Below are 72,089 nucleotides of genomic sequence, written 5' to 3' on the forward strand. Positions count from 1 at the left end.
AAGGCTTCAGTGACGGGAACCAAAAAATCTTATTTCCAAAAGTTTCACTTCAACTCGTCACCATGGCCACAATCTTTGCTCACTAGACCTCAAATTCGCACATTTTATAGCCACAAGCCTCTGCTTTCTGAAAAACTAAGTTTTATTTGGCTAAGGTGTCATTTAGTACCTTTATTTTCACTTTAAGCGAGGAGAAGTCGGACTTTGGCGCCTATCTCCTCCATGTTAATTTCGCCGTTTTTTCCCTCTTCATTTTCGATCAATCATAAGTTTTCAACCTGCTCTCATTTGGTCATTTTTCATCCGATTAAAAAACTGAGAACATGCTCGCGTTCCCCAAACCCTTGCCGTTCTAACGAGCCATTTCTGGAATCTGCATCTTCAACCGTTAAGTCGCGAGAGGCTTTTGTTTGAGGTGAGCGTAATCCTATACAAATCAATGGAGTGTTGGTGCGTGACGTCTCCTCACAACTTAAAATCAAATGTGTGTGCGTGAATGTGCATGTTTTGTAAAGGGGCAGTGAGATACTGTTGATTTTGGTTAACTTGCACATTTCTTGACCGATTTCAATGGTTTGAATTTTAAACTGTTCAGCTCATTGAAATGTTACTTAAAATCAAATGTGTGTGCGTGAATGTGCATGTTTCTTAAAGGGGCAGTAAGATACTTTATTTGATCTTGATTATGGTTAACTTGCACATTTCTTGAGCGATTTCAACGGTTTAGATTTTAAACTGTTCAGCTCATTGAAATGTTAGTTAAAATCTAATGTGTGTGCGTGAATGTGCATATTTCTTAAAGGGACAGTAAGATACTTTATTTGATCTTGATTATGGTTAACTTTTACATTTCTTGAGCGATTTCAATGGTTGAAATTTTAAACTGTTCAGCTCATTGAAATGTTAGTTAAAATCAAATGTGTGTGCGTGAATGTGCATGTTTCTTAAAGGGGCAGTAATACTTTTAGTAGATTATGGTTAACTTCCACATTTCTTGACCGATTTCAATGGTTTGAATTTTAAACTGTTCAGCTCATTGAAATGTTACTTAAAATCAAATGTGTGTGCGTGAATGTGCATGTTTCTTAAAGGGGCAGTAACATACTGTACATTATGGTTAACTTGCACATTTCTTGAGCGATTTCAATGGTTGAAAGTTTAAACTGTTCAGCTCATTGAAATGTTGGTTAAAATCAAATGTGTGTGCGTGAATGTGCATATTTCTTAAAGGGACAGTAAGATACTTTATTTGATCTTGATTATGGTTAACTTCCACATTTCTTGACCGATTTCAATGGTTGAAAGTTTAAACTGTTCAGCTCATTGAAAAGAGTTAGCAGGCCCATTCAAAATTTCCGCGGGAATTTTTCTTATTTTTCTTATTTTTTAATCTTCCACAGTTTTTTCCGCAAGAATGCAGCCCGTACCGTACATCGCACCGGGACAAATGAAGTATCAAACGATGCGGCTCGATCTGACTCGATGCGGCATTATTTTTCTAAGAATTCCCACTTACCATGGCGATGCTATTCCCAAAAAACTCCCAAATAAAAGTCCCATAGGAATGAATGGGAAAAGGAAAGACAAAATCACACATCAAGCACCTTTTTCAAAGAGACGCTGCGCGCGCATACGTTAACCGATTGATATGAAAATTAGCTCATTTTGTTGGAATTTTTGTCATCTTTAACTCAGTGTCAAAAAAAAAATTAAAGAATGAAAGCTCTTCCCCCTGTGCGGGTTCAAAGACAGTGAGTGTAATCGCCACTCTGATACCCAATTAAGGCTTCAGTGACGGGAACCAAAAAATCTATTTCCAAAAGTTTCACTTCAACTCGTCACCATGGCCACAATCTTTGCTCACTAGACATCAAATTCGCACATTTTGTAGCCACAAGCCTCTGCTTTCTGAAGAACTAAGTTTTATTTGGCTAAGGTTTCATTTAGTACCTTTATTTTCACTTTAAGCGAGGAGAAGTCGCACATTTTTGATCTCTTTTCAATGTAATTTTCGCCCTTTTTCCCTCTTCATTTTCGATCAATCATAAGTTTTCAACCTGCTCTCATTTGGTCATTTTTCATCCGATTAAAAAACTGAGAACATGCTCGCGTTCCCCAAACCCTTGCCGTTCTAACGAGCCATTTCTGGAATCTGCATCTTCAACCGTTAAGTCGCGAGAGGCTTTTGTTTGAGGTGAGCGTAATCCTATACAAATCAATGGAGTGTTGGTGCGTGACGTCTCCTCACAACTTAAAATCAAATGTGTGTGCGTGAATGTGCATGTTTTGTAAAGGGGCAGTGAGATACTGTTAATTATGGTAGATTCCACATTTCTTGACCGATTTCAATGGTTTGAATTTTAAACTGTTCAGCTCATTGAAATGTTACTTAAAATCAAATGTGTGTGCGTGAATGTGCATGTTTCTTAAAGGGGCAGTAACATAGTGTTGATTATGGTTAACTTCCACATTTCTTGACCCATTTCAATGGTTGAAAGTTCAAACTGTTCAGCTCATTGAAATGTTACTTAAAATCAAATGTGTGTGCGTGAATGTGCATGTTTCTTAAAGGGGCAGTAACATACTGTTGATTATGGTAGATTCCACATTTCTTGACCGATTTCAATAGTTTAAATTTTAAACTGTTCAGCTCATTGAAATGTTACTTAAAATCAAATGTGTGTGCGTGAATGTGCATGTTTCTTAAAGGGGCAGTAATACTTTTAGTAGATTATGGTTAACTTCCACATTTCTTGAGCGATTTCAATGGTTGAAAGTTTAAACTGTTCAGCTCATTGAAAAGAGTTAGCAGGCCCATTCAAAATTTCCGCGGGAATTTTTGTTTCTAGTTTTTTTTTTTATATTATCTTCCACCGACTTTTCCGCAAAAATGCGGCCCGAACCGTAGATCGCACCGGGACAAAAGAGGTATCAAACGATGCGGCTCGATCTGACTCGCTGCGCTATTATTTTTATAAGAATTCCCAGTCACCATGGCGACACAATTCCCCAAAATGTCCCCCAAAAAGTCCCATAGGAATGAATGGGAATCCGAAAATGATCACATCAAATCAAGCACCTTTTTCCAAGACACGCTGCGCGCGCATACGTTAACCGACCGATATGAAAATTAGCTCATTTTGTTGGAATTTTTGTCATCTTTAGCTCAGTGTCAAAAAAAAAATTAAGGAATGAAAGCTCTCCCCCCTGTGCGGGTTCAAAGACAGTGAGCAAAGGGGTGAAAGTCGCCTTTCTTGCATCAGTTAGAGCGTGACTAATTAAGGTCTGAGTGCTGGGAACCAAAAAATATATTTCCAAAAGTTTCACTTCAACTCGTCACCATGGCCACAATCTTTGCTCACTAGACATCAAATTCGCACATTTTGTAGCCACAAGCCTCTGCTTTCTGAAGAACTAAGTTTTATTTGGCTAAGGTGTCATTTAGTACCTTTATTTTCACTTTAAGCGAGGAGAAGTCGCACATTTTTGATCTCTTTTCAATGTAATTTTCGCCGTTTTTGCCTCTTCATTTTCGATCAATCATAAGTTTTCAACCTGCTCTCATTTGGTCATTTTTCATCCGATTAAAAAACTGAGAACATGCTCGCGTTCCCCAAACCCTTGCCGTTCTAACAAGCCATTTCTGGAATCTGCATCTTCAACCGTTAAGTCGCGAGAGGCTTTTGTTTGAGGTGAGCGTAATCCTATACAAATCAATGGAGTGTTGGTGCGTGACGTCTCCTCACAACTTAAAATCAAATGTGTGTGCGTGAATGTGCATGTTTTGTAAAGGGGCAGTGAGATACTGTTAATTATGGTAGATTCCACATTTCTTGACCGATTTCAATGGTTTGAATTTTAAACTGTTCAGCTCATTGAAATGTTACTTAAAATCAAATGTGTGTGCGTGAATGTGCATATTTCTTAAAGGGACAGTAAGATACTTTATTTGATCTTGATTATGGTTAACTTTTACATTTCTTGAGCGATTTCAATGGTTTCAATTTTAAACTGTTCAGCTCATTGAAATGTTAGTTAAAATCAAATGTGTGTGCGTGAATGTGCATGTTTCTTAAAGGGGCAGTAATACTTTTAGTAGATTATAACTTCCACATTTCTTGACCGATTTCAACGGTTGAAATTTTAAACTGTTCAGCTCATTGAAAAGAGTTGCAAGAGTTAGCAGGCCCATTCAAAATTTCCGCGGGAATTTTTCTAGTTTTTTTTTTTATATTATCTTCCACCGACTTTTCCGCAAAAATAGGGCCCGAACCGTAGATCGCACCGCGACAAATAAGGTATCAAACGATGCGGCTCGATCTGACTCGCTGCGCTATTATTTTTATAAGAATTCCCAGTTACCATGGCGACGCTATTCCCAAAAAACTCCCAAATAAAGTCCCATAGGAATGAATGGGAATCCGAAAGAGATCAACTCCAATCAAGCACCTTTTTCAAAGACACGCTGCGCGCGCATACATTAACCGACCGATATGAAAATTAGCTCATTTTGTTGGAATTTTTGTCATCTTTAGCTCAGTGTCAAAAAAAAATTTAAGGAATGAAAGCTCTCCCCCCTGTGAGGGTTCAAAGACAGTGAGCAAAGGGGAAAAGTCGCCTATTTAGAGTGTGACTAATTAAGGCTTCAGTGACGGGAACCAAAAAATCTATTTCCAAAAGTTTCACTTCAACTCGTCACCATGGCCACAATCTTTGCTCACTAGACATCAAATTCGCACATTTTGTAGCCACAAGCCTCTGCTTTCTGAAGAACTAAGTTTTATTTGGCTACGGTGTCATTTAGTACCTTTATTTTCACTTTAAGCGAGGAGAAGTCGGACTTTGACGCCTATCTCCTCCATGTTAATTTCGCCGTTTTTTCCCTCTTCATTTTCGATCAATCATAAGTTTTCAACCTGCTCTCATTTGGTCATTTTTCATCCGATTAAAAAACTGAGAACATGCTCGCGTTCCCCAAACCCTTGCCGTTCTAACGAGCCATTTCTGGAATCTGCATCTTCAACCGTTAAGTCGCGAGAGGCTTTTGTTTGAGGTGAGCGTAATCCTATACAAATCAATGGAGTGTTGGTGCGTGACGTCTCCTCACAACTTAAAATCTAATGTGTGTGCGTGAATGTGCATGTTTTGTAAAGGGGCAGTGAGATACTGTTAATTATGGTAGATTCCACATTTCTTGACCGATTTCAATGGTTTGAATTTTAAACTGTTCAGCTCATTGAAATGTTAGTTAAAATCAAATGTGTGTGCGTGAATGTGCATGTTTCTTAAAGGGGCAGTAACATACTGTTGATTTTGGTTAACTTCCACATTTCTTGACCGATTTCAATGGTTGAAATTTTAAACTGTTCAGCTCATTGAAATGTTGGTTAAAATCAAATGTGTGTGCGTGAATGTGCATGTTTCTTAAAGGGGCAGTAAGATACTTTATTTGATCTTGATTATGGTTAACTTTTACATTTCTTGAGCGATTTCAATGGTTGAAATTTTAAACTGTTCATCTCATTGAAATGTTAGTTAAAATCAAATGTGTGTGCGTGAATGTGCATGTTTCTTAAAGGGGCAGTAATACTTTTAGTAGATTATGGTTAACTTCCACATTTCTTGACCGATTTCAACGGTTGAAATTTTAAACTGTTCAGCTCATTGAAAAGAGTTGCAAGAGTTAGCAGGCCCATTCAAAATTTCCGCGGGAATTTTTCTAGTTTTTCTTCCATATATTATCTTCCACCGACTTTTCCGCAAAAATGCGGCCCGAACCGTACATCGCACCGGGACAAAAGAGGTATCAAACGATGCGGCTCGCTCTGACTCGCTGCGCTATTATTTTTCTAAGAATTCCCAGTTACCATGGCGACGCTATTCCCAAAAAACTCCCAAATAAAGTCCCATAGGAATGAATGGGAATCCGAAAGAGATCAACTCCAATCAAGCCCCTTTTTCAAAGACACGCTGCGCGCGCATACGTTAACCGACCGTTATGAATTTTAGCTCATTTTGTTGGAATTTTTGTCATCTTTAGCTCAGTGTCAAAAAAAAAATTAAGGAATGAAAGCTCTCCCCCCTGTGCGGGTTCAAAGACAGTGAGTGAAATATCCTTTATCCCATGTGTGTGTATTGCATGAGCTAGAGCGGACCAATTAAGAAACAGAGTGAAGACAGAGAAAAAAATTGATTTCAAGTTTCACTTCAACTCGTCACCATGGCCACAATCTTTGCTCACTAGACATCAAATTCGCACATTTTGTAGCCACAAGCCTCTGCTTTCTGAAGAACTAAGTTTTATTTGGCTAAGGTGTCATTTAGTACCTTTATTTTCACTTTAAGCGAGGAGAAGTCGCACATTTTTGATCTCTTTTCAATGTAATTTTCGCCGTTTTTGCCTCTTCATTTTCGATCAATCATAAGTTTTCAACCTGCTCTCATTTGGTCATTTTTCATCCGATTAAAAAACTGAGAACATGCTCGCGTTCCCCAAACCCTTGCCGTTCTAACGAGCCTTTTCTGGAATCTGCATCTTCAACCGTTAAGTCGCGAGAGGCTTTTGTTTGAGGTGAGCGTAATCCTATACAAATCAATGGAGTGTTGGTGCGTGACGTCTCCTCACAACTTAAAATCAAATGTGTGTGCGTGAATGTGCATGTTTTGTAAAGGGGCAGTGAGATACTGTTAGTTATGGTAGATTCCACATTTCTTGACCGATTTCAATGGTTTGAATTTTAAACTGTTCAGCTCATTGAAATGTTACTTAAAATCAAATGTGTGTGCGTGAATGTGCATGTTTCTTAAAGGGGCAGTAAGATACTTTATTTGATCTTGATTATGGTTAACTTGCACATTTCTTGAGCGATTTCAATGGTTGAAATTTTAAACTGTTCAGCTCATTGAAATGTTAGTTAAAATCAAATGTATGTGCGTGAATGTGCATGTTTCTTAAAGGGGCAGTAATACTTTTAGTTGATTATAACTTCCACATTTCTTGAGCGATTTCAACGGTTGAAATTTTAAACTGCTCATTGAAAAGAGTTGCAAGAGTTAGCAGGCCCATTCAAAATTTCCGCGGGAATTTTTCTAGTTTTTTTTCTTATTTTTTAATCTTCCGCGTTTTTTTCTGCTAAAATGCGGCCCGTACCGTAGATCGCACCGGGACAAATGAGGTATCAAACGATGCGGCTCGATCTGACTCGGTGCGCTATTATTTTTATAAGAATTCCCAGTTACCATGGCGACGCTATTCCCAAAAAACTCCCAAATAAAAGTCCCATAGGAATGAATGGGAAAAGGAAAGACAAAATCACACATCAAGCACCTTTTTCAAAGAGACGCTGCGCGTGCATACGTTAACCGATTGATATGAATTTTAGCTCATTTTGTTGGAATTTTTCCCATCTTTAGCTCAGTGTCAAAAAAAATATTAAGGAATGAAAGCTCTTCCCCCTGTGCGGGTTCAAAGACAGTGAGTGTAATCGCCACTCTGATATGCAATTAAGGCTTCAGTGACGGGAACCAAAAAATCTATTTCCAAAAGTTTCACTTCAACTCGTCACCATGGCCACAATCTTTGCTCACTAGACATCAAATTCGCACATTTTGTAGCCACAAGCCTCTGCTTTCTGAAGAACTAAGTTTTATTTGGCTACGGTGTCATTTAGTACCTTTATTTTCACTTTAAACGAGGAGAAGTCGCACTATTTTGATCTCTTTTCAATGTAATTTTCGCCGTTTTTCCCTCTTCATTTTCGATCAATCATAAGTTTTCAACCTGCTCTCATTTGGTCATTTTTCATCCGATTAAAAAACTGAGAACATGCTCGCGTTCCCCAAACCCTTGCCGTTCTAACGAGCCATTTCTGGAATCTGCATCTTCAACCGTTAAGTCGCGAGAGGCTTTTGTTTGAGGTGAGCGTAATCCTATACAAATCAATGGAGTGTTGGTGCGTGACGTCTCCTCACAACTTAAAATCAAATGTGTGTGCGTGAATGTGCATGTTTTGTAAAGGGGCAGTGAGATACTGTTAATTATGGTAGATTCCACATTTCTTGACCGATTTCAATGGTTTGAATTTTAAACTGTTCAGCTCATTGAAATGTTACTTAAAATCAAATGTGTGTGCGTGAATGTGCATGTTTCTTAAAGGGGCAGTAACATATTGTTGATTATGGTTAACTTTTACATTTCTTGAGCGATTTCAATGGTTTAAATTTTAAACTGTTCAGCTCATTGAAATGTTGGTTAAAATAAAATGTGTGTGCGTGAATGTGCATATTTCTTAAAGGGACAGTAAGATACTTTATTTGATCTTGATTATGGTTAACTTGCACATTTCTTGAGCGATTTCAATGGTTGAATTTTTAAACTGTTCAGCTCATTGAAATGTTAGTTAAAATAAAATGTATGCGCGTGAATGTGCATGTTTCTTAAAGGGGCAGTAATACTTTTAGTAGATTATGGTTAACTTCCACATTTCTTGACCGATTTCAATGGTTGAAAGTTTTAACTGTTCAGCTCATTGAAAAGAGTTAGCAGGCCCATTCAAAATTTCCGCGGGAATTTTTCTAGTTATTTTTTTTATATTTTATTCCACGATTTTTTCTGCTAAAATGCGGCCCGTACCGTAGATCGCACCGGGACAAATGAGGTATCAAACGATGCGGCTCGATCTGACTCGGTGCGGCATTATTTTTATAAGAATTCCCAGTTACCATGGCGACGCTATTCCCAAAAAACTCCCAAATAAAAGTCCCATAGGAATGAATGGGAAAAGGAAAGACAAAATCACACATCAAGCACCTTTTTCAAAGAGACGCTGCGCGCGCATACGTTAACCGATTGATATGAAAATTAGCTCATTTTGTTGGAATTTTTGTCATCTTTAACTCAGTGTCAAAAAAAAAATTAAGGAATGAAAGCTCTTCCCCCTGTGCGGGTTCAAAGACAGTGAGTGTAATCGCCACTCTGATACCCAATTAAGGCTTCAGTGACGGGAACCAAAAAATCTATTTCCAAAAGTTTCACTTCAACTCGTCACCATGGCCACAATCTTTGCTCACTAGACATCAAATTCGCACATTTTGTAGCCACAAGCCTCTGCTTTCTGAAGAACTAAGTTTTATTTGGCTAAGGTGTCATTTAGTACCTTTATTTTCACTTTAAGCGAGGAGAAGTCGCACATTTTTGATCTCTTTTCAATGTAATTTTCGCCCTTTTTGCCTCTTCATTTTCGATCAATCATAAGTTTTCAACCTGCTCTCATTTGGTCATTTTTCATCCGATTAAAAAACTGAGAACATGCTCGCGTTCCCCAAACCCTTGCCGTTCTAACGAGCCATTTCTGGAATCTGCATCTTCAACCGTTAAGTCGCGAGAGGCTTTTGTTTGAGGTGAGCGTAATCCTATACAAATCAATGGAGTGTTGGTGCGTGACGTCTCCTCACAACTTAAAATCAAATGTGTGTGCGTGAATGTGCATGTTTTGTAAAGGGGCAGTGAGATACTGTTAATTATGGTAGATTCCACATTTCTTGACCGATTTCAATGGTTTGAATTTTAAACTGTTCAGCTCATTGAAATGTTACTTAAAATCAAATGTGTGTGCGTGAATGTGCATGTTTCTTAAAGGGGCAGTAACATACTGTTGATTATGGTAGATTCCACATTTCTTGACCGATTTCAATGGTTTAAATTTTAAACTGTTCAGCTCATTGAAATGTTACTTAAAATCAAATGTGTGTGCGTGAATGTGCATGTTTTGTAAAGGGGCAGTAAGATACTTTTAGTTGATGTTGATTATGGTGAACTTCCACATTTCTTGACTGATTTCAATGGTTTAAATTTTAAACTGTTCAGCTCATTGAAATGTTAGTTAAAATCAAATGTGTGTGCGTGAATGTGCATGTTTCTTAAAGGGGCAGTAATACTTTTAGTAGATTATGGTTAACTTGCACATTTCTTGACCGATTTCAATGGTTGAAAGTTTAAACTGTTCAGCTCATTGAAAAGAGTTAGCAGGCCCATTCAAAATTTCCGCGGGAATTTTTCTAGTTATTTTTATATCATCTTCCAGCGACTTTTCCGCAAAAATAGGGCCCGAACCGTAGATCGCACCGGGACAAAAGAGGTATCAAACGATGCGGCTCGATCTGACTCGCTGCGCTATTATTTTTATAAGAATTCCCAGTTACCATGGCGACGCTATTCCCAAAAAATTCCCAAATAAAAGTCCCATAGGAATGAATGGGAAAAGGAAAGACAAAATCACACATCAAGCACCTTTTTCAAAGACACGCTGCGCGCGCATACGTTAACCGATTGATATGAATTTTAGCTCATTTTGTTGGAATTTTTCCCATCTTTAGCTCAGTGTCAAAAAACAAATTAAGGAATGAAAGCTCTTCCCCCTGTGCGGGTTCAAAGACAGTGAGTGTAATCGCCACTCTGATACCCAATTAAGCTTTCAGTGACGGGAACCAAAAAATATATTTCCAAAAGTTTCACTTCAACTCGTCACCATGGCCACAATCTTTGCTCACTAGACATCAAATTCGCACATTTTGTAGCCACAAGCCTCTGCTTTCTGAAGAACTAAGTTTTATTTGGCTAAGGTGTCATTTAGTACCTTTATTTTCACTTTAAGCGAGGAGAAGTCGCACATTTTTGATCTCTTTTCAATGTAATTTTCGCCCTTTTTCCCTCTTCATTTTCGATCAATCATAAGTTTTCAACCTGCTCTCATTTGGTCATTTTTCATCCGATTAAAAAACTGAGAACATGCTCGCGTTCCCCAAACCCTTGCCGTTCTAACGAGCCATTTCTGGAATCTGCATCTTCAACCGTTAAGTCGCGAGAGGCTTTTGTTTGAGGTGAGCGTAATCCTATACAAATCAATGGAGTGTTGGTGCGTGACGTCTCCTCACAACTTAAAATCAAATGTGTGTGCGTGAATGTGCATGTTTTGTAAAGGGGCAGTGAGATGCTGTTAATTATGGTAGATTCCACATTTCTTGACCGATTTCAATGGTTTGAATTTTAAACTGTTCAGCTCATTGAAATGTTACTTAAAATCAAATGTGTGTGCGTGAATGTGCATGTTTCTTAAAGGGGCAGTAACATACTGTTGATTATGGTAGATTCCACATTTCTTGACCGATTTCAATGGTTTAAATTTTAAACTGTTCAGCTCATTGAAATGTTACTTAAAATCAAATGTGTGTGCGTGAATGTGCATGTTTTGTAAAGGGGCAGTGAGATACTGTTAATTATGGTAGATTCCACATTTCTTGACCGATTTCAATGGTTTGAATTTTAAACTGTTCAGCTCATTGAAATGTTACTTAAAATCAAATGTGTGTGCGTGAATGTGCATGTTTCTTAAAGGGGCAGTAACATAGTGTTGATTATGGTTAACTTCCACATTTCTTGACCCATTTCAATGGTTGAAAGTTTAAACTGTTCAGCTCATTGAAATGTTACATAAAATCAAATGTGTGTGCGTGAATGTGCATGTTTCTTAAAGGGGCAGTAACATACTGTTGATTATGGTAGATTCCACATTTCTTGACCGATTTCAATGGTTTAAATTTTAAACTGTTCAGCTCATTGAAATGTTACTTAAAATCAAATGTGTGTGCGTGAATGTGCATGTTTTGTAAAGGGGCAGTAAGATACTTTTAGTTGATGTTGATTATGGTGAACTTCCACATTTCTTGACTGATTTCAATGGTTTAAATTTTAAACTGTTCAGCTCATTGAAATGTTAGTTAAAATCAAATGTGTGTGCGTGAATGTGCATGTTTCTTAAAGGGGCAGTAATACTTTTAGTAGATTATGGTTAACTTCCACATTTTCTTGAGCGATTTCAATGGTTGAAAGTTTAAACTGTTCAGCTCATTGAAAAGAGTTAGCAGGCCCATTCAAAATTTCCGCGGGAATTTTTCTAGTTATGGGCCTGCTAAGCTTGCGGAGCAAGCAGGCACATATTACTATCCTAGAAAAAAGGGTTTATTGTTGCGTTTATTATTATATCATCTTCCACGATTTTTCCGCAAGAATGCGGCCCGTACCGTAGATCGCACCGGCACGAATGAGGTATCAAACGATGCGGCTCGATCTGACTCGGTGCGGCATTATTTTTCTAAGAATTCCCAGTTACCATGGCGACGCTATTCCCAAAAAACTCCCAAATAAAAGTCCCATAGGAATGAATGGGAAAAGGAAAGACAAAATCACACATCAAGCACCTTTTTCAAAGAGATGCTGCGCGCGCATACGTTAACCGATTGATATGAATTTTAGCTCATTTTGTTGGAATTTTTCCCATCTTTAGCTCAGTGTCAAAAAAAAAATTAAGGAATGAAAGCTCTTCCCCCTGTGCGGGTTCAAAGACAGTGAGTGTAATCGCCACTCTGATACCCAATTAAGCTTTCAGTGACGGGAACCAAAAAATCTATTTCCAAAAGTTTCACTTCAACTCGTCACCATGGCCACAATCTTTGCTCACTAGACATCAAATTCGCACATTTTGTAGCCACAAGCCTCTGCTTTCTGAAAAACTAAGTTTTATTTGGCTAAGGTGTCATTTAGTACCTTTATTTTCACTTTAAGCGAGGAGAAGTCGGACTTTGGCGCCTATCTCCTCCATGTAATTTTCGCCCTTTTTTCCCTCTTCATTTTCGATCAATCATAAGTTTTCAACCTGCTCTCATTTGGTCATTTTTCATCCGATTAAAAAACTGAGAACATGCTCGCGTTCCCCAAACCCTTGCCGTTCTAACGAGCCATTTCTGGAATCTGCATCTTCAACCGTTAAGTCGCGAGAGGCTTTTGTTTGAGGTGAGCGTAATCCTATACAAATCAATGGAGTGTTGGTGCGTGACGTCTCCTCACAACTTAAAATCAAATGTGTGTGCGTGAATGTGCATGTTTTGTAAAGGGGCAGTGAGATACTGTTAATTATGGTAGATTCCACATTTCTTGACCGATTTCAATGGTTTGAATTTTAAACTGTTCAGCTCATTGAAATGTTACTTAAAATCAAATGTGTGTGCGTGAATGTGCATGTTTCTTAAAGGGGCAGTAACATACTGTTGATTATGGTTAACTTCCACATTTCTTGACCGATTTCAATGGTTGAAATTTTAAACTGTTCAGCTCATTGAAAAGAGTTAGCAGGCCCATTCAAAATTTCCGCGGGAATTTTTCTAGTTATGGGCCTGCTAAGCGGAGCAAGCAGCAGCGAAGCTGCTGCTTGCGGAGCAAGCAGGCACATATTACTATCCTAGAAAAGGGGTTTATTATGGGCCTGCTAAGCGGAGCAAGCAGCAGCGAAGCTGCTGCTTGCGGAGCAAGCAGGCACATATTACTATCCACCCTAGAAAAGGGTTTATTATTTTTTTTCTTTTTTATTCTTCCACCGACTTTTCCGCAAAAATGCGGCCCGAACCGTAGATCGCACCGGGACAAATGAGGTATCAAACGATGCGGCTCGCTCTGACTCGCTGCGCTATTATTTTTCTAAGAATTCCCAGTTACCATGGCGACGCTATTCCCAAAAAACTCCCAAATAAAGTCCCATAGGAATGAATGGGAATCCGAAAGAGATCAACTCCAATCAAGCACCTTTTTCAAAGACACGCTGCGCGCGCATACGTTGACCGACCGATATGAATTTTAGCTCATTTTGTTGGAATTTTTGTCATCTTTAGCTCAGTGTCAAAAAAAAATTTAAGGAATGAAAGCTCTCCCCCCTGTGAGGGTTCAAAGACAGTGAGCAAAGGGGAAAAGTCGCCTATTTAGAGTGTGACTAATTAAGGCTTCAGTGACGGGAACCAAAAAATCTATTTCCAAAAGTTTCACTTCAACTCGTCACCATGGCCACAATCTTTGCTCACTAGACATCAAATTCGCACATTTTGTAGCCACAAGCCTCTGCTTTCTGAAAAACTAAGTTTTATTTGGCTAAGGTGTCATTTAGTACCTTTATTTTCACTTTAAGCGAGGAGAAGTCGGACTTTGGCGCCTATCTCCTCCATGTAAATTTAGCCGTTTTTTCCCTCTTCATTTTCGATCAATCATAAGTTTTCAACCTGCTCTCATTTGGTCATTTTTCATCCGATTAAAAAACTGAGAACATGCTCGCGTTCCCCAAACCCTTGCCGTTCTAACAAGCCATTTCTGGAATCTGCATCTTCAACCGTTAAGTCGCGAGAGGCTTTTGTTTGAGGTGAGCGTAATCCTATACAAATCAATGGAGTGTTGGTGCGTGACGTCTCCTCACAACTTAAAATCAAATGTGTGTGCGTGAATGTGCATGTTTTGTAAAGGGGCAGTGAGATACTGTTAATTATGGTAGATTCCACATTTCTTGACCGATTTCAATGGTTTGAATTTTAAACTGTTCAGCTCATTGAAATGTTACTTAAAATCAAATGTGTGTGCGTGAATGTGCATATTTCTTAAAGGGACAGTAAGATACTTTATTTGATCTTGATTATGGTTAACTTTTACATTTCTTGAGCGATTTCAATGGTTGAAATTTTAAACTGTTCAGCTCATTGAAATGTTACTTAAAATCAAATGTGTGTGCGTGAATGTGCATGTTTCTTAAAGGGGCAGTAACATACTGTTGATTTTGGTTAACTTGCACATTTCTTGACCGATTTCAATGGTTTAAATTTTAAACTGTTCAGCTCATTGAAATGTTGGTTAAAATCAAATGTGTGTGCGTGAATGTGCATATTTCTTAAAGGGACAGTAAGATACTTTATTTGATCTTGATTATGGTTAACTTCCACATTTCTTGAGCGATTTCAATGGTTGAAAGTTTAAACTGTTCAGCTCATTGAAAAGAGTTAGCAGGCCCATTCAAAATTTCCGCGGGAATTTTTCTAGTTTTTTTTCTTCTTATTATGGGCCTGCTAAGCGGAGCAAGCAGCAGCGAAGCTGCTGCTTGCGGAGCAAGCAGGCACATATTACTATCCTAGAAAAGGGGTTTATTTTTATTATTTTTTTTATATTTTATTCCACGATTTTTCCGCAAAAATGCGGCCCGTACCGTAGATCGCACCGGCACGAATGAGGTATCAAACGATGCGGCTCGATCTGACTCGGTGCGGCATTATTTTTCTAAGAATTCCCAGTTACCATGGCGACGCTATTCCCAAAAAACTCCCAAATAAAGTCCCATAGGAATGAATGGGAATCCGAAAGAGATCAACTCCAATCAAGCACCTTTTTCAAAGACACGCTGCGCGCGCATACATTAACCGACCGATATGAAAATTAGCTCATTTTGTTGGAATTTTTGTCATCTTTAGCTCAGTGTCAAAAAAAATTTTAAGGAATGAAAGCTCTCCCCCCTGTGAGGGTTCAAAGACAGTGAGCAAAGGGGAAAAGTCGCCTATTTAGAGTGTGACTAATTAAGGCTTCAGTGACGGGAACCAAAAAATCTATTTCCAAAAGTTTCACTTCAACTCGTCACCATGGCCACAATCTTTGCTCACTAGACCTCAAATTCGCACATTTTGTAGCCACAAGCCTCTGCTTTCTGAAGAACTAAGTTTTATTTGGCTACGGTGTCATTTAGTACCTTTATTTTCACTTTAAGCGAGGAGAAGTCGGACTTTGACGCCTATCTCCTCCATGTTAATTTCGCCGTTTTTTCCCTCTTCATTTTCGATCAATCATAAGTTTTCAACCTGCTCTCATTTGGTCATTTTTCATCCGATTAAAAAACTGAGAACATGCTCGCGTTCCCCAAACCCTTGCCGTTCTAACGAGCCATTTCTGGAATCTGCATCTTCAACCGTTAAGTCGCGAGAGGCTTTTGTTTGAGGTGAGCGTAATCCTATACAAATCAATGGAGTGTTGGTGCGTGACGTCTCCTCACAACTTCAAATCAAATGTGTGTGCGTGAATGTGCATGTTTTGTAAAGGGGCAGTGAGATACTGTTAATTATGGTAGATTCCACATTTCTTGACCGATTTCAATGGTTTGAATTTTAAACTGTTCAGCTCATTGAAATGTTACTTAAAATCAAATGTGTGTGCGTGAATGTGCATGTTTCTTAAAGGGGCAGTAACATATTGTTGATTATGGTTAACTTTTACATTTCTTGAGCGATTTCAATGGTTTGAATTTTAAACTGTTCAGCTCATTGAAATGTTGGTTAAAATCAAATGTGTGTGCGTGAATGTGCATATTTCTTAAAGGGACAGTAAGATACTTTATTTGATCTTGATTATGGTTAACTTGCACATTTCTTGAGCGATTTCAATGGTTGAAATTTTAAACTGTTCAGCTCATTGAAATGTTAGTTAAAATCAAATGTGTGTGCGTGAATGTGCATGTTTCTTAAAGGGGCAGTAACATACTGTTGATTTTGGTTAACTTCCACATTTCTTGAGCGATTTCAATGGTTGAAAGTTTAAACTGTTCAGCTCATTGAAAAGAGTTAGCAGGCCCATTCAAAATTTCCGCGGGAATTTTTCTAGTTATTCTTTAATCTTCCGCGTTTTTTCTGCTAAAATGCGGCCCGTACCGTAGATCGCACCGGGACAAAAGAGGTATCAAACGATGCGGCTCGATCTGACTCGGTGCGGCATTATTTTTATAAGAATTCCCAGTTACCATGGCGACGCTATTCCCAAAAAACTCCCAAATAAAAGTCCCATAGGAATGAATGGGAAAAGGAAAGACAAAATCACACATCAAGCACCTTTTTCAAAGAGACGCTGCGCGCGCATACGTTAACCGATTGATATGAAAATTAGCTCATTTTGTTGGAATTTTTGTCATCTTTAACTCAGTGTCAAAAAAAAAATTAAGGAATGAAAGCTCTTCCCCCTGTGCGGGTTCAAAGACAGTGAGTGTAATCGCCACTCTGATACCCAATTAAGGCTTCAGTGACGGGAACCAAAAAATCTATTTCCAAAAGTTTCACTTCAACTCGTCACCATGGCCACAATCTTTGCTCACTAGACATCAAATTCGCACATTTTGTAGCCACAAGCCTCTGCTTTCTGAAGAACTAAGTTTTATTTGGCTAAGGTGTCATTTAGTACCTTTATTTTCACTTTAAGCGAGGAGAAGTCGCACATTTTTGATCTCTTTTCAATGTAATTTTCGCCGTTTTTGCCTCTTCATTTTCGATCAATCATAAGTTTTCAACCTGCTCTCATTTGGTCATTTTTCATCCGATTAAAAAACTGAGAACATGCTCGCGTTCCCCAAACCCTTGCCGTTCTAACGAGCCATTTCTGGAATCTGCATCTTCAACCGTTAAGTCGCGAGAGGCTTTTGTTTGAGGTGAGCGTAATCCTATACAAATCAATGGAGTGTTGGTGCGTGACGTCTCCTCACAACTTAAAATCAAATGTGTGTGCGTGAATGTGCATGTTTTGTAAAGGGGCAGTGAGATACTGTTAATTATGGTAGATTCCACATTTCTTGACCGATTTCAATGGTTTGAATTTTAAACTGTTCAGCTCATTGAAATGTTACTTAAAATCAAATGTGTGTGCGTGAATGTGCATGTTTCTTAAAGGGGCAGTAACATAGTGTTGATTATGGTTAACTTCCACATTTCTTGACCCATTTCAATGGTTGAAAGTTTAAACTGTTCAGCTCATTGAAATGTTACTTAAAATCAAATTTGTGTGCGTGAATGTGCATGTTTCTTAAAGGGGCAGTAACATACTGTTGATTATGGTAGATTCCACATTTCTTGACCGATTTCAATGGTTTAAATTTTAAACTGTTCAGCTCATTGAAATGTTACTTAAAATCAAATGTGTGTGCGTGAATGTGCATGTTTCTTAAAGGGGCAGTAATACTTTTAGTAGATTATGGTTAACTTCCACATTTCTTGACCGATTTCAATGGTTGAAAGTTTAAACTGTTCAGCTCATTGAAAAGAGTTAGCAGGCCCATTCAAAATTTCCGCGGGAATTTTTCTAGTTATGGGCCTGCTAAGCGGAGCAAGCAGCAGCGAAGCTGCTGCTTGCGGAGCAAGCAGGCACATATTACTATCCTAGAAAAAAGGGTTTAATATTTTTCTTATTTTTATATCATCTTCCAGCGACTTTTCCGCAAAAATAGGGCCCGAACCGTAGATCGCACCGGGACAAAAGAGGTATCAAACGATGCGGCTCGATCTGACTCGCTGCGCTATTATTTTTATAAGAATTCCCAGTTACCATGGCGACGCTATTCCCAAAAAACTCCCAAATAAAGTCCCATAGGAATGAATGGGAATCCGAAAGAGATCAACTCCAATCAAGCACCTTTTTCAAAGACACGCTGCGCGCGCATACATTAACCGACCGATATGAAAATTAGCTCATTTTGTTGGAATTTTTGTCATCTTTAGCTCAGTGTCAAAAAAAATTTTAAGGAATGAAAGCTCTCCCCCCTGTGAGGGTTCAAAGACAGTGAGCAAAGGGGAAAAGTCGCCTATTTAGAGTGTGACTAATTAAGGCTTCAGTGACGGGAACCAAAAAATCTATTTCCAAAAGTTTCACTTCAACTCGTCACCATGGCCACAATCTTTGCTCACTAGACATCAAATTCGCACATTTTGTAGCCACAAGCCTCTGCTTTCTGAAGAACTAAGTTTTATTTGGCTACGGTGTCATTTAGTACCTTTATTTTCACTTTAAGCGAGGAGAAGTCGGACTTTGACGCCTATCTCCTCCATGTTAATTTCGCCGTTTTTTCCCTCTTCATTTTCGATCAATCATAAGTTTTCAACCTGCTCTCATTTGGTCATTTTTCATCCGATTAAAAAACTGACAACATGCTCGCGTTCCCCAAACCCTTGCCGTTCTAACGAGCCATTTCTGGAATCTGCATCTTCAACCGTTAAGTCGCGAGAGGCTTTTGTTTGAGGTGAGCGTAATCCTATACAAATCAATGGAGTGTTGGTGCGTGACGTCTCCTCACAACTTAAAATCAAATGTGTGTGCGTGAATGTGCATGTTTTGTAAAGGGGCAGTGAGATACTGTTAATTATGGTAGATTCCACATTTCTTGACCGATTTCAATGGTTTGAATTTTAAACTGTTCAGCTCATTGAAATGATACTTAAAATCAAATGTGTGTGCGTGAATGTGCATGTTTCTTAAAGGGGCAGTAACATACTGTTGATTTTGGTTAACTTGCACATTTCTTGAGCGATTTCAATGGTTGAAAGTTTAAACTGTTCAGCTCATTGAAAAGAGTTAGCAGGCCCATTCAAAATTTCCGCGGGAATTTTTCTAGTTATGGGCCTGCTAAGCGGAGCAAGCAGCAGCGAAGCTGCTGCTTGCGGAGCAAGCAGGCACATATTACTATCCACCCTAGAAAAGGGTTTATTATTATGGGCCTGCTAAGCGGAGCAAGCAGCAGCGAAGCTGCTGCTTGCGGAGCAAGCAGGCACATATTACTATCCACCCTAGAAAAGGGTTTATTATTTTTCTTCCATATATTATCTTCCACCGACTTTTCCGCAAAAATGCGGCCCGAACCGTAGATCGCACCGGGACAAATGAGGTATCAAACGATGCGGCTCGCTCTGACTCGCTGCGCTATTATTTTTCTAAGAATTCCCAGTTACCATGGCGACGCTATTCCCAAAAAACTCCCAAATAAAGTCCCATAGGAATGAATGGGAATCCGAAAGAGATCAACTCCAATCAAGCACCTTTTTCAAAGACACGCTGCGCGCGCATACATTAACCGACCGATATGAAAATTAGCTCATTTTGTTGGAATTTTTGTCATCTTTAGCTCAGTGTCAAAAAAATTTTTAAGGAATGAAAGCTCTCCCCCCTGTGAGGGTTCAAAGACAGTGAGCAAAGGGGAAAAGTCGCCTATTTAGAGTGTGACTAATTAAGGCTTCAGTGACGGGAACCAAAAAATCTATTTCCAAAAGTTTCACTTCAACTCGTCACCATGGCCACAATCTTTGCTCACTAGACATCAAATTCGCACATTTTGTAGCCACAAGCCTCTGCTTTCTGAAGAACTAAGTTTTATTTGGCTACGGTGTCATTTAGTACCTTTATTTTCACTTTAAGCGAGGAGAAGTCGGACTTTGACGCCTATCTCCTCCATGTTAATTTCGCCGTTTTTTCCCTCTTCATTTTCGATCAATCATAAGTTTTCAACCTGCTCTCATTTGGTCATTTTTCATCCGATTAAAAAACTGACAACATGCTCGCGTTCCCCAAACCCTTGCCGTTCTAACGAGCCATTTCTGGAATCTGCATCTTCAACCGTTAAGTCGCGAGAGGCTTTTGTTTGAGGTGAGCGTAATCCTATACAAATCAATGGAGTGTTGGTGCGTGACGTCTCCTCACAACTTAAAATCAAATGTGTGTGCGTGAATGTGCATGTTTTGTAAAGGGGCAGTGAGATACTGTTAATTATGGTAGATTCCACATTTCTTGACCGATTTCAATGGTTTGAATTTTAAACTGTTCAGCTCATTGAAATGATACTTAAAATCAAATGTGTGTGCGTGAATGTGCATGTTTCTTAAAGGGGCAGTAACATACTGTTGATTTTGGTTAACTTGCACATTTCTTGAGCGATTTCAATGGTTGAAAGTTTAAACTGTTCAGCTCATTGAAAAGAGTTAGCAGGCCCATTCAAAATTTCCGCGGGAATTTTTCTAGTTATGGGCCTGCTAAGCGGAGCAAGCAGCAGCGAAGCTGCTGCTTGCGGAGCAAGCAGGCACATATTACTATCCACCCTAGAAAAGGGTTTATTATTATGGGCCTGCTAAGCGGAGCAAGCAGCAGCGAAGCTGCTGCTTGCGGAGCAAGCAGGCACATATTACTATCCACCCTAGAAAAGGGTTTATTATTTTTCTTCCATATATTATCTTCCACCGACTTTTCCGCAAAAATGCGGCCCGAACCGTAGATCGCACCGGGACAAATGAGGTATCAAACGATGCGGCTCGCTCTGACTCGCTGCGCTATTATTTTTCTAAGAATTCCCAGTTACCATGGCGACGCTATTCCCAAAAAACTCCCAAATAAAGTCCCATAGGAATGAATGGGAATCCGAAAGAGATCAACTCCAATCAAGCACCTTTTTCAAAGACACGCTGCGCGCGCATACATTAACCGACCGATATGAAAATTAGCTCATTTTGTTGGAATTTTTGTCATCTTTAGCTCAGTGTCAAAAAAATTTTTAAGGAATGAAAGCTCTCCCCCCTGTGAGGGTTCAAAGACAGTGAGCAAAGGGGAAAAGTCGCCTATTTAGAGTGTGACTAATTAAGGCTTCAGTGACGGGAACCAAAAAATCTATTTCCAAAAGTTTCACTTCAACTCGTCACCATGGCCACAATCTTTGCTCACTAGACATCAAATTCGCACATTTTGTAGCCACAAGCCTCTGCTTTCTGAAGAACTAAGTTTTATTTGGCTAAGGTGTCATTTAGTACCTTTATTTTCACTTTAAGCGAGGAGAAGTCGCACATTTTTGATCTCTTTTCAATGTAATTTTCGCCGTTTTTCCCTCTTCATTTTCGATCAATCATAAGTTTTCAACCTGCTCTCATTTGGTCATTTTTCATCCGATTAAAAAACTGAGAACATGCTCGCGTTCCCCAAACCCTTGCCGTTCTAACGAGCCATTTCTGGAATCTGCATCTTCAACCGTTAAGTCGCGAGAGGCTTTTGTTTGAGGTGAGCGTAATCCTATACAAATCAATGGAGTGTTGGTGCGTGACGTCTCCTCACAACTTAAAATCAAATGTGTGTGCGTGAATGTGCATGTTTTGTAAAGGGGCAGTGAGATACTGTTAGTTATGGTAGATTCCACATTTCTTGACCGATTTCAATGGTTTGAATTTTAAACTGTTCAGCTCATTGAAATGTTACTTAAAATCAAATGTGTGTGCGTGAATGTGCATGTTTCTTAAAGGGGCAGTAACATACTGTACATTATGGTTAACTTGCACATTTCTTGAGCGATTTCAATGGTTGAAAGTTTAAACTGTTCAGCTCATTGAAATGTTGGTTAAAATCAAATGTGTGTGCGTGAATGTGCATATTTCTTAAAGGGACAGTAAGATACTTTATTTGATCTTGATTATGGTTAACTTTTACATTTCTTGAGCGATTTCAATGGTTTAAATTTTAAACTGTTTAGCTCATTGAAATGTTACTTAAAATCAAATGTGTGTGCGTGAATGTGCATGCTTCTTAAAGGGGCAGTAACATACTGTTGATTATGGTTAACTTTTACATTTCTTGAGCGATTTCAATGGTTTAAATTTTAAACTGTTTAGCTCATTGAAATGTTACTTAAAATCAAATGTGTGTGCGTGAATGTGCATGTTTCTTAAAGGGGCAGTAACACTTTTAGTAGATTATGGTTAACTTCCACATTTCTTGACCGATTTCAATGGTTGAAAGTTTAAACTGTTCAGCTCATTGAAAAGAGTTAGCAGGCCCATTCAAAATTTCCGCGGGAATTTTTCTAGTTTTTCTTCCATATATTATCTTCCACCGACTTTTCCGCAAAAATGCGGCCCGAACCGTAGATCGCACCGGGACAAATGAGGTATCAAACGATGCGGCTTGCTCTGACTCGCTGCGCTATTATTTTTATAAGAATTCCCAGTTACCATGGCGACGCTATTCCCAAAAAACTCCCAAATAAAGTCCCATAGGAATGAATGGGAATCCGAAAGAGATCAACTCCAATCAAGCACCTTTTTCAAAGACACGCTGCGCGCGCATACATTAACCGACCGATATGAAAATTAGCTCATTTTGTTGGAATTTTTGTCATCTTTAGCTCAGTGTCAAAAAAAAATTTAAGGAATGAAAGCTCTCCCCCCTGTGAGGGTTCAAAGACAGTGAGCAAAGGGGAAAAGTCGCCTATTTAGAGTGTGACTAATTAAGGCTTCAGTGACGGGAACCAAAAAATCTATTTCCAAAAGTTTCACTTCAACTCGTCACCATGGCCACAATCTTTGCTCACTAGACATCAAATTCGCACATTTTGTAGCCACAAGCCTCTGCTTTCTGAAGAACTAAGTTTTATTTGGCTAAGGTGTCATTTAGTACCTTTATTTTCACTTTAAGCGAGGAGAAGTCGCACATTTTTGATCTCTTTTCAATGTAATTTTCGCCCTTTTTCCCTCTTCATTTTCGATCAATCATAAGTTTTCAACCTGCTCTCATTTGGTCATTTTTCATCCGATTAAAAAACTGAGAACATGCTCGCGTTCCCCAAACCCTTGCCGTTCTAACGAGCCATTTCTGGAATCTGCATCTTCAACCGTTAAGTCGCGAGAGGCTTTTGTTTGAGGTGAGCGTAATCCTATACAAATCAATGGAGTGTTGGTGCGTGACGTCTCCTCACAACTTAAAATCAAATGTGTGTGCGTGAATGTGCATGTTTTGTAAAGGGGCAGTGAGATACTGTTAATTATGGTAGATTCCACATTTCTTGACCGATTTCAATGGTTTGAATTTTAAACTGTTCAGCTCATTGAAATGTTACTTAAAATCAAATGTGTGTGCGTGAATGTGCATGTTTCTTAAAGGGGCAGTAACATACTGTACATTATGGTTAACTTGCACATTTCTTGACCGATTTCAATGGTTGAAATTTTAAACTGTTCAGCTCATTGAAATGTTACTTAAAATCAAATGTGTGTGCGTGAATGTGCATGTTTCTTAAAGGGGCAGTAATACTTTTAGTAGATTATAACTTCCACATTTCTTGACCGATTTCAACGGTTGAAATTTTAAACTGTTCAGCTCATTGAAAAAAAAGAGTTGCAAGAGTTAGCAGGCCCATTCAAAATTTCCGCGGGAATTTTTCTAGTTATGGGCCTGCTAAGCGGAGCAAGCAGCAGCGAAGCTGCTGCTTGCGGAGCAAGCAGGCACATATTACTATCCACCCTAGAAAAGGGTTTATTATTATGGGCCTGCTAAGCGGAGCAAGCAGCAGCGAAGCTGCTGCTTGCGGAGCAAGCAGGCACATATTACTATCCACCCTAGAAAAGGGTTTATTATTTTTTTTTTTATATTATCTTCCACCGACTTTTCCGCAAAAATGCGGCCCGAACCGTAGATCGCACCGGGACAAAAGAGGTATCAAACGATGCGGCTCGATCTGACTCGCTGCGCTATTATTTTTATAAGAATTCCCAGTCACCATGGCGACACAATTCCCCAAAATGTCCCCCAAAAAGTCCCATAGGAATGAATGGGAATCCGAAAATGATCACATCAAATCAAGCACCTTTTTCCAAGACACGCTGCGCGCGCATACGTTAACCGACCGATATGAAAATTAGCTCATTTTGTTGGAATTTTTGTCATCTTTAGCTCAGTGTCAAAAAAAAAATTAAGGAATGAAAGCTCTCCCCCCTGTGCGGGTTCAAAGACAGTGAGCAAAGGGGTGAAAGTCGCCTTTCTTGCATCAGTTAGAGCGTGACTAATTAAGGTCTGAGTGCTGGGAACCAAAAAATATATTTCCAAAAGTTTCACTTCAACTCGTCACCATGGCCACAATCTTTGCTCACTAGACATCAAATTCGCACATTTTGTAGCCACAAGCCTCTGCTTTCTGAAGAACTAAGTTTTATTTGGCTAAGGTGTCATTTAGTACCTTTATTTTCACTTTAAGCGAGGAGAAGTCGCACATTTTTGATCTCTTTTCAATGTAATTTTCGCCGTTTTTGCCTCTTCATTTTCGATCAATCATAAGTTTTCAACCTGCTCTCATTTGGTCATTTTTCATCCGATTAAAAAACTGAGAACATGCTCGCGTTCCCCAAACCCTTGCCGTTCTAACAAGCCATTTCTGGAATCTGCATCTTCAACCGTTAAGTCGCGAGAGGCTTTTGTTTGAGGTGAGCGTAATCCTATACAAATCAATGGAGTGTTGGTGCGTGACGTCTCCTCACAACTTAAAATCAAATGTGTGTGCGTGAATGTGCATGTTTTGTAAAGGGGCAGTGAGATACTGTTAATTATGGTAGATTCCACATTTCTTGACCGATTTCAATGGTTTGAATTTTAAACTGTTCAGCTCATTGAAATGTTACTTAAAATCAAATGTGTGTGCGTGAATGTGCATATTTCTTAAAGGGACAGTAAGATACTTTATTTGATCTTGATTATGGTTAACTTTTACATTTCTTGAGCGATTTCAATGGTTTCAATTTTAAACTGTTCAGCTCATTGAAATGTTAGTTAAAATCAAATGTGTGTGCGTGAATGTGCATGTTTCTTAAAGGGGCAGTAATACTTTTAGTAGATTATAACTTCCACATTTCTTGACCGATTTCAACGGTTGAAATTTTAAACTGTTCAGCTCATTGAAAAGAGTTGCAAGAGTTAGCAGGCCCATTCAAAATTTCCGCGGGAATTTTTCTAGTTATGGGCCTGCTAAGCGGAGCAAGCAGCAGCGAAGCTGCTGCTTGCGGAGCAAGCAGGCACATATTACTATCCACCCAGGAAAAGTGTTTAATAATATTATTATTATGGGCCTGCTAAGCGGAGCAAGCAGCAGCGAAGCTGCTGCTTGCGGAGCAAGCAGGCACATATTACTATCCTAGAAAAAAGGGTTTATTATTTTTTATTATTCCACGACTTTTCCGCAAAAATGCGGCCCGAACCGTAGATCGCACCGGGACAAATGAGGTATCAAACGATGCGGCTCGCTCTGACTCGCTGCGCTATTATTTTTATAAGAATTCCCAGTTACCATGGCGACGCTATTCCCAAAAAACTCCCCCAAAAAATCCCATAGGAATGAATGGGAAACCGGAAGACATCAACTCCAATCAAGCACCTTTTTCCAAGACACGCTGCGCGCGCATACGTTAACCGACCGATATGAATTTTAGCTCATTTTGTTGGAATTTTTGTCATCTTTAGCTCTGTGTCAAAAAAAAAATTAAGGAATGAAAGCTCTCCCCCCTGTGCGGGTTCAAAGACAGTGAGTGAAATATCCTTTATCCCATGTGTGTGTATTGCATGAGCTAGAGCGGACCAATTAAGAATCAGAGTGTAGACAGAGAAAAAATAGATTTCAAGTTTCACTTCAACTCGTCACCATGGCCACAATCTTTGCTCACTAGACATCAAATTCGCACATTTTGTAGCCACAAGCCTCTGCTTTCTGAAGAACTAAGTTTTATTTGGCTAAGGTGTCATTTAGTACCTTTATTTTCACTTTAAGCGAGGAGAAGTCGCACATTTTTGATCTCTTTTCAATGTAATTTTCGCCGTTTTTGCCTCTTCATTTTCGATCAATCATAAGTTTTCAACCTGCTCTCATTTGGTCATTTTTCATCCGATTAAAAATCTGAGAACATGCTCGCGTTCCCCAAACCCTTGCCGTTCTAACAAGCCATTTCTGGAATCTGCATCTTCAACCGTTAAGTCGCGAGAGGCTTTTGTTTGAGGTGAGCGTAATCCTATACAAATCAATGGAGTGTTGGTGCGTGACGTCTCCTCACAACTTAAAATCAAATGTGTGTGCGTGAATGTGCATGTTTTGTAAAGGGGCAGTAAGATACTTGATTGTGTTGAACTTCCACATTTCTTGACCGATTTCAATGGTTTAAATTTTAAACTGTTCAGCTCATTGAAATGTTACTTAAAATCAAATGTGTGTGCGTGAATGTGCATGTTTCTTAAAGGGGCAGTAACATACTGTTGATTATTGTTAACTTCCACATTTCTTGACCGATTTCAATGGTTGAAAGTTTAAACTGTTCAGCTCATTGAAAAGAGTTAGCAGGCCCATTCAAAATTTCCGCGGGAATTTTTCTAGTTTTTCTTCCATATATTATCTTCCACCGACTTTTCCGCAAAAATGCGGCCCGAACCGTAGATCGCACCGGGACAAATGAGGTATCAAACGATGCGGCTCGCTCTGACTCGCTGCGCTATTATTTTTCTAAGAATTCCCAGTTACCATGGCGACGCTATTCCCAAAAAACTCCCAAATAAAGTCCCATAGGAATGAATGGGAATCCGAAAGAGATCAACTCCAATCAAGCACCTTTTTCAAAGACACGCTGCGCGCGCATACATTAACCGACCGATATGAAAATTAGCTCATTTTGTTGGAATTTTTGTCATCTTTAGCTCAGTGTCAAAAAAATTTTTAAGGAATGAAAGCTCTCCCCCCTGTGAGGGTTCAAAGACAGTGAGCAAAGGGGAAAAGTCGCCTATTTAGAGTGTGACTAATTAAGGCTTCAGTGACGGGAACCAAAAAATCTATTTCCAAAAGTTTCACTTCAACTCGTCACCATGGCCACAATCTTTGCTCACTAGACATCAAATTCGCACATTTTGTAGCCACAAGCCTCTGCTTTCTGAAGAACTAAGTTTTATTTGGCTAAGGTGTCATTTAGTACCTTTATTTTCACTTTAAGCGAGGAGAAGTCGCACATTTTTGATCTCTTTTCAATGTAATTTTCGCCGTTTTTCCCTCTTCATTTTCGATCAATCATAAGTTTTCAACCTGCTCTCATTTGGTCATTTTTCATCCGATTAAAAAACTGAGAACATGCTCGCGTTCCCCAAACCCTTGCCGTTCTAACGAGCCATTTCTGGAATCTGCATCTTCAACCGTTAAGTCGCGAGAGGCTTTTGTTTGAGGTGAGCGTAATCCTATACAAATCAATGGTGTGTTGGTGCGTGACGTCTCCTCACAACTTAAAATCAAATGTGTGTGCGTGAATGTGCATGTTTTGTAAAGGGGCAGTGAGATACTGTTAGTTATGGTAGATTCCACATTTCTTGACCGATTTCAATGGTTTGAATTTTAAACTGTTCAGCTCATTGAAATGTTACTTAAAATCAAATGTGTGTGCGTGAATGTGCATGTTTCTTAAAGGGGCAGTAACATACTGTACATTATGGTTAACTTGCACATTTCTTGAGCGATTTCAATGGTTGAAAGTTTAAACTGTTCAGCTCATTGAAATGTTGGTTAAAATCAAATGTGTGTGCGTGAATGTGCATATTTCTTAAAGGGACAGTAAGATACTTTATTTGATCTTGATTATGGTTAACTTTTACATTTCTTGAGCGATTTCAATGGTTTAAATTTTAAACTGTTTAGCTCATTGAAATGTTACTTAAAATCAAATGTGTGTGCGTGAATGTGCATGCTTCTTAAAGGGGCAGTAACATACTGTTGATTATGGTTAACTTTTACATTTCTTGAGCGATTTCAATGGTTTAAATTTTAAACTGTTTAGCTCATTGAAATGTTACTTAAAATCAAATGTGTGTGCGTGAATGTGCATGTTTCTTAAAGGGGCAGTAACACTTTTAGTAGATTATGGTTAACTTCCACATTTCTTGACCGATTTCAATGGTTGAAAGTTTAAACTGTTCAGCTCATTGAAAAGAGTTAGCAGGCCCATTCAAAATTTCCGCGGGAATTTTTCTAGTTATGGGCCTGCTAAGCGGAGCAAGCAGCAGCGAAGCTGCTGCTTGCGGAGCAAGCAGGCACATATTACTATCCTAGAAAAAAGGGTTTATTGTTGCGTTTATTATTATATCATCTTCCACGATTTTTCCGCAAGAATGCGGCCCGTACCGTAGATCGCACCGGCACGAATGAGGTATCAAACGATGCGGCTCGATCTGACTCGGTGCGGCATTATTTTTCTAAGAATTCCCAGTTACCATGGCGACGCTATTCCCAAAAAACTCCCAAATAAAAGTCCCATAGGAATGAATGGGAAAAGGAAAGACAAAATCACACATCAAGCACCTTTTTCAAAGAGATGCTGCGCGCGCATACGTTAACCGATTGATATGAATTTTAGCTCATTTTGTTGGAATTTTTCCCATCTTTAGCTCAGTGTCAAAAAAAAAATTAAGGAATGAAAGCTCTTCCCCCTGTGCGGGTTCAAAGACAGTGAGTGTAATCGCCACTCTGATACCCAATTAAGCTTTCAGTGACGGGAACCAAAAAATCTATTTCCAAAAGTTTCACTTCAACTCGTCACCATGGCCACAATCTTTGCTCACTAGACATCAAATTCGCACATTTTGTAGCCACAAGCCTCTGCTTTCTGAAAAACTAAGTTTTATTTGGCTAAGGTGTCATTTAGTACCTTTATTTTCACTTTAAGCGAGGAGAAGTCGGACTTTGGCGCCTATCTCCTCCATGTAAATTTCGCCGTTTTTTCCCTCTTCATTTTCGATCAATCATAAGTTTTCAACCTGCTCTCATTTGGTCATTTTTCATCCGATTAAAAAACTGAGAACATGCTCGCGTTCCCCAAACCCTTGCCGTTCTAACGAGCCATTTCTGGAATCTGCATCTTCAACCGTTAAGTCGCGAGAGGCTTTTGTTTGAGGTGAGCGTAATCCTATACAAATCAATGGAGTGTTGGTGCGTGACGTCTCCTCACAACTTAAAATCAAATGTGTGTGCGTGAATGTGCATGTTTTGTAAAGGGGCAGTGAGATACTGTTAATTATGGTAGATTCCACATTTCTTGACCGATTTCAATGGTTTGAATTTTAAACTGTTCAGCTCATTGAAATGTTACTTAAAATCAAATGTGTGTGCGTGAATGTGCATGTTTCTTAAAGGGGCAGTAACATACTGTTGATTTTGGTTAACTTTTACATTTCTTGACCGATTTCAATGGTTGAAAGTTTAAACTGTTCAGCTCATTGAAATGTTGGTTAAAATAAAATGTGTGTGCGTGAATGTGCATATTTCTTAAAGGGACAGTAAGATACTTTATTTGATCTTGATTATGGTTAACTTGCACATTTCTTGAGCGATTTCAATGGTTGAATTTTTAAACTGTTCAGCTCATTGAAATGTTAGTTAAAATCAAATGTATGCGCGTGAATGTGCATGTTTCTTAAAGGGGCAGTAATACTTTTAGTAGATTATGGTTAACTTCCACATTTCTTGAGCGATTTCAACGGTTTAAATTTTAAACTGTTCAGCTCATTGAAAAGAGTTGCAAGAGTTAGCAGGCCCATTCAAAATTTCCGCGGGAATTTTTCTAGTTATGGGCCTGCTAAGCGGAGCAAGCAGCAGCGAAGCTGCTGCTTGCGGAGCAAGCAGGCACATATTACTATCCTAGAAAAGGGGTTTATTATGGGCCTGCTAAGCGGAGCAAGCAGCAGCGAAGCTGCTGCTTGCGGAGCAAGCAGGCACATATTACTATCCTAGAAAAAAGGGTTTATTGTTGCGTTTATTATGGGCCTGCTAAGCGGAGCAAGCAGCAGCGAAGCTGCTGCTTGCGGAGCAAGCAGGCACATATTACTATCCACCCTAGAAAAGGGTTTATTATTTTTTTTCTTTTTTATTCTTCCAGCGACTTTTCCGCAAAAATGCGGCCCGAACCGTAGATCGCACCGGGACAAAAGAGGTATCAAACGATGCGGCTCGCTCTGACTCGCTGCGCTATTATTTTTATAAGAATTCCCAGTTACCATGGCGACGCTATTCCCAAAAAACTCCCAAATAAAGTCCCATAGGAATGAATGGGAATCCGAAAGAGATCAACTCCAATCAAGCACCTTTTTCAAAGACACGCTGCGCGCGCATACGTTAACCGACCGATATGAATTTTAGCTCATTTTGTTGGAATTTTTGTCATCTTTAGCTCAGTGTCAAAAAAAAAATTAAGGAATGAAAGCTCTCCCCCCTGTGCGGGTTCAAAGACAGTGAGCAAAGGGGTAAAAGTCGCCTTTCTTGCATCAGTTAGAGCGTGACTAATTAAGGTCTGAGTGGTGGGAACCAAAAAATATATTTCCAAAAGTTTCACTTCAACTCGTCACCATGGCCACAATCTTTGCTCACTAGACATCAAATTCGCACATTTTGTAGCCACAAGCCTCTGCTTTCTGAAGAACTAAGTTTTATTTGGCTACGGTGTCATTTAGTACCTTTATTTTCACTTTAAGCGAGGAGAAGTCGCACATTTTTGATCTCTTTTCAATGTAATTTTCGCCGTTTTTCCCTCTTCATTTTCGATCAATCATAAGTTTTCAACCTGCTCTCATTTGGTCATTTTTCATCCGATTAAAAAACTGAGAACATGCTCGCGTTCCCCAAACCCTTGCCGTTCTAACGAGCCATTTCTGGAATCTGCATCTTCAACCGTTAAGTCGCGAGAGGCTTTTGTTTGAGGTGAGCGTAATCCTATACAAATCAATGGAGTGTTGGTGCGTGACGTCTCCTCACAACTTAAAATCAAATGTGTGTGCGTGAATGTGCATGTTTTGTAAAGGGGCAGTAAGATACTTGATTGTGTTGAACTTCCACATTTCTTGACCGATTTCAATGGTTTAAATTTTAAACTGTTCAGCTCATTGAAATGTTACTTAAAATCAAATGTGTGTGCGTGAATGTGCATGTTTCTTAAAGGGGCAGTAACATACTGTTGATTATTGTTAACTTGCACATTTCTTGAGCGATTTCAATGGTTGAAAGTTTAAACTGTTCAGCTCATTGAAAAGAGTTAGCAGGCCCATTCAAAATTTCCGCGGGAATTTTTCTAGTTATTATATCATCTTCCACGATTTTTCCGCAAGAATGCGGCCCGTACCGTAGATCGCACCGGCACGAATGAGGTATCAAACGATGCGGCTCGATCTGACTCGGTGCGGCATTATTTTTCTAAGAATTCCCAGTTACCATGGCGACGCTATTCCCAAAAAACTCCCAAATAAAAGTCCCATAGGAATGAATGGGAAAAGGAAAGACAAAATCACACATCAAGCACCTTTTTCAAAGAGATGCTGCGCGCGCATACGTTAACCGATTGATATGAATTTTAGCTCATTTTGTTGGAATTTTTCCCATCTTTAGCTCAGTGTCAAAAAAAAAATTAAGGAATGAAAGCTCTTCCCCCTGTGCGGGTTCAAAGACAGTGAGTGTAATCGCCACTCTGATACCCAATTAAGCTTTCAGTGACGGGAACCAAAAAATCTATTTCCAAAAGTTTCACTTCAACTCGTCACCATGGCCACAATCTTTGCTCACTAGACATCAAATTCGCACATTTTGTAGCCACAAGCCTCTGCTTTCTGAAAAACTAAGTTTTATTTGGCTAAGGTGTCATTTAGTACCTTTATTTTCACTTTAAGCGAGGAGAAGTCGGACTTTGGCGCCTATCTCCTCCATGTAAATTTCGCCGTTTTTTCCCTCTTCATTTTCGATCAATCATAAGTTTTCAACCTGCTCTCATTTGGTCATTTTTCATCCGATTAAAAAACTGAGAACATGCTCGCGTTCCCCAAACCCTTGCCGTTCTAACGAGCCATTTCTGGAATCTGCATCTTCAACCGTTAAGTCGCGAGAGGCTTTTGTTTGAGGTGAGCGTAATCCTATACAAATCAATGGAGTGTTGGTGCGTGACGTCTCCTCACAACTTAAAATCAAATGTGTGTGCGTGAATGTGCATGTTTTGTAAAGGGGCAGTGAGATACTGTTAATTATGGTAGATTCCACATTTCTTGACCGATTTCAATGGTTTGAATTTTAAACTGTTCAGCTCATTGAAATGTTACTTAAAATCAAATGTGTGTGCGTGAATGTGCATGTTTCTTAAAGGGGCAGTAACATAGTGTTGATTATGGTTAACTTCCACATTTCTTGACCCATTTCAATGGTTGAAAGTTTAAACTGTTCAGCTCATTGAAATGTTACTTAAAATCAAATGTGTGTGCGTGAATGTGCATGTTTCTTAAAGGGGCAGTAACATACTGTTGATTATTGTTAACTTTTACATTTCTTGACCGATTTCAGTGGTTTGAATTTTAAACTGTTCAGCTCATTGAAATGTTAGTTAAAATCAAATGTGTGTGCGTGAATGTGCATGTTTCTTAAAGGGGCAGTAACATACTGTTGATTATGGTTAACTTTTACATTTCTTGAGCGATTTCAATGGTTTAAATTTTAAACTGTTCAGCTCATTGAAATGTTGGTTAAAATCAAATGTGTGTGCGTGAATGTGCATGTTTCTTAAAGGGGCAGTAATACTTTTAGTAGATTATGGTTAACTTGCACATTTCTTGACCGATTTCAATGGTTGAAAGTTTAAACTGTTCAGCTCATTGAAAAGAGTTAGCAGGCCCATTCAAAATTTCCGCGGGAATTTTTCTAGTTTTTTTTCTTCTTATTATTCTTTAATCTTCCGCGTTTTTTCTGCTAAAATGCGGCCCGTACCGTAGATCGCACCGGGACAAAAGAGGTATCAAACGATGCGGCTCGATCTGACTCGGTGCGGCATTATTTTTATAAGAATTCCCAGTTACCATGGCGACGCTATTCCCAAAAAACTCCCAAATAAAAGTCCCATAGGAATGAATGGGAAAAGGAAAGACAAAATCACACATCAAGCACCTTTTTCAAAGAGACGCTGCGCGCGCATACGTTAACCGATTGATATGAAAATTAGCTCATTTTGTTGGAATTTTTGTCATCTTTAACTCAGTGTCAAAAAAAAAATTAAGGAATGAAAGCTCTTCCCCCTGTGCGGGTTCAAAGACAGTGAGTGTAATCGCCACTCTGATACCCAATTAAGGCTTCAGTGACGGGAACCAAAAAATCTATTTCCAAAAGTTTCACTTCAACTCGTCACCATGGCCACAATCTTTGCTCACTAGACATCAAATTCGCACATTTTGTAGCCACAAGCCTCTGCTTTCTGAAGAACTAAGTTTTATTTGGCTAAGGTGTCATTTAGTACCTTTATTTTCACTTTAAGCGAGGAGAAGTCGCACATTTTTGATCTCTTTTCAATGTAATTTTCGCCGTTTTTGCCTCTTCATTTTCGATCAATCATAAGTTTTCAACCTGCTCTCATTTGGTCATTTTTCATCCGATTAAAAAACTGAGAACATGCTCGCGTTCCCCAAACCCTTGCCGTTCTAACGAGCCATTTCTGGAATCTGCATCTTCAACCGTTAAGTCGCGAGAGGCTTTTGTTTGAGGTGAGCGTAATCCTATACAAATCAATGGAGTGTTGGTGCGTGACGTCTCCTCACAACTTAAAATCAAATGTGTGTGCGTGAATGTGCATGTTTTGTAAAGGGGCAGTGAGATACTGTTAATTATGGTAGATTCCACATTTCTTGACCGATTTCAATGGTTTGAATTTTAAACTGTTCAGCTCATTGAAATGTTACTTAAAATCAAATGTGTGTGCGTGAATGTGCATGTTTCTTAAAGGGGCAGTAACATAGTGTTGATTATGGTTAACTTCCACATTTCTTGACCCATTTCAATGGTTGAAAGTTTAAACTGTTCAGCTCATTGAAATGTTACTTAAAATCAAATTTGTGTGCGTGAATGTGCATGTTTCTTAAAGGGGCAGTAACATACTGTTGATTATGGTAGATTCCACATTTCTTGACCGATTTCAATGGTTTAAATTTTAAACTGTTCAGCTCATTGAAATGTTACTTAAAATCAAATGTGTGTGCGTGAATGTGCATGTTTCTTAAAGGGGCAGTAATACTTTTAGTAGATTATGGTTAACTTCCACATTTCTTGACCGATTTCAATGGTTGAAAGTTTAAACTGTTCAGCTCATTGAAAAGAGTTAGCAGGCCCATTCAAAATTTCCGCGGGAATTTTTCTAGTTATGGGCCTGCTAAGCGGAGCAAGCAGCAGCGAAGCTGCTGCTTGCGGAGCAAGCAGGCACATATTACTATCCTAGAAAAAGGGTTTATTATGGGCCTGCTAAGCGGAGCAAGCAGCAGCGAAGCTGCTGCTTGCGGAGCAAGCAGGCACATATTACTATCCTAGAAAAAAGGGTTTATTGGTGTTATTATTATATCATCCTTCCACGAATTTTCTGCTAAAATGCGGCCCGTACCGTAGATCGCACCGGCACGAATGAGGTATCAAACGATGCGGCTCGATCTGACTCGGTGCGGCATTATTTTTCTAAGAATTCCCAGTTACCATGGCGACGCTATTCCCAAAAAACTCCCAAATAAAGTCCCATAGGAATGAATGGGAATCCGAAAGAGATCAACTCCAATCAAGCACCTTTTTCAAAGACACGCTGCGCGCGCATACATTAACCGACCGATATGAAAAATAGCTCATTTTGTTGGAATTTTTGTCATCTTTAACTCAGTGTCAAAAAAAAAATTAAGGAATGAAAGCTCTTCCCCCTGTGCGGGTTCAAAGACAGTGAGTGTAATCGCCACTCTGATACCCAATTAAGGCTTCAGTGACGGGAACCAAAAAATCTATTTCCAAAAGTTTCACTTCAACTCGTCACCATGGCCACAATCTTTGCTCACTAGACATCAAATTCGCACATTTTGTAGCCACAAGCCTCTGCTTTCTGAAGAACTAAGTTTTATTTGGCTAAGGTGTCATTTAGTACCTTTATTTTCACTTTAAGCGAGGAGAAGTCGCACATTTTTGATCTCTTTTCAATGTTAATTTCGCCGTTTTTTCCCTCTTCATTTTCGATCAATCATAAGTTTTCAACCTGCTCTCATTTGGTCATTTTTCATCCGATTAAAAAACTGAGAACATGCTCGCGTTCCCCAAACCCTTGCCGTTCTAACGAGCCATTTCTGGAATCTGCATCTTCAACCGTTAAGTCGCGAGAGGCTTTTGTTTGAGGTGAGCGTAATCCTATACAAATCAATGGAGTGTTGGTGCGTGACGTCTCCTCACAACTTAAAATCTAATGTGTGTGCGTGAATGTGCATGTTTTGTAAAGGGGCAGTGAGATACTGTTAATTATGGTAGATTCCACATTTCTTGAGCGATTTCAATGGTTTAAATTTTAAACTGTTCAGCTCATTGAAATGTTACTTAAAATCAAATGTGTGTGCGTGAATGTGCATGTTTCTTAAAGGGCAGTAACATACTGTTGATTTTGGTTAACTTGCACATTTCTTGACCGATTTCAATGGTTGAAAGTTTAAACTGTTCAGCTCATTGAAAAAAGTTAGCAGGCCCATTCAAAATTTCCGCGGGAATTTTTCTAGTTATTTTTCTTATTTTTTAATCTTCCGCGTTTTTTTCTGCTAAAATGCGGCCCGTACCGTAGATCGCACCGGGACAAATGAGGTATCAAACGATGCGGCTCGATCTGACTCGGTGCGCTATTATTTTTATAAGAATTCCCAGTTACCATGGCGACGCTATTCCCAAAAAACTCCCAAATAAAGTCCCATAGGAATGAATGGGAAAAGGAAAGACAAAATCACACATCAAGCACCTTTTTCAAAGAGACGCTGCGCGCGCATACGTTAACCGATTGATATGAAAATTAGCTCATTTTGTTGGAATTTTTGTCATCTTTAACTCAGTGTCAAAAAAAAAATTAAGGAATGAAAGCTCTTCCCCCTGTGCGGGTTCAAAGACAGTGAGTGTAATCGCCACTCTGATACCCAATTAAGGCTTCAGTGACGGGAACCAAAAAATCTATTTCCAAAAGTTTCACTTCAACTCGTCACCATGGCCACAATCTTTGCTCACTAGACATCAAATTCGCACATTTTGTAGCCACAAGCCTCTGCTTTCTGAAGAACTAAGTTTTATTTGGCTAAGGTTTCATTTAGTACCTTTATTTTCACTTTAAGCGAGGAGAAGTCGCACATTTTTGATCTCTTTTCAATGTAATTTTCGCCCTTTTTCCCTCTTCATTTTCGATCAATCATAAGTTTTCAACCTGCTCTCATTTGGTCATTTTTCATCCGATTAAAAAACTGAGAACATGCTCGCGTTCCCCAAACCCTTGCCGTTCTAACGAGCCATTTCTGGAATCTGCATCTTCAACCGTTAAGTCGCGAGAGGCTTTTGTTTGAGGTGAGCGTAATCCTATACAAATCAATGGAGTGTTGGTGCGTGACGTCTCCTCACAACTTAAAATCAAATGTGTGTGCGTGAATGTGCATGTTTTGTAAAGGGGCAGTGAGATACTGTTAATTATGGTAGATTCCACATTTCTTGACCGATTTCAATGGTTTGAATTTTAAACTGTTCAGCTCATTGAAATGTTACTTAAAATCAAATGTGTGTGCGTGAATGTGCATGTTTCTTAAAGGGGCAGTAACATAGTGTTGATTATGGTTAACTTCCACATTTCTTGACCCATTTCAATGGTTGAAAGTTTAAACCGTTCAGCTCATTGAAATGTTACTTAAAATCAAATGTGTGTGCGTGAATGTGCATGTTTCTTAAAGGGGCAGTAACATATTGTTGATTATGGTTAACTTTTACATTTCTTGAGCGATTTCAATGGTTTAAATTTTAAACTGTTCAGCTCATTGAAATGTTGGTTAAAATCAAATGTGAGTGCGTGAATGTGCATGTTTCTTAAAGGGGCAGTAATACTTTTAGTAGATTATGGTTAACTTCCACATTTCTTGAGCGATTTCAATGGTTGAAAGTTTAAACTGTTCAGCTCATTGAAAAGAGTTAGCAGGCCCATTCAAAATTTCCGCGGGAATTTTTCTAGTTTTTATTATTTTTTTTATATTTTATTCCACGATTTTTCCGCAAAAATGCGGCCCGTACCGTAGATCGCACCGGCACGAATGAGGTATCAAACGATGCGGCTCGATCTGACTCGGTGCGGCATTATTTTTCTAAGAATTCCCAGTTACCATGGCGACGCTATTCCCAAAAAACTCCCAAATAAAGTCCCATAGGAATGAATGGGAATCCGAAAGAGATCAACTCCAATCAAGCACCTTTTTCAAAGACACGCTGCGCGCGCATACATTAACCGACCGATATGAAAATTAGCTCATTTTGTTGGAATTTTTGTCATCTTTAGCTCAGTGTCAAAAAAAATTTTAAGGAATGAAAGCTCTCCCCCCTGTGAGGGTTCAAAGACAGTGAGCAAAGGGGAAAAGTCGCCTATTTAGAGTGTGACTAATTAAGGCTTCAGTGACGGGAACCAAAAAATCTATTTCCAAAAGTTTCACTTCAACTCGTCACCATGGCCACAATCTTTGCTCACTAGACCTCAAATTCGCACATTTTGTAGCCACAAGCCTCTGCTTTCTGAAGAACTAAGTTTTATTTGGCTACGGTGTCATTTAGTACCTTTATTTTCACTTTAAGCGAGGAGAAGTCGGACTTTGACGCCTATCTCCTCCATGTTAATTTCGCCGTTTTTTCCCTCTTCATTTTCGATCAATCATAAGTTTTCAACCTGCTCTCATTTGGTCATTTTTCATCCGATTAAAAAACTGAGAACATGCTCGCGTTCCCCAAACCCTTGCCGTTCTAACGAGCCATTTCTGGAATCTGCATCTTCAACCGTTAAGTCGCGAGAGGCTTTTGTTTGAGGTGAGCGTAATCCTATACAAATCAATGGAGTGTTGGTGCGTGACGTCTCCTCACAACTTAAAATCAAATGTGTGTGCGTGAATGTGCATGTTTTGTAAAGGGGCAGTGAGATACTGTTAATTATGGTAGATTCCACATTTCTTGACCGATTTCAATGGTTTGAATTTTAAACTGTTCAGCTCATTGAAATGTTACTTAAAATCAAATGTGTGTGCGTGAATGTGCATGTTTCTTAAAGGGGCAGTAACATAGTGTTGATTATGGTTAACTTTTACATTTCTTGAGCGATTCCAATGGTTTAAATTTTAAACTGTTCAGCTCATTGAAATGTTACTTAAAATCAAATGTGTGTGCGTGAATGTGCATGTTTCTTAAAGGGGCAGTAACATACTGTTGATTATGGTTAACTTTTACATTTCTTGAGCGATTTCAATGGTTTAAATTTTAAACTGTTCAGCTCATTGAAATGTTGGTTAAAATCAAATGTGTGTGCGTGAATGTGCATGTTTCTTAAAGGGGCAGTAATACTTTTAGTAGATTATGGTTAACTTCCACATTTCTTGAGCGATTTCAATGGTTGAAAGTTTAAACTGTTCAGCTCATTGAAAAGAGTTAGCAGGCCCATTCAAAATTTCCGCGGGAATTTTTCTAGTTATGGGCCTGCTAAGCGGAGCAAGCAGCAGCGAAGCTGCTGCTTGCGGAGCAAGCAGGCACATATTACTATCCTAGAAAAAGGGTTTATTATTTTTCTTATTTTTTAATCTTCCGCGTTTTTTTCTGCTAAAATGCGGCCCGTACCGTAGATCGCACCGGGACAAATGAGGTATCAAACGATGCGGCTCGATCTGACTCGGTGCGCTATTATTTTTATAAGAATTCCCAGTTACCATGGCGACGCTATTCCCAAAAAACTCCCAAATAAAGTCCCATAGGAATGAATGGGAATCCGAAAGAGATCAACTCCAATCAAGCACCTTTTTCAAAGACACGCTGCGCGCGCATACATTAACCGACCGATATGAAAATTAGCTCATTTTGTTGGAATTTTTGTCATCTTTAGCTCAGTGTCAAAAAAAAATTTAAGGAATGAAAGCTCTCCCCCCTGTGAGGGTTCAAAGACAGTGAGCAAAGGGGAAAAGTCGCCTATTTAGAGTGTGACTAATTAAGGCTTCAGTGACGGGAACCAAAAAATCTATTTCCAAAAGTTTCACTTCAACTCGTCACCATGGCCACAATCTTTGCTCACTAGACATCAAATTCGCACATTTTGTAGCCACAAGCCTCTGCTTTCTGAAGAACTAAGTTTTATTTGGCTACGGTGTCATTTAGTACCTTTATTTTCACTTTAAGCGAGGAGAAGTCGGACTTTGACGCCTATCTCCTCCATGTTAATTTCGCCGTTTTTTCCCTCTTCATTTTCGATCAATCATAAGTTTTCAACCTGCTCTCATTTGGTCATTTTTCATCCGATTAAAAAACTGAGAACATGCTCGCGTTCCCCAAACCCTTGCCGTTCTAACGAGCCATTTCTGGAATCTGCATCTTCAACCGTTAAGTCGCGAGAGGCTTTTGTTTGAGGTGAGCGTAATCCTATACAAATCAATGGAGTGTTGGTGCGTGACGTCTCCTCACAACTTAAAATCAAATGTGTGTGCGTGAATGTGCATGTTTTGTAAAGGGGCAGTGAGATACTGTTAATTATGGTAGATTCCACATTTCTTGACCGATTTCAATGGTTTGAATTTTAAACTGTTCAGCTCATTGAAATGTTAGTTAAAATCAAATGTGTGTGCGTGAATGTGCATGTTTCTTAAAGGGGCAGTAACATACTGTTGATTTTGGTTAACTTCCACATTTCTTGACCGATTTCAATGGTTGAAATTTTAAACTGTTCAGCTCATTGAAATGTTGGTTAAAATCAAATGTGTGTGCGTGAATGTGCATGTTTCTTAAAGGGGCAGTAAGATACTTTATTTGATCTTGATTATGGTTAACTTTTACATTTCTTGAGCGATTTCAATGGTTGAAATTTTAAACTGTTCATCTCATTGAAATGTTAGTTAAAATCAAATGTGTGTGCGTGAATGTGCATGTTTCTTAAAGGGGCAGTAATACTTTTAGTAGATTATGGTTAACTTCCACATTTCTTGAGCGATTTCAACGGTTGAAATTTTAAACTGTTCAGCTCATTGAAAAGAGTTGCAAGAGTTAGCAGGCCCATTCAAAATTTCCGCGGGAATTTTTGTTTCTAGTTTTTCTTTTTCTTTTTTATTCTTCCACCGACTTTTCCGCAAAAATGCGGCCCGAACCGTAGATCGCACCGGGACAAATGAGGTATCAAACGATGCGGCTCGCTCTGACTCGCTGCGCTATTATTTTTATAAGAATTCCCAGTTACCATGGCGACGCTATTCCCAAAAAACCACCCAAAATTCAAGGAAGGAAAAACCCATAGGAATGAATGGGATATCAACTCCAAACAATCACCTTTTTCCAAGACACGCTGCGCGCGCATACGTTAACCGATTGATATGAATTTTAGCTCATTTTGTTGGAATTTTTCCCATCTTTAGCTCAGTGTCAAAAAAAATATTAAGGAATGAAAGCTCTTCCCCCTGTGCGGGTTCAAAGACAGTGAGTGTAATCGCCACTCTGATTCACAATTAAGGTTTCAGTGACGGGAACCAAAAAATCTATTTCCAAAAGTTTCACTTCAACTCGTCACCATGGCCACAATCTTTGCTCACTAGACATCAAATTCGCACATTTTATAGCCACAAGCCTCTGCTTTCTGAAAAACTAAGTTTTATTTGGCTACGGTGTCATTTAGTACCTTTATTTTCACTTTAAGCGAGGAGAAGTCGGACTTTGACGCCTATCTCCTCCATGTTAATTTCGCCGTTTTTTCCCTCTTCATTTTCGATCAAACATAAGTTTTCAACCTGCTCTCATTTGGTCATTTTTCATCCGATTAAAAAACTGAGAACATGCTCGCGTTCCCCAAACCCTTGCCGTTCTAACGAGCCATGTCTGGAATCTGCATCTTCAACCGTTAAGTCGCGAGAGGCTTTTGTTTGAGGTGAGCGTAATCCTATACAAATCAATGGAGTGTTGGTGCGTGACGTCTCCTCACAACTTAAAATCAAATGTGTGTGCGTGAATGTGCATGTTTTGTAAAGGGGCAGTGAGATACTGTTAATTATGGTAGATTCCACATTTCTTGACCGATTTCAATGGTTTGAATTTTAAACTGTTCAGCTCATTGAAATGTTACTTAAAATCAAATGTGTGTGCGTGAATGTGCATGTTTCTTAAAGGGGCAGTAACATACTGTTGATTTTGGTTAACTTGCACATTTCTTGACCGATTTCAATGGTTTAAATTTTAAACTGTTCAGCTCATTGAAAAGAGTTAGCAGGCCCATTCAAAATTTCCGCGGGAATTTTTCTAGTTTTTTTTCTTCTTATTATTCTTTAATCTTCCGCGTTTTTTCTGCTAAAATGCGGCCCGTACCGTAGATCGCACCGGGACAAAAGAGGTATCAAACGATGCGGCTCGATCTGACTCGGTGCGGCATTATTTTTCTAAGAATTCCCAGTTACCATGGCGACGCTATTCCCAAAAAACTCCCAAATAAAGTCCCATAGGAATGAATGGGAATCCGAAAGAGATCAACTCCAATCAAGCACCTTTTTCAAAGACACGCTGCGCGCGCATACATTAACCGACCGATATGAAAAATAGCTCATTTTGTTGGAATTTTTGTCATCTTTAGCTCAGTGTCAAAAAAAAATTTAAGGAATGAAAGCTCTCCCCCCTGTGCGGGTTCAAAGACAGTGAGCAAAGGGGTAAAAGTCGCCTTTCTTGCATCAGTTAGAGCGTGACTAATTAAGGTCTGAGTGGTGGGAACCAAAAAATATATTTCCAAAAGTTTCACTTCAACTCGTCACCATGGCCACAATCTTTGCTCACTAGACATCAAATTCGCACATTTTGTAGCCACAAGCCTCTGCTTTCTGAAGAACTAAGTTTTATTTGGCTAAGGTGTCATTTAGTACCTTTATTTTCACTTTAAGCGAGGAGAAGTCGCACATTTTTGATCTCTTTTCAATGTAATTTTCGCCGTTTTTGCCTCTTCATTTTCGATCAATCATAAGTTTTCAACCTGCTCTCATTTGGTCATTTTTCATCCGATTAAAAAACTGAGAACATGCTCGCGTTCCCCAAACCCTTGCCGTTCTAACGAGCCATTTCTGGAATCTGCATCTTCAACCGTTAAGTCGCGAGAGGCTTTTGTTTGAGGTGAGCGTAATCCTATACAAATCAATGGAGTGTTGGTGCGTGACGTCTCCTCACAACTTAAAATCAAATGTGTGTGCGTGAATGTGCATGTTTTGTAAAGGGGCAGTGAGATACTGTTAATTATGGTAGATTCCACATTTCTTGACCGATTTCAATGGTTTGAATTTTAAACTGTTCAGCTCATTGAAATGTTGGTTAAAATCAAATGTGTGTGCGTGAATGTGCATGTTTTGTAAAGGGGCAGTAAGATACTTTTAGTTGATGTTGATTATGGTGAACTTCCACATTTCTTGACCGATTTCAATGGTTGAAATTTTAAACTGTTCATCTCATTGAAATGTTAGTTAAAATCAAATGTGTGTGCGTGAATGTGCATGTTTCTTAAAGGGGCAGTAATACTTTTAGTAGATTATGGTTAACTTTTACATTTCTTGAGCGATTTCAATGGTTTAAATTTTAAACTGTTCAGCTCATTGAAATGTTGGTTAAAATCAAATGTGTGTGCGTGAATGTGCATATTTCTTAAAGGGACAGTAAGATACTTTATTTGATCTTGATTATGGTTAACTTCCACATTTCTTGACCGATTTCAATGGTTTAAATGTTATTTTTATTGCGTATTTCCACGCGAGTTAGCAGGCCCATTCAAAATTTCCGCTCCACATTTCTTGACCGATTTCAATGGTTTGAATTTTAAACTGTTCAGCTCATTGAAATGTTACTTAAAATCAAATGTGTGTGCGTGAATGTGCATGTTTCTTAAAGGGGCAGTAACATAGTGTTGATTATGGTTAACTTCCACATTTCTTGACCCATTTCAATGGTTGAAAGTTTAAACTGTTCAGCTCATTGAAATGTTACTTAAAATCAAATGTGTGTGCGTGAATGTGCATGTTTCTTAAAGGGGCAGTAATACTTTTAGTAGATTATGGTTAACTTCCACATTTCTTGACCGATTTCAATGGTTTAAATGTTATTTTTATTGCGTGTTTCCACGCGAGTTAGCAGGCCCATTCAAAATTTCCGCGGGAATTTTTCTAGTTGTGGGCCTGCTAAGCGGAGCAAGCAGCAGCGAAGCTGCTGCTTGCGGAGCAAGCAGGCACATATTACTATCCACCCTAGAAAAGGGTTTATTATTTTTCTTCCATATATTATCTTCCACCGACTTTTCCGCAAAAATGCGGCCCGAACCGTAGATCGCACCGGGACAAATGAGGTATCAAACGATGCGGCTCGCTCTTACTCGCTGCGCTATTATTTTTCTAAGAATTCCCAAGTACCATGGCGACGCTATTCCCAAAAAACTCCCAAATAAAGTCCCATAGGAATGAATGGGAATCTGAAAGAGATCAACTCCAATCAAGCCCCTTTTTCAAAGACACGCTGCGCGCGCATACGTTAACCGACCGATATGAATTTTAGCTCATTTTGTTGGAATTTTTGTCATCTTTAGCTCAGTGTCAAAAAATTTTTTAAGGAATGAAAGCTCTCCCCCCTGTGCGGGTTCAAAGACAGTGAGTGAAATATCCTTTATCCCATGTGTGTGTATTGCATGAGCTAGAGCGGACCAATTAAGAATCAGAGTGTAGACAGAGAAAAAATAGATTTCAAGTTTCACTTCAACTCGTCACCATGGCCACAATCTTTGCTCACTAGACATCAAATTCGCACATTTTGTAGCCACAAGCCTCTGCTTTCTGAAGAACTAAGTTTTATTTGGCTAAGGTGTCATTTAGTACCTTTATTTTCACTTTAAGCGAGGAGAAGTCGCACATTTTTGATCTCTTTTCAATGTAATTTTCGCCGTTTTTGCCTCTTCATTTTCGATCAATCATAAGTTTTCAACCTGCTCTCATTTGGTCATTTTTCTTCCGATTAAAAAACTGAGAACATGCTCGCGTTCCCCAAACCCTTGCCGTTCTAACGAGCCATTTCTGGAATCTGCATCTTCAACCGTTAAGTCGCGAGAGGCTTTTGTTTGAGGTGAGCGTAATCCTATACAAATCAATGGAGTGTTGGTGCGTGACGTCTCCTCACAACTTAAAATCAAATGTGTGTGCGTGAATGTGCATGTTTTGTAAAGGGGCAGTGAGATACTGTTAATTGTGGTAGATTCCACATTTCTTGACCGATTTCAATGGTTTGAATTTTAAACTGTTCAGCTCATTGAAATGTTACTTAAAATCAAATGTGTGTGCGTGAATGTGCATGTTTCTTAAAGGGGCAGTAACATAGTGTTGATTATGGTTAACTTCCACATTTCTTGACCCATTTCAATGGTTGAAAGTTTAAACTGTTCAGCTCATTGAAATGTTACTTAAAATCAAATGTGTGTGCGTGAATGTGCATGTTTCTTAAAGGGGCAGTAACATACTGTTGATTATGGTAGATTCCACATTTCTTGACCAATTTCAATGGTTTAAATTTTAAACTGTTCAGCTCATTGAAATGTTACTTAAAATCAAATGTGTGTGCGTGAATGTGCATGTTTCTTAAAGGGGCAGTAATACTTTTAGTAGATTATGGTTAACTTGCACATTTCTTGAGCGATTTCAATGGTTGAAAGTTTAAACTGTTCAGCTCATTGAAAAGAGTTAGCAGGCCCATTCAAAATTTCCGCGGGAATTTTTCTAGTTATTTTTTTTATATTTTATTCCACGATTTTTTCTGCTAAAATGCGGCCCGTACCGTAGATCGCACCGGGACAAATGAGGTATCAAACGATGCGGCTCGATCTGACTCGGTGCGGCATTATTTTTATAAGAATTCCCAGTTACCATGGCGACGCTATTCCCAAAAAACTCCCAAATAAAAGTCCCATAGGAATGAATGGGAAAAGGAAAGACAAAATCACACATCAAGCACCTTTTTCAAAGAGACGCTGCGCGCGCATACGTTAACCGATTGATATGAAAATTAGCTCATTTTGTTGGAATTTTTGTCATCTTTAACTCAGTGTCAAAAAAAAAATTAAGGAATGAAAGCTCTTCCCCCTGTGCGGGTTCAAAGACAGTGAGTGTAATCGCCACTCTGATACCCAATTAAGGCTTCAGTGACGGGAACCAAAAAATCTATTTCCAAAAGTTTCACTTCAACTCGTCACCATGGCCACAATCTTTGCTCACTAGACATCAAATTCGCACATTTTGTAGCCACAAGCCTCTGCTTTCTGAAGAACTAATTTTTATTTGGCTAAGGTGTCATTTAGTACCTTTATTTTCACTTTAAGCGAGGAGAAGTCGCACATTTTTGATCTCTTTTCAATGTAATTTTCGCCGTTTTTCCCTCTTCATTTTCGATCAATCATAAGTTTTCAACCTGCTCTCATTTGGTCATTTTTCATCCGATTAAAAAACTGAGAACATGCTCGCGTTCCCCAAACCCTTGCCGTTCTAACAAGCCATTTCTGGAATCTGCATCTTCAACCGTTAAGTCGCGAGAGGCTTTTGTTTGAGGTGAGCGTAATCCTATACAAATCAATGGAGTGTTGGTGCGTGACGTCTCCTCACAACTTAAAATCAAATGTGTGTGCGTGAATGTGCATGTTTTGTAAAGGGGCAGTGAGATACTGTTAATTATGGTAGATTCCACATTTCTTGACCGATTTCAATGGTTTGAATTTTAAACTGTTCAGCTCATTGAAATGTTACTTAAAATCAAATGTGTGTGCGTGAATGTGCATGTTTCTTAAAGGGGCAGTAACATAGTGTTGATTATGGTTAACTTCCACATTTCTTGACCCATTTCAATGGTTGAAAGTTTAAACCGTTCAGCTCATTGAAATGTTACTTAAAATCAAATGTGTGTGCGTGAATGTGCATGTTTCTTAAAGGGGCAGTAACATATTGTTGATTATGGTTAACTTTTACATTTCTTGAGCGATTTCAATGGTTTAAATTTTAAACTGTTCAGCTCATTGAAATGTTGGTTAAAATCAAATGTGAGTGCGTGAATGTGCATGTTTCTTAAAGGGGCAGTAATACTTTTAGTAGATTATGGTTAACTTCCACATTTCTTGACCGATTTCAATGGTTGAAAGTTTAAACTGTTCAGCTCATTGAAAAGAGTTAGCAGGCCCATTCAAAATTTCCGCGGGAATTTTTCTAGTTATGGGCCTGCTAAGCGGAGCAAGCAGCAGCGAAGCTGCTGCTTGCGGAGCAAGCAGGCACATATTACTATCCTAGAAAAAAGGGTTTAATATTATTCTTCTTATTTTTATATCATCTTCCAGCGACTTTTCCGCAAAAATAGGGCCCGAACCGTAGATCGCACCGGGACAAAAGAGGTATCAAACGATGCGGCTCGATCTGACTCGCTGCGCTATTATTTTTATAAGAATTCCCAGTTACCATGGCGACGCTATTCCCAAAAAACTCCCAAATAAAGTCCCATAGGAATGAATGGGAATCCGAAAGAGATCAACTCCAATCAAGCACCTTTTTCAAAGACACGCTGCGCGCGCATACATTAACCGACCGATATGAAAATTAGCTCATTTTGTTGGAATTTTTGTCATCTTTAGCTCAGTGTCAAAAAAAATTTTAAGGAATGAAAGCTCTCCCCCCTGTGAGGGTTCAAAGACAGTGAGCAAAGGGGAAAAGTCGCCTATTTAGAGTGTGACTAATTAAGGCTTCAGTGACGGGAACCAAAAAATCTATTTCCAAAAGTTTCACTTCAACTCGTCACCATGGCCACAATCTTTGCTCACTAGACATCAAATTCGCACATTTTGTAGCCACAAGCCTCTGCTTTCTGAAGAACTAAGTTTTATTTGGCTACGGTGTCATTTAGTACCTTTATTTTCACTTTAAGCGAGGAGAAGTCGGACTTTGACGCCTATCTCCTCCATGTTAATTTCGCCGTTTTTTCCCTCTTCATTTTCGATCAATCATAAGTTTTGAACCTGCTCTCATTTGGTCATTTTTCATCCGATTAAAAAACTGAGAACATGCTCGCGTTCCCCAAACCCTTGCCGTTCTAACGAGCCATTTCTGGAATCTGCATCTTCAACCGTTAAGTCGCGAGAGGCTTTTGTTTGAGGTGAGCGTAATCCTATACCAATCAATGGAGTGTTGGTGCGTGACGTCTCCTCACAACTTAAAATCTAATGTGTGTGCGTGAATGTGCATGTTTTGTAAAGGGGCAGTGAGATACTGTTAATTATGGTAGATTCCACATTTCTTGACCGATTTCAATGGTTTGAATTTTAAACTGTTCAGCTCATTGAAATGTTACTTAAAATCAAATGTGTGTGCGTGAATGTGCATGTTTCTTAAAGGGGCAGTAACATACTGTTGATTTTAGTTAACTTGCACATTTCTTGACCGATTTCAATGGTTGAAATTTTAAACTGTTCAGCTCATTGAAATGTTACTTAAAATCAAATGTGTGTGCGTGAATGTGCATGTTTCTTAAAGGGGCAGTAACATAGTGTTGATTATGGTTAACTTGCACATTTCTTGACCGATTTCAATGGTTGAAAGTTTAAACTGTTCAGCTCATTGAAAAGAGTTAGCAGGCCCATTCAAAATTTCCGCGGGAATTTTTCTAGTTTTTATATTATCTTCCAGCGACTTTTCCGCAAAAATAGGGCCCGAACCGTAGATCGCACCGGGACAAAAGAGGTATCAAACGATGCGGCTCGATCTGACTCGCTGCGCTATTATTTTTATAAGAATTCCCAGTTACCGTGGCGACGCTATTCCCAAAAAACTCCCAAATAAAGTCCCATAGGAATGAATGGGAATCCGAAAGAGATCAACTCCAATCAAGCACCTTTTTCAAAGACACGCTGCGCGCGCATATGTTAACCGACCGATATGAAAATTAGCTCATTTTGTTGGAATTTTTGTCATCTTTAGCTCAGTGTCAAAAAAAAATTTAAGGAATGAAAGCTCTCCCCCCTGTGCGGGTTCAAAGACAGTGAGCAAAGGGGTAAAAGTCGCCTTTCTTGCATCAGTTAGAGCGTGACTAATTAAGGTCTGAGTGGTGGGAACCAAAAAATATATTTCCAAAAGTTTCACTTCAACTCGTCACCATGGCCACAATCTTTGCTCACTAGACATCAAATTCGCACATTTTGTAGCCACAAGCCTCTGCTTTCTGAAGAACTAAGTTTTATTTGGCTAAGGTGTCATTTAGTACCTTTATTTTCACTTTAAGCGAGGAGAAGTCGCACATTTTTGATCTCTTTTCAATGTAATTTTCGCCGTTTTTGCCTCTTCATTTTCGATCAATCATAAGTTTTCAACCTGCTCTCATTTGGTCATTTTTCATCCGATTAAAAAACTGAGAACATGCTCGCGTTCCCCAAACCCTTGCCGTTCTAACGAGCCATTTCTGGAATCTGCATCTTCAACCGTTAAGTCGCGAGAGGCTTTTGTTTGAGGTGAGCGTAATCCTATACAAATCAATGGAGTGTTGGTGCGTGACGTCTCCTCACAACTTAAAATCAAATGTGTGTGCGTGAATGTGCATGTTTTGTAAAGGGGCAGTGAGATACTGTTAATTATGGTAGATTCCACATTTCTTGACCGATTTCAATGGTTTGAATTTTAAACTGTTCAGCTCATTGAAATGTTACTTAAAATCAAATGTGTGTGCGTGAATGTGCATGTTTCTTAAAGGGGCAGTAATACTTTTAGTTGATTATAACTTCCACATTTCTTGAGCGATTTCAATGGTTGAAATTTTAAACTGTTCAGCTCATTGAAATGTTACTTAAAATCAAATGTGTGTGCGTGAATGTGCATGTTTCTTAAAGGGGCAGTAATACTTTTAGTTGATTATAACTTCCACATTTCTTGAGCGATTTCAACGGTTGAAATTTTAAACTGCTCATTGAAAAGAGTTGCAAGAGTTAGCAGGCCCATTCAAAATTTCCGCGGGAATTTTTCTAGTTATGGGCCTGCTAAGCGGAGCAAGCAGCAGCGAAGCTGCTGCTTGCGGAGCAAGCAGGCACATATTACTATCCTAGAAAAAGGGTTTATTTTTTTTATTTTTATATTATCTTCCAGCGACTTTTCCGCAAGAATAGGGGCCGTACCGTAGATCGCACCGCGACAAATAAGGTATCAAACGATGCGGCTCGATTTGACTCGCTGCGCTATTATTTTTATAAGAATTCCCAGTTACCACGGCGACACAATTCCCCAAAATGTCCCCCAAAAAGTCCCATAGGAATGAATGGGAATCCGAAAATGATCACATCAAATCAAGCACCTTTTTCCAAGACACGCTGCGCGCGCATACGTTAACCGACCGATATGAATTTTAGCTCATTTTGTTGGAATTTTTGTCATCTTTAGCTCAGTGTCAAAAAAAAATTTAAGGAATGAAAGCTCTCCCCCCTGTGAGGGTTCAAAGACAGTGAGCAAAGGGGTGAAAGTCGCCTTTCTTGCATCAGTTAGAGTGTGACTAATTAAGGTCTGAGTGGTGGGAACCAAAAAATATATTTCCAAAAGTTTCACTTCAACTCGTCACCATGGCCACAATCTTTGCTCACTAGACATCAAATTCGCACATTTTGTAGCCACAAGCCTCTGCTTTCTGAAGAACTAAGTTTTATTTGGCTAAGGTGTCATTTAGTACCTTTATTTTCACTTTAAGCGAGGAGAAGTCGCACATTTTTGATCTCTTTTCAATGTAATTTTCGCCGTTTTTGCCTCTTCATTTTCGATCAATCATAAGTTTTCAACCTGCTCTCATTTGGTCATTTTTCATCCGATTAAAAAACTGAGAACATGCTCGCGTTCCCCAAACCCTTGCCGTTCTAACGAGCCATGTCTGGAATCTGCATCTTCAACCGTTAAGTCGCGAGAGGCTTTTGTTTGAGGTGAGCGTAATCCTATACAAATCAATGGAGTGTTGGTGCGTGACGTCTCCTCACAACTTAAAATCAAATGTGTGTGCGTGAATGTGCATGTTTTATAAAGGGGCAGTGAGATACTGTTAATTATGGTAGATTCCACATTTCTTGACCAATTTCAATGGTTTGAATTTTAAACTGTTCAGCTCATTGAAATGTTACTTAAAATCAAATGTGTGTGCGTGAATGTGCATGTTTTATAAAGGGGCAGTGAGATACTGTTAATTATGGTAGATTCCACATTTCTTGACCGATTTCAATGGTTTGAATTTTAAACTGTTCAGCTCATTGAAATGTTACTTAAAATCAAATGTGTGTGCGTGAATGTGCATGTTTCTTAAAGGGGCAGTAACATACTGTTGATTTTGGTTAACTTGCACATTTCTTGACCGATTTCAATGGTTGAAAGTTTAAACTGTTCAGCTCATTGAAAATAGTTAGCAGGCCCATTCAAAATTTCCGCGGGAATTTTTCTAGTTATGGGCCTGCTAAGCGGAGCAAGCAGCAGCGAAGCTGCTGCTTGCGGAGCAAGCAGGCACATATTACTATCCTAGAAAAGGGGTTTATTATTTTTCAACTTATTATATCATCTTCCACGGGTTTTTCCGCAAGAATGCGGCCTGTACCGTACATCGCACCGGGACAAATGAGGTATCAAACGATGCGGCTCGATCTGACTCGCTGCGGCATTATTTTTATAAGAATTCCCAGTTACCATGGCGATGCTATTCCCAAAAAACTCCCAAATAAAAGTCCCATAGGAATGAATGTGAAACCGAAAGACATCAACTCCAATTCAAGCACCTTTTTCCAAGACACGCTGCGCGCGCATACGGTAACCGATTGATATGAATTTTAGCTCATTTTGTTGGAATTTTTGTCATCTTTAGCTCAGTGTCAAAAAAAAAATTAAGGAATGAAAGCTCTTCCCCCTGTGCGGGTTCAAAGACAGTGAGTGTAATCGCCACTCTGATACCCAATTAAGCTGTCAGTGACGGGAACCAAAAAATCTATTTCCAAAAGTTTCACTTCAACTCGTCACCATGGCCACAATCTTTGCTCACTAGACATCAAATTCGCACATTTTGTAGCCACAAGCCTCTGCTTTCTGAAAAACTAAGTTTTATTTGGCTAAGGTGTCATTTAGTACCTTTATTTTCACTTTAAGCGAGGAGAAGTCGGACTTTGGCGCCTATCTCCTCCATGTTAATTTCGCCGTTTTTTCCCTCTTCATTTTCGATCAATCATAAGTTTTCAACCTGCTCTCATTTGGTCATTTTTCATCCGATTAAAAAACTGAGAACATGCTCACGTTCCCCAAACCCTTGCCGTTCTAACGAGCCATTTCTGGAATCTGCATCTTCAACCGTTAAGTCGCGAGAGGCTTTTGTTTGAGGTGAGCGTAATCCTATACAAATCAATGGAGTGTTGGTGCGTGACGTCTCCTCACAACTTAAAATCAAATGTGTGTGCGTGAATGTGCATGTTTTGTAAAGGGGCAGTGAGATACTGTTAATTATGGTAGATTCCACATTTCTTGACCGATTTCAATGGTTTGAATTTTTAACTGTTCAGCTCATTGAAATGTTACTTAAAATCAAATGTGTGTGCGTGAATGTGCATGTTTCTTAAAGGGGCAGTAAGATACTTTATTTGATCTTGATTATGGTTAACTTGCATTTTTCTTGAGCGATTTCAATGGTTGAATTTTTAAACTGTTCAGCTCATTGAAATGTTAGTTAAAATCAAATGTATGTGCGTGAATGTGCATGTTTCTTAAAGGGGCAGTAATACTTTTAGTTGATTATAACTTCCACATTTCTTGAGCGATTTCAACGGTTGAAATTTTAAACTGCTCATTGAAAAGAGTTGCAAGAGTTAGCAGGCCCATTCAAAATTTCCGCGGGAATTTTTCTAGTTATTTTTTTTATATTTTATTCCACGATTTTTCCGCAAAAATGCGGCCCGTACCGTAGATCGCACCGGCACGAATGAGGTATCAAACGATGCGGCTCGATCTGACTCGGTGCGGCATTATTTTTCTAAGAATTCCCAGTTACCATGGCGACGCTATTCCCAAAAAACTCCCAAATAAAGTCCCATAGGAATGAATGGGAATCCGAAAGAGATCAACTCCAATCAAGCACCTTTTTCAAAGACACGCTGCGCGCGCATACATTAACCGACCGATATGAAAATTAGCTCATTTTGTTGGAATTTTTGTCATCTTTAGCTCAGTGTCAAAAAAAATTTTAAGGAATGAAAGCTCTCCCCCCTGTGAGGGTTCAAAGACAGTGAGCAAAGGGGAAAAGTCGCCTATTTAGAGTGTGACTAATTAAGGCTTCAGTGACGGGAACCAAAAAATCTATTTCCAAAAGTTTCACTTCAACTCGTCACCATGGCCACAATCTTTGCTCACTAGACCTCAAATTCGCACATTTTGTAGCCACAAGCCTCTGCTTTCTGAAGAACTAAGTTTTATTTGGCTACGGTGTCATTTAGTACCTTTATTTTCACTTTAAGCGAGGAGAAGTCGGACTTTGACGCCTATCTCCTCCATGTTAATTTCGCCGTTTTTTCCCTCCTCATTTTCTATCAATCATAAGTTTTCAACCTGCTCTCATTTGGTCATTTTTCATCCGATTAAAAAACTGAGAACATGCTCGCGTTCCCCAAACCCTTGCCGTTCTAACGAGCCATTTCTGGAATCTGCACCTTCAACCGTTAAGTCGCGAGAGGCTTTTGTTTGAGGTGAGCGTAATCCTATACAAATCAATGGAGTGTTGGTGCGTGACGTCTCCTCACAACTTCAAATCAAATGTGTGTGCGTGAATGTGCATGTTTTGTAAAGGGGCAGTGAGATACTGTTAATTATGGTAGATTCCACATTTCTTGACCGATTTCAATGGTTTGAATTTTAAACTGTTCAGCTCATTGAAATGTTACTTAAAATCAAATGTGTGTGCGTGAATGTGCATGTTTCTTAAAGGGGCAGTAACATATTGTTGATTATGGTTAACTTTTACATTTCTTGAGCGATTTCAATGGTTTGAATTTTAAACTGTTCAGCTCATTGAAATGTTGGTTAAAATCAAATGTGTGTGCGTGAATGTGCATATTTCTTAAAGGGACAGTAAGATACTTTATTTGATCTTGATTATGGTTAACTTGCACATTTCTTGAGCGATTTCAATGGTTGAAATTTTAAACTGTTCAGCTCATTGAAATGTTAGTTAAAATCAAATGTGTGTGCGTGAATGTGCATGTTTCTTAAAGGGGCAGTAACATACTGTTGATTTTGGTTAACTTGCACATTTCTTGACCGATTTCAATGGTTGAAATTTTAAACTGTTCAGCTCATTGAAAAGAGTTAGCAGGCCCATTCAAAATTTCCGCGGGAATTTTTCTAGTTATTTTTCAACTTATTATATTATCTTCCACGGGTTTTTCCGCAAGAATGCGGCCCGTACCGTACATCGCACCGGGACAAATGAGGTATCAAACGATGCGGCTCGATCTGACTCGCTGCGGCATTATTTTTATAAGAATTCCCAGTTACCATGGCGATGCTATTCCCAAAAAACTCCCAAATAAAAGTCCCATAGGAATGAATGTGAAACCGAAAGACATCAACTCCAATTCAAGCACCTTTTTCCAAGACACGCTGCGCGCGCATACGTTAACCGATTGATATGAATTTTAGCTCATTTTGTTGGAATTTTTCCCATCTTTAGCTCAGTGTCAAAAAAAAAATTAAGGAATGAAAGCTCTTCCCCCTGTGCGGGTTCAAAGACAGTGAGTGTAATCGCCACTCTGATATGCAATTAAGCTTTCAGTGACGGGAACCAAAAAATATATTTCCAAAAGTTTCACTTCAACTCGTCACCATGGCCACAATCTTTGCTCACTAGACATCAAATTCGCACATTTTATAGCCACAAGCCTCTGCTTTCTGAAAAACTAAGTTTTATTTGGCTACGGTGTCATTTAGTACCTTTATTTTCACTTTAAGCGAGGAGAAGTCGGACTTTGACGCCTATCTCCTCCATGTTAATTTCGCCGTTTTTTCCCTCTTCATTTTCGATCAATCATAAGTTTTCAACCTGCTCTCATTTGGTCATTTTTCATCCGATTAAAAAACTGAGAACATGCTCGCGTTCCCCAAACCCTTGCCGTTCTAACGAGCCATTTCTGGAATCTGCATCTTCAACCGTTAAGTCGCGAGAGGCTTTTGTTTGAGGTGAGCGTAATCCTATACAAATCAATGGAGTGTTGGTGCGTGACGTCTCCTCACAACTTAAAATCAAATGTGTGTGCGTGAATGTGCATGTTTTGTAAAGGGGCAGCGAGATACTGTTAATTATGGTAGATTCCACATTTCTTGACCGATTTCAATGGTTTGAATTTTAAACTGTTCAGCTCATTGAAATGTTACTTAAAATCAAATGTGTGTGCGTGAATGTGCATGTTTCTTAAAGGGACAGTAACATACTGTTGATTATGGTAGATTCCACATTTCTTGACCGATTTCAATGGTTTAAATTTTAAACTGTTCAGCTCATTGAAATGTTACTTAAAATCAAATGTGTGTGCGTGAATGTGCATGTTTTGTAAAGGGGCAGTAAAATACTTTTAGTTGATGTTGATTATGGTGAACTTCCACATTTCTTGACTGATTTCAATGGTTTAAATTTTAAACTGTTCAGCTCATTGAAATGTTAGTTAAAATCAAATGTGTGTGCGTGAATGTGCATGTTTCTTAAAGGGGCAGTAATACTTTTAGTAGATTATGGTTAACTTCCACATTTCTTGACCGATTTCAATGGTTGAAATTTTAAACTGTTCAGCTCATTGAAAAGAGTTAGCAGGCCCATTCAAAATTTCCGCGGGAATTTTTCTAGTTATTTTTTTTATATTTTATTCCACGATTTTTCCGCAAAAATGCGGCCCGTACCGTAGATCGCACCGGCACGAATGAGGTATCAAACGATGCGGCTCGATCTGACTCGGTGCGGCATTATTTTTCTAAGAATTCCCAGTTACCATGGCGACGCTATTCCCAAAAAACTCCCAAATAAAGTCCCATAGGAATGAATGGGAATCCGAAAGAGATCAACTCCAATCAAGCACCTTTTTCAAAGACACGCTGCGCGCGCATACATTAACCGACCGATATGAAAATTAGCTCATTTTGTTGGAATTTTTGTCATCTTTAGCTCAGTGTCAAAAAAAATTTTAAGGAATGAAAGCTCTCCCCCCTGTGAGGGTTCAAAGACAGTGAGCAAAGGGGAAAAGTCGCCTATTTAGAGTGTGACTAATTAAGGCTTCAGTGACGGGAACCAAAAAATCTATTTCCAAAAGTTTCACTTCAACTCGTCACCATGGCCACAATCTTTGCTCACTAGACCTCAAATTCGCACATTTTGTAGCCACAAGCCTCTGCTTTCTGAAGAACTAAGTTTTATTTGGCTACGGTGTCATTTAGTACCTTTATTTTCACTTTAAGCGAGGAGAAGTCGGACTTTGACGCCTATCTCCTCCATGTTAATTTCGCCGTTTTTTCCCTCTTCATTTTCGATCAATCATAAGTTTTCAACCTGCTCTCATTTGGTCATTTTTCATCCGATTAAAAAACTGAGAACATGCTCGCGTTCCCCAAACCCTTGCCGTTCTAACGAGCCATTTCTGGAATCTGCACCTTCAACCGTTAAGTCGCGAGAGGCTTTTGTTTGAGGTGAGCGTAATCCTATACAAATCAATGGAGTGTTGGTGCGTGACGTCTCCTCACAACTTCAAATCAAATGTGTGTGCGTGAATGTGCATGTTTTGTAAAGGGGCAGTGAGATACTGTTAATTATGGTAGATTCCACATTTCTTGACCGATTTCAATGGTTTGAATTTTAAACTGTTCAGCTCATTGAAATGTTACTTAAAATCAAATGTGTGTGCGTGAATGTGCATGTTTCTTAAAGGGGCAGTAACATATTGTTGATTATGGTTAACTTTTACATTTCTTGAGCGATTTCAATGGTTTGAATTTTAAACTGTTCAGCTCATTGAAATGTTGGTTAAAATCAAATGTGTGTGCGTGAATGTGCATATTTCTTAAAGGGACAGTAAGATACTTTATTTGATCTTGATTATGGTTAACTTGCACATTTCTTGAGCGATTTCAATGGTTGAAATTTTAAACTGTTCAGCTCATTGAAATGTTAGTTAAAATCAAATGTGTGTGCGTGAATGTGCATGTTTCTTAAAGGGGCAGTAACATACTGTTGATTTTGGTTAACTTGCACATTTCTTGACCGATTTCAATGGTTGAAATTTTAAACTGTTCAGCTCATTGAAAAGAGTTAGCAGGCCCATTCAAAATTTCCGCGGGAATTTTTCTAGTTATTTTTCAACTTATTATATTATCTTCCACGGGTTTTTCCGCAAGAATGCGGCCCGTACCGTACATCGCACCGGGACAAATGAGGTATCAAACGATGCGGCTCGATCTGACTCGCTGCGGCATTATTTTTATAAGAATTCCCAGTTACCATGGCGATGCTATTCCCAAAAAACTCCCAAATAAAAGTCCCATAGGAATGAATGTGAAACCGAAAGACATCAACTCCAATTCAAGCACCTTTTTCCAAGACACGCTGCGCGCGCATACGTTAACCGATTGATATGAATTTTAGCTCATTTTGTTGGAATTTTTCCCATCTTTAGCTCAGTGTCAAAAAAAAAATTAAGGAATGAAAGCTCTTCCCCCTGTGCGGGTTCAAAGACAGTGAGTGTAATCGCCACTCTGATATGCAATTAAGCTTTCAGTGACGGGAACCAAAAAATATATTTCCAAAAGTTTCACTTCAACTCGTCACCATGGCCACAATCTTTGCTCACTAGACATCAAATTCGCACATTTTATAGCCACAAGCCTCTGCTTTCTGAAAAACTAAGTTTTATTTGGCTACGGTGTCATTTAGTACCTTTATTTTCACTTTAAGCGAGGAGAAGTCGGACTTTGACGCCTATCTCCTCCATGTTAATTTCGCCGTTTTTTCCCTCTTCATTTTCGATCAATCATAAGTTTTCAACCTGCTCTCATTTGGTCATTTTTCATCCGATTAAAAAACTGAGAACATGCTCGCGTTCCCCAAACCCTTGCCGTTCTAACGAGCCATTTCTGGAATCTGCATCTTCAACCGTTAAGTCGCGAGAGGCTTTTGTTTGAGGTGAGCGTAATCCTATACAAATCAATGGAGTGTTGGTGCGTGACGTCTCCTCACAACTTAAAATCAAATGTGTGTGCGTGAATGTGCATGTTTTGTAAAGGGGCAGCGAGATACTGTTAATTATGGTAGATTCCACATTTCTTGACCGATTTCAATGGTTTGAATTTTAAACTGTTCAGCTCATTGAAATGTTACTTAAAATCAAATGTGTGTGCGTGAATGTGCATGTTTCTTAAAGGGACAGTAACATACTGTTGATTATGGTAGATTCCACATTTCTTGACCGATTTCAATGGTTTAAATTTTAAACTGTTCAGCTCATTGAAATGTTACTTAAAATCAAATGTGTGTGCGTGAATGTGCATGTTTTGTAAAGGGGCAGTAAAATACTTTTAGTTGATGTTGATTATGGTGAACTTCCACATTTCTTGACTGATTTCAATGGTTTAAATTTTAAACTGTTCAGCTCATTGAAATGTTAGTTAAAATCAAATGTGTGTGCGTGAATGTGCATGTTTCTTAAAGGGGCAGTAATACTTTTAGTAGATTATGGTTAACTTCCACATTTCTTGACCGATTTCAATGGTTGAAATTTTAAACTGTTCAGCTCATTGAAAAGAGTTAGCAGGCCCATTCAAAATTTCCGCGGGAATTTTTCTAGTTATGGGCCTGCTAAGCGGAGCAAGCAGCAGCGAAGCTGCTGCTTGCGGAGCAAGCAGGCACATATTACTATCCACCCAGGAAAAGTGTATATTATTATTTTTTATTATTCCACGACTTTTCCGCTAAAATGCGGCCCGAACCGTAGATCGCACCGGGACAAATGAGGTATCAAACGATGCGGCTCGCTCTGACTCGCTGCGCTATTATTTTTATAAGAATTCCCAGTTACCATGGCGACGCTATTCCCAAAAAACTCCCAAATAAAAGTCCCATAGGAATGAATGGGAAAAGGAAAGACAAAATCACACATCAAGCACCTTTTTCAAAGAGACGCTGCGCGTGCATACGTTAACCGATTGATATGAATTTTAGCTCATTTTGTTGGAATTTTTCCCATCTTTAGCTCAGTGTCAAAAAAAATATTAAGGAATGAAAGCTCTTCCCCCTGTGCGGGTTCAAAGACAGTGAGTGTAATCGCCACTCTGATATGCAATTAAGGCTTCAGTGACGGGAACCAAAAAATCTTATTTCCAAAAGTTTCACTTCAACTCGTCACCATGGCCACAATCTTTGCTCACTAGACCTCAAATTCGCACATTTTGTAGCCACAAGCCTCTGCTTTCTGAAAAACTAAGTTTTATTTGGCTAAGGTGTCATTTAGTACCTTTATTTTCACTTTAAGCGAGGAGAAGTCGGACTTTGGCGCCTATCTCCTCCATGTTAATTTCGCCGTTTTTTCCCTCTTCATTTTCGATCAATCATAAGTTTTCAACCTGCTCTCATTTGGTCATTTTTCATCCGATTAAAAAACTGAGAACATGCTCGCGTTCCCCAAACCCTTGCCGTTCTAACGAGCCATTTCTGGAATCTGCATCTTCAACCGTTAAGTCGCGAGAGGCTTTTGTTTGAGGTGAGCGTAATCCTATACAAATCAATGGAGTGTTGGTGCGTGACGTCTCCTCACAACTTAAAATCAAATGTGTGTGCGTGAATGTGCATGTTTTGTAAAGGGGCAGTGAGATACTGTTAATTATGGTAGATTCCACATTTCTTGACCGATTTCAATGGTTTGAATTTTAAACTGTTCAACTCATTGAAATGTTACTTAAAATCAAATGTGTGTGCGTGAATGTGCATGTTTCTTAAAGGGGCAGTAAGATACTTTATTTGATCTTGATTATGGTTAACTTGCACATTTCTTGAGCGATTTCAACGGTTTAGATTTTAAACTGTTCAGCTCATTGAAATGTTAGTTAAAATCTAATGTGTGTGCGTGAATGTGCATATTTCTTAAAGGGACAGTAAGATACTTTATTTGATCTTGATTATGGTTAACTTTTACATTTCTTGAGCGATTTCAATGGTTGAAATTTTAAACTGTTCAGCTCATTGAAATGTTAGTTAAAATCAAATGTATGTGCGTCAATGTGCATGTTTCTTAAAGGGCCAGTAATACTTTTAGTTGATTATAACTTCCACATTTCTTGAGCGATTTCAATGGTTGAAAGTTTAAACTGTTCAGCTCATTGAAAAGAGTTAGCAGGCCCATTCAAAATTTCCGCGGGAATTTTTCTAGTTATGGGCCTGCTAAGCGGAGCAAGCAGCAGCGAAGCTGCTGCTTGCGGAGCAAGCAGGCACATATTACTATCCACCCTAGAAAAGGGTTTATTATGGGCCTGCTAAGCGGAGCAAGCAGCAGCGAAGCTGCTGCTTGCGGAGCAAGCAGGCACATATTACTATCCTAGAAAAAGGGTTTATTATTTTTCTTATTTTTTAATCTTCCGCGTTTTTTTCTGCTAAAATGCGGCCCGTACCGTAGATCGCACCGGGACAAATGAGGTATCAAACGATGCGGCTCGATCTGACTCGGTGCGCTATTATTTTTATAAGAATTCCCAGTTACCATGGCGACGCTATTCCCAAAAAACTCCCAAATAAAGTCCCATAGGAATGAATGGGAAAAGGAAAGACAAAATCACACATCAAGCACCTTTTTCAAAGAGACGCTGCGCGCGCATACGTTAACCGATTGATATGAAAATTAGCTCATTTTGTTGGAATTTTTGTCATCTTTAACTCAGTGTCAAAAAAAAAATTAAGGAATGAAAGCTCTTCCCCCTGTGCGGGTTCAAAGACAGTGAGTGTAATCGCCACTCTGATACCCAATTAAGGCTTCAGTGACGGGAACCAAAAAATCTATTTCCAAAAGTTTCACTTCAACTCGTCACCATGGCCACAATCTTTGCTCACTAGACATCAAATTCGCACATTTTGTAGCCACAAGCCTCTGCTTTCTGAAGAACTAAGTTTTATTTGGCTAAGGTTTCATTTAGTACCTTTATTTTCACTTTAAGCGAGGAGAAGTCGCACATTTTTGATCTCTTTTCAATGTAATTTTCGCCCTTTTTCCCTCTTCATTTTCGATCAATCATAAGTTTTCAACCTGCTCTCATTTGGTCATTTTTCATCCGATTAAAAAACTGAGAACATGCTCGCGTTCCCCAAACCCTTGCCGTTCTAACGAGCCATTTCTGGAATCTGCATCTTCAACCGTTAAGTCGCGAGAGGCTTTTGTTTGAGGTGAGCGTAATCCTATACAAATCAATGGAGTGTTGGTGCGTGACGTCTCCTCACAACTTAAAATCAAATGTGTGTGCGTGAATGTGCATGTTTTGTAAAGGGGCAGTGAGATACTGTTAATTATGGTAGATTCCACATTTCTTGACCGATTTCAATGGTTTGAATTTTAAACTGTTCAGCTCATTGAAATGTTACTTAAAATCAAATGTGTGTGCGTGAATGTGCATGTTTCTTAAAGGGGCAGTAACATAGTGTTGATTATGGTTAACTTCCACATTTCTTGACCCATTTCAATGGTTGAAAGTTTAAACCGTTCAGCTCATTGAAATGTTACTTAAAATCAAATGTGTGTGCGTGAATGTGCATGTTTCTTAAAGGGGCAGTAACATACTGTTGATTATGGTTAACTTGCACATTTCTTGAGCGATTTCAATGGTTTAAATTTTAAACTGTTCAGCTCATTGAAATGTTGGTTAAAATCAAATGTGTGTGCGTGAATGTGCATATTTCTTAAAGGGACAGTAAGATACTTTATTTGATCTTGATTATGGTTAACTTGCACATTTCTTGACCGATTTCAATGGTTTAAATGTTATTTTTATTGCGTGTTTCCACGCGAGTTAGCAGGCCCATTCAAAATTTCCGCGGGAATTTTTCTAGTTATTTTTTTTCTTTTTTATTCTTCCACCGACTTTTCCGCAAAAATGCGGCCCGAACCGTAGATCGCACCGGGACAAAAGAGGTATCAAACGATGCGGCTCGATCTGACTCGCTGCGCTATTATTTTTATAAGAATTCCCAGTTACCATGGCGACGCTATTCCCAAAAAACTCCCAAATAAAGTCCCATAGGAATGAATGGGAATCCGAAAGAGATCAACTCCAATCAAGCACCTTTTTCAAAGACACGCTGCGCGCGCATACATTAACCGACCGATATGAAAATTAGCTCATTTTGTTGGAATTTTTGTCATCTTTAGCTCAGTGTCAAAAAAATTTTTAAGGAATGAAAGCTCTCCCCCCTGTGAGGGTTCAAAGACAGTGAGCAAAGGGGAAAAGTCGCCTATTTAGAGTGTGACTAATTAAGGCTTCAGTGACGGGAACCAAAAAATCTATTTCCAAAAGTTTCACTTCAACTCGTCACCATGGCCACAATCTTTGCTCACTAGACATCAAATTCGCACATTTTGTAGCCACAAGCCTCTGCTTTCTGAAGAACTAAGTTTTATTTGGCTACGGTGTCATTTAGTACCTTTATTTTTACTTTAAGCGAGGAGAAGTCGGACTTTGACGCCTATCTCCTCCATGTTAATTTCGCCGTTTTTTCCCTCTTCATTTTCGATCAATCATAAGTTTTCAACCTGCTCTCATTTGGTCATTTTTCATCCGATTAAAAAACTGAGAACATGCTCGCGTTCCCCAAACCCTTGCCGTTCTAACGAGCCATTTCCGGAATCTGCATCTTTAACCGTTAAGTCGCGAGAGGCTTTTGTTTGAGGTGAGCGTAATCCTATACAAATCAATGGAGTGTTGGTGCGTGACGTCTCCTCACAACTTAAAATCAAATGTGTGTGCGTGAATGTGCATGTTTTGTAAAGGGGCAGTGAGATACTGTTAATTATGGTAGATTCCACATTTCTTGACCGATTTCAATGGTTTGAATTTTAAACTGTTCAGCTCATTGAAATGTTACTTAAAATCAAATGTGTGTGCGTGAATGTGCATGTTTCTTAAAGGGGCAGTAACATAGTGTTGATTATGGTTAACTTGCACATTTCTTGACCCATTTCAATGGTTGAAAGTTTAAACTGTTCAGCTCATTGAAATGTTACTTAAAATCAAATGTGTGTGAGTGAATGTGCATGTTTCTTAAAGGGGCAGTAACATTCTGTTGATTATGGTAGATTCCACATTTCTTGACCGATTTCAATGGTTTAAATTTTAAACTGTTCAGCTTATTGAAATGTTACTTAAAATCAAATGTGTGTGCGTGAATGTGCATGTTTTGTAAAGGGGCAGTAAGATACTTTTAGTTGATGTTGATTATGGTGAACTTCCACATTTCTTGACTGATTTCAATGGTTTAAATTTTAAACTGTTCAGCTCATTGAAATGTTAGTTAAAATCAAATGTGTGTGCGTGAATGTGCATGTTTCTTAAAGGGGCAGTAATACTTTTAGTTGATTATAACTTCCACATTTCTTGAGCGATTTCAATGGTTGAAAGTTTAAACTGTTCAGCTCATTGAAAAGAGTTAGCAGGCCCATTCAAAATTTCCGCGGGAATTTTTGTTTCTAGTTATGGGCCTGCTAAGCGGAGCAAGCAGCAGCGAAGCTGCTGCTTGCGGAGCAAGCAGGCACATATTACTATCCACCCTAGAAAAGGGTTTATTATTTTTTTTCTTTTTTATTCTTCCACCGACTTTTCCGCAAAAATGCGGCCCGAACCGTAGATCGCACCGGGACAAAAGAGGTATCAAACGATGCGGCTCGCTCTGACTCGCTGCGCTATTATTTTTATAAGAATTCCCAGTTACCATGGCGACGCTATTCCCAAAAAACTCCCAAATAAAGTCCCATAGGAATGAATGGGAATCCGAAAGAGATCAACTCCAATCAAGCACCTTTTTCAAAGACACGCTGCGCGCGCATACGTTAACCGACCGATATGAATTTTAGCTCATTTTGTTGGAATTTTTGTCATCTTTAGCTCAGTGTCAAAAAAAAAATTAAGGAATGAAAGCTCTCCCCCCTGTGCGGGTTCAAAGACAGTGAGCAAAGGGGTAAAAGTCGCCTTTCTTGCATCAGTTAGAGCGTGACTAATTAAGGTCTGAGTGGTGGGAACCAAAAAATATATTTCCAAAAGTTTCACTTCAACTCGTCACCATGGCCACAATCTTTGCTCACTAGACATCAAATTCGCACATTTTGTAGCCACAAGCCTCTGCTTTCTGAAGAACTAAGTTTTATTTGGCTAAGGTGTCATTTAGTACCTTTATTTTCACTTTAAGCGAGGAGAAGTCGCACATTTTTGATCTCTTTTCAATGTAATTTTCGCCGTTTTTGCCTCTTCATTTTCGATCAATCATAAGTTTTCAACCTGCTCTCATTTGGTCATTTTTCATCCGATTAAAAAACTGAGAACATGCTCGCGTTCCCCAAACCCTTGCCGTTCTAACGAGCCATTTCTGGAATCTGCATCTTCAACCGTTAAGTCACGAGAGGCTTTTGTTTGAGGTGAGCGTAATCCTATACAAATCAATGGAGTGTTGGTGCGTGACGTCTCCTCACAACTTAAAATCAAATGTGTGTGCGTGAATGTGCATGTTTTGTAAAGGGGCAGTGAGATGCTGTTAATTATGGTAGATTCCACATTTCTTGACCGATTTCAATGGTTTGAATTTTAAACTGTTCAGCTCATTGAAATGTTACTTAAAATCAAATGTGTGTGCGTGAATGTGCATGTTTCTTAAAGGGGCAGTAAGATACTTTATTTGATCTTGATTATGGTTAACTTGCACATTTCTAGAGCGATTTCAACGGTTTAAATTTTAAACTGTTCAGCTCATTGAAATGTTAGTTAAAATCTCATGTGTGTGCGTGAATGTGCATATTTCTTAAAGGGACAGTAAGATACTTTATTTGATCTTGATTATGGTTAACTTTTACATTTCTTGAGCGATTTCAATGGTTGAAATTTTAAACTGTTTAGCTCATTGAAATGTTGGTTAAAATCAAATGTGAGTGCGTGAATGTGCATGTTTCTTAAAGGGCCAGTAATACTTTTAGTTGATTATAACTTCCACATTTCTTGAGCGATTTCAATGGTTGAAAGTTTAAACTGTTCAGCTCATTGAAAAGAGTTAGCAGGCCCATTCAAAATTTCCGCGGGAATTTTTCTAGTTATGGGCCTGCTAAGCGGAGCAAGCAGCAGCGAAGCTGCTGCTTGCGGAGCAAGCAGGCACATATTACTATCCTAGAAAAAGGGTTTATTATTTTTCTTATTTTTTAATCTTCCGCGTTTTTTTCTGCTAAAATGCGGCCCGTACCGTAGATCGCACCGGGACAAATGAGGTATCAAACGATGCGGCTCGATCTGACTCGGTGCGCTATTATTTTTATAAGAATTCCCAGTTACCATGGCGACGCTATTCCCAAAAAACTCCCAAATAAAGTCCCATAGGAATGAATGGGAAAAGGAAAGACAAAATCACACATCAAGCACCTTTTTCAAAGAGACGCTGCGCGCGCATACGTTAACCGATTGATATGAAAATTAGCTCATTTTGTTGGAATTTTTGTCATCTTTAACTCAGTGTCAAAAAAAAAATTAAGGAATGAAAGCTCTTCCCCCTGTGCGGGTTCAAAGACAGTGAGTGTAATCGCCACTCTGATACCCAATTAAGGCTTCAGTGACGGGAACCAAAAAATCTATTTCCAAAAGTTTCACTTCAACTCGTCACCATGGCCACAATCTTTGCTCACTAGACATCAAATTCGCACATTTTGTAGCCACAAGCCTCTGCTTTCTGAAGAACTAAGTTTTATTTGGCTAAGGTTTCATTTAGTACCTTTATTTTCACTTTAAGCGAGGAGAAGTCGCACATTTTTGATCTCTTTTCAATGTAATTTTCGCCCTTTTTCCCTCTTCATTTTCGATCAATCATAAGTTTTCAACCTGCTCTCATTTGGTCATTTTTCATCCGATTAAAAAACTGAGAACATGCTCGCGTTCCCCAAACCCTTGCCGTTCTAACGAGCCATTTCTGGAATCTGCATCTTCAACCGTTAAGTCGCGAGAGGCTTTTGTTTGAGGTGAGCGTAATCCTATACAAATCAATGGAGTGTTGGTGCGTGACGTCTCCTCACAACTTAAAATCAAATGTGTGTGCGTGAATGTGCATGTTTTGTAAAGGGGCAGTGAGATACTGTTAATTATGGTAGATTCCACATTTCTTGACCGATTTCAATGGTTTGAATTTTAAACTGTTCAGCTCATTGAAATGTTACTTAAAATCAAATGTGTGTGCGTGAATGTGCATGTTTCTTAAAGGGGCAGTAACATAGTGTTGATTATGGTTAACTTCCACATTTCTTGACCCATTTCAATGGTTGAAAGTTTAAACCGTTCAGCTCATTGAAATGTTACTTAAAATCAAATGTGTGTGCGTGAATGTGCATGTTTCTTAAAGGGGCAGTAACATACTGTTGATTATGGTTAACTTGCACATTTCTTGAGCGATTTCAATGGTTTAAATTTTAAACTGTTCAGCTCATTGAAATGTTGGTTAAAATCAAATGTGTGTGCGTGAATGTGCATATTTCTTAAAGGGACAGTAAGATACTTTATTTGATCTTGATTATGGTTAACTTGCACATTTCTTGACCGATTTCAATGGTTTAAATGTTATTTTTATTGCGTGTTTCCACGCGAGTTAGCAGGCCCATTCAAAATTTCCGCGGGAATTTTTCTAGTTATGGGCCTGCTAAGCGGAGCAAGCAGCAGCGAAGCTGCTGCTTGCGGAGCAAGCAGGCACATATTACTATCCACCCTAGAAAAGGGTTTATTATTATGGGCCTGCTAAGCGGAGCAAGCAGCAGCGAAGCTGCTGCTTGCGGAGCAAGCAGGCACATATTACTATCCACCCTAGAAAAGGGTTTATTATTATGGGCCTGCTAAGCGGAGCAAGCAGCAGCGAAGCTGCTGCTTGCGGAGCAAGCAGGCACATATTACTATCCTAGAAAAGGGGTTTATTATTTTTCAACTTATTATATCATCTTCCACGGGTTTTTCCGCAAGAATGCGGCCTGTACCGTACATCGCACCGGGACAAATGAGGTATCAAACGATGCGGCTCGATCTGACTCGCTGCGGCATTATTTTTATAAGAATTCCCAGTTACCATGGCGATGCTATTCCCAAAAAACTCCCAAATAAAAGTCCCATAGGAATGAATGTGAAACCGAAAGACATCAACTCCAATTCAAGCACCTTTTTCCAAGACACGCTGCGCGCGCATACGGTAACCGATTGATATGAATTTTAGCTCATTTTGTTGGAATTTTTGTCATCTTTAGCTCAGTGTCAAAAAAAAAATTAAGGAATGAAAGCTCTTCCCCCTGTGCGGGTTCAAAGACAGTGAGTGTAATCGCCACTCTGATACCCAATTAAGCTGTCAGTGACGGGAACCAAAAAATCTATTTCCAAAAGTTTCACTTCAACTCGTCACCATGGCCACAATCTTTGCTCACTAGACATCAAATTCGCACATTTTGTAGCCACAAGCCTCTGCTTTCTGAAAAACTAAGTTTTATTTGGCTAAGGTGTCATTTAGTACCTTTATTTTCACTTTAAGCGAGGAGAAGTCGGACTTTGGCGCCTATCTCCTCCATGTTAATTTCGCCGTTTTTTCCCTCTTCATTTTCGATCAATCATAAGTTTTCAACCTGCTCTCATTTGGTCATTTTTCATCCGATTAAAAAACTGAGAACATGCTCACGTTCCCCAAACCCTTGCCGTTCTAACGAGCCATTTCTGGAATCTGCATCTTCAACCGTTAAGTCGCGAGAGGCTTTTGTTTGAGGTGAGCGTAATCCTATACAAATCAATGGAGTGTTGGTGCGTGACGTCTCCTCACAACTTAAAATCAAATGTGTGTGCGTGAATGTGCATGTTTTGTAAAGGGGCAGTGAGATACTGTTAATTATGGTAGATTCCACATTTCTTGACCGATTTCAATGGTTTGAATTTTTAACTGTTCAGCTCATTGAAATGTTACTTAAAATCAAATGTGTGTGCGTGAATGTGCATGTTTCTTAAAGGGGCAGTAAGATACTTTATTTGATCTTGATTATGGTTAACTTGCATTTTTCTTGAGCGATTTCAATGGTTGAATTTTTAAACTGTTCAGCTCATTGAAATGTTAGTTAAAATCAAATGTATGTGCGTGAATGTGCATGTTTCTTAAAGGGGCAGTAATACTTTTAGTTGATTATAACTTCCACATTTCTTGAGCGATTTCAACGGTTGAAATTTTAAACTGCTCATTGAAAAGAGTTGCAAGAGTTAGCAGGCCCATTCAAAATTTCCGCGGGAATTTTTCTAGTTTTTTTTTTTATATTATCTTCCACCGACTTTTCCGCAAAAATAGGGCCCGAACCGTAGATCGCACCGCGACAAATAAGGTATCAAACGATGCGGCTCGATCTGACTCGCTGCGCTATTATTTTTATAAGAATTCCCAGTTACCATGGCGACGCTATTCCCAAAAAACTCCCAAATAAAGTCCCATAGGAATGAATGGGAATCCGAAAGAGATCAACTCCAATCAAGCACCTTTTTCAAAGACACGCTGCGCGCGCATACATTAACCGACCGATATGAAAATTAGCTCATTTTGTTGGAATTTTTGTCATCTTTAGCTCAGTGTCAAAAAAAAATTTAAGGAATGAAAGCTCTCCCCCCTGTGAGGGTTCAAAGACAGTGAGCAAAGGGGAAAAGTCGCCTATTTAGAGTGTGACTAATTAAGGCTTCAGTGACGGGAACCAAAAAATCTATTTCCAAAAGTTTCACTTCAACTCGTCACCATGGCCACAATCTTTGCTCACTAGACATCAAATTCGCACATTTTGTAGCCACAAGCCTCTGCTTTCTGAAGAACTAAGTTTTATTTGGCTACGGTGTCATTTAGTACCTTTATTTTCACTTTAAGCGAGGAGAAGTCGGACTTTGACGCCTATCTCCTCCATGTTAATTTCGCCGTTTTTTCCCTCTTCATTTTCGATCAATCATAAGTTTTCAACCTGCTCTCATTTGGTCATTTTTCATCCGATTAAAAAACTGAGAACATGCTCGCGTTCCCCAAACCCTTGCCGTTCTAACGAGCCATTTCTGGAATCTGCATCTTCAACCGTTAAGTCGCGAGAGGCTTTTGTTTGAGGTGAGCGTAATCCTATACAAATCAATGGAGTGTTGGTGCGTGACGTCTCCTCACAACTTAAAATCTAATGTGTGTGCGTGAATGTGCATGTTTTGTAAAGGGGCAGTGAGATACTGTTAATTATGGTAGATTCCACATTTCTTGACCGATTTCAATGGTTTGAATTTTAAACTGTTCAGCTCATTGAAATGTTAGTTAAAATCAAATGTGTGTGCGTGAATGTGCATGTTTCTTAAAGGGGCAGTAACATACTGTTGATTTTGGTTAACTTCCACATTTCTTGACCGATTTCAATGGTTGAAATTTTAAACTGTTCAGCTCATTGAAATGTTGGTTAAAATCAAATGTGTGTGCGTGAATGTGCATGTTTCTTAAAGGGGCAGTAAGATACTTTATTTGATCTTGATTATGGTTAACTTTTACATTTCTTGAGCGATTTCAATGGTTGAAATTTTAAACTGTTCATCTCATTGAAATGTTAGTTAAAATCAAATGTGTGTGCGTGAATGTGCATGTTTCTTAAAGGGGCAGTAATACTTTTAGTAGATTATGGTTAACTTCCACATTTCTTGACCGATTTCAACGGTTGAAATTTTAAACTGTTCAGCTCATTGAAAAGAGTTGCAAGAGTTAGCAGGCCCATTCAAAATTTCCGCGGGAATTTTTCTAGTTATTTTTTTTATATTTTATTCCACGATTTTTCCGCAAAAATGCGGCCCGTACCGTAGATCGCACCGGCACGAATGAGGTATCAAACGATGCGGCTCGATCTGACTCGGTGCGGCATTATTTTTCTAAGAATTCCCAGTTACCATGGCGACGCTATTCCCAAAAAACTCCCAAATAAAGTCCCATAGGAATGAATGGGAATCCGAAAGAGATCAACTCCAATCAAGCACCTTTTTCAAAGACACGCTGCGCGCGCATACATTAACCGACCGATATGAAAATTAGCTCATTTTGTTGGAATTTTTGTCATCTTTAGCTCAGTGTCAAAAAAAATTTTAAGGAATGAAAGCTCTCCCCCCTGTGAGGGTTCAAAGACAGTGAGCAAAGGGGAAAAGTCGCCTATTTAGAGTGTGACTAATTAAGGCTTCAGTGACGGGAACCAAAAAATCTATTTCCAAAAGTTTCACTTCAACTCGTCACCATGGCCACAATCTTTGCTCACTAGACCTCAAATTCGCACATTTTGTAGCCACAAGCCTCTGCTTTCTGAAGAACTAAGTTTTATTTGGCTACGGTGTCATTTAGTACCTTTATTTTCACTTTAAGCGAGGAGAAGTCGGACTTTGACGCCTATCTCCTCCATGTTAATTTCGCCGTTTTTTCCCTCTTCATTTTCGATCAATCATAAGTTTTCAACCTGCTCTCATTTGGTCATTTTTCATCCGATTAAAAAACTGAGAACATGCTCGCGTTCCCCAAACCCTTGCCGTTCTAACGAGCCATTTCTGGAATCTGCACCTTCAACCGTTAAGTCGCGAGAGGCTTTTGTTTGAGGTGAGCGTAATCCTATACAAATCAATGGAGTGTTGGTGCGTGACGTCTCCTCACAACTTCAAATCAAATGTGTGTGCGTGAATGTGCATGTTTTGTAAAGGGGCAGTGAGATACTGTTAATTATGGTAGATTCCACATTTCTTGACCGATTTCAATGGTTTGAATTTTAAACTGTTCAGCTCATTGAAATGTTACTTAAAATCAAATGTGTGTGCGTGAATGTGCATGTTTCTTAAAGGGGCAGTAACATATTGTTGATTATGGTTAACTTTTACATTTCTTGAGCGATTTCAATGGTTTGAATTTTAAACTGTTCAGCTCATTGAAATGTTGGTTAAAATCAAATGTGTGTGCGTGAATGTGCATATTTCTTAAAGGGACAGTAAGATACTTTATTTGATCTTGATTATGGTTAACTTGCACATTTCTTGAGCGATTTCAATGGTTGAAATTTTAAACTGTTCAGCTCATTGAAATGTTAGTTAAAATCAAATGTGTGTGCGTGAATGTGCATGTTTCTTAAAGGGGCAGTAACATACTGTTGATTTTGGTTAACTTGCACATTTCTTGACCGATTTCAATGGTTGAAATTTTAAACTGTTCAGCTCATTGAAAAGAGTTAGCAGGCCCATTCAAAATTTCCGCGGGAATTTTTCTAGTTATGGGCCTGCTAAGCGGAGCAAGCAGCAGCGAAGCTGCTGCTTGCGGAGCAAGCAGGCACATATTACTATCCTAGAAAAAGGGTTTATTATGGGCCTGCTAAGCGGAGCAAGCAGCAGCGAAGCTGCTGCTTGCGGAGCAAGCAGGCACATATTACTATCCACCCTAGAAAAGGGTTTATTATTTTTTTTTTTATATTATCTTCCACCGACTTTTCCGCAAGAATAGGGCCCGTACCGTAGATCGCACCGCGACAAATAAGGTATCAAACGATGCGGCTCGATTTGACTCGCTGCGCTATTATTTTTATAAGAATTCCCAGTTACCATGGCGACACAATTCCCCAAAATGTCCCCCAAAAAGTCCCATAGGAATGAATGGGAATCCGAAAATGATCACATCAAATCAAGCACCTTTTTCAAAGACACGCTGCGCGCGCATATGTTAACCGACCGATATGAAAATTAGCTCATTTTGTTGGAATTTTTGTCATCTTTAGCTCAGTGTCAAAAAAAAATTTAAGGAATGAAAGCTCTCCCCCCTGTGCGGGTTCAAAGACAGTGAGCAAAGGGGTGAAAGTCGCCTTTCTTGCATCAGTTAGAGCGTGACTAATTAAGGTCTGAGTGGTGGGAACCAAAAAATATATTTCCAAAAGTTTCACTTCAACTCGTCACCATGGCCACAATCTTTGCTCACTAGACATCAAATTCGCACATTTTGTAGCCACAAGCCTCTGCTTTCTGAAGAACTAAGTTTTATTTGGCTAAGGTGTCATTTAGTACCTTTATTTTCACTTTAAGCGAGGAGAAGTCGCACATTTTTGATCTCTTTTCAATGTAATTTTCGCCGTTTTTGCCTCTTCATTTTCGATCAATCATAAGTTTTCAACCTGCTCTCATTTGGTCATTTTTCATCCGATTAAAAAACTGAGAACATGCTCGCGTTCCCCAAACCCTTGCCGTTCTAACGAGCCATTTCTGGAATCTGCATCTTCAACCGTTAAATCGCGAGAGGCTTTTGTTTGAGGTGAGCGTAATCCTATAC

The sequence above is a fragment of the Leptonotus elevatus genome, chromosome 22 (genome assembly GCF_054856555.1).
Source record: "Leptonotus elevatus isolate MCC_2025b chromosome 22, RoL_Lele_1.0, whole genome shotgun sequence".
NCBI classification, from domain to species: domain Eukaryota; kingdom Metazoa; phylum Chordata; class Actinopteri; order Syngnathiformes; family Syngnathidae; genus Leptonotus; species Leptonotus elevatus.